Source organism: Perognathus longimembris, chromosome 28, assembly GCF_023159225.1.
Source record: "Perognathus longimembris pacificus isolate PPM17 chromosome 28, ASM2315922v1, whole genome shotgun sequence".
In the NCBI taxonomy this organism is placed as follows: domain Eukaryota; kingdom Metazoa; phylum Chordata; class Mammalia; order Rodentia; family Heteromyidae; genus Perognathus; species Perognathus longimembris.
Genome location: NC_063188.1, coordinates 97437081 through 97509169, shown reverse-complemented (window position 1 = coordinate 97509169; position 72089 = coordinate 97437081).

Here is a 72089-nt window from a genome sequence, read left to right as displayed (position 1 = left end):
TAAAAGTTTTGCTAAGCAAACTGATAATCCTTCAAACTGATCTCTAAAGGCCAGGCAGGATGGTAGATGCCTTTGATCCCACAAACTCAAGTGGGAGACATTGGGAAGATCATGGTTTGAATCCAACCAAGACAAAATGTTAGGGAGACTCCATCTCAACAAATATTCTGGATGCACTTTTATCTAAGCAGTGTGAGAGATCATATATAGGAGGGCCAGTTGAGGTTGGCCTTGGGTGAAAATGCCAGACACTACCTAAAAAAACCCTGAAGCCCAAAAGATGGAGGATGTGGCTCAGGTTGTAGGATATCCCTCTAGTAAGTCTGAAGCCCTAGCTGATACCCCAGTACCTCCCCAAGCCAAACCAAACCCCTGAACAAACAAACAAAACATGATCAAGCAAAAATAAATGGAACTCTGTTTGACTAAGAAGATTGACCATGAACCATTGGGTAAAATTCAGTTTAATGGGATGAAAGACAAGTTTTGGGCTAATTATTAGAGGTAATCGCATCCTTGAGGAAATATACATTATTCTGCATGAAAGTCTGATTCCTAGGGAATATAGAAGGGAGTTTCTGTAGTTGATTATCAGGTAGACTAAGCATGATGGCTTTTAGAAGTTGTAAAAATCCACATGACTGTAATGGATAATGAGGCCCTTGTATTCAGAGCTTACTCTCTTCATTGTATTCCTTCTGGATTCATTCTCTTTCTCTTCCCTGACTTGTATCCTGAGGTTGACCACCAAGGCTTGTATTGCTAATTCTTCATTTACTAGCTGGTCTTCTATTGGGTTTAGTCAATGGAAGACACCAATAAGAACTTGGGGCAGGGGTGTGGTTTGTTAGTTTGAGGCTATGACTTTTTTTGCTTTGAATCATATTTCAGGATCACAGTTCCTTTCAGGATAGTTCTTCCTCCACAGCTCCATATCTCCTAGGGCCTTTGTACAGTGATTACTTCCTTGTATGGCTTCTTCATGACTAAGCATGGTAACAATTTCCATTATTTCCAATGTCTAGGTGTTTTAGAACCTCTTGAGGATTCTCTTCACCCAGTTTACACTTTTGTAAGTCCCTTGACCCACCTGACTTGAGCTTTTCTTTCTCCTCCTGAGACAGGGGGAGGAGATTTTAATCATTTTCCATTTTTGTTTCTTATGAATAAACCTGCTGTAAACTGTCATGAACAGCTTTTCATGTGATGATAAATTTTCATTTCAATTAGGAGTGGGATTGTTGGTCAAATGGTAAAGTTATAACTATAAGAAGCTGCAAAACTGTTTCCCCCAAATATCTATACTACTTTGTAGCTTCATGTTTGTGTGTCTCTTATTTATAAAGAACAGAAAGACATTCAAATCATGCACATAAATATTTTTCTGAAATATTCTTCAAACATAAACCCTTTGACAATGATTATTTCCTGATTTATAATTCATTTTTCTGAGCTTATTTTCCTGATTTTACAAAGACTTTTCTGAGCATCTTATTCTTAGTAGCTTCTGCTCTTTGAAAAAGACAACCCTATATACTAAAGAAGACTTTGTGAAGCCACAGGATAGAAGGCAATGAGAGGATGTGGGTAAAAGGATGAAAATCAGCTGATGAGTTCTTAAATATGATTACCTTCTATTTCCCATTTTTAGTAAAGCTGCTGTAATGATTAGGAATAACAAACCATTAGGTTCTTATTACTGATGGAGATAGGCAAGATGTCAAATATGGAAGAAACAAATAAACGATGGCAAGACAAGGAATCTTTTTCTCTTGCCATTTTTCCCCATGGCAGTGATGTTAGTTGTTTTCTGAATGCTTGGAATGCAGTTGGTGCACAACTTCTCTGTTTTGCAGTTTGGAACAGCTTATTGATTTTGCTATTGTTGACCGTCAAGGCCACAGAAATGGATAGTGCATGTTAACAACAAACCACAACAATCTCCCCTTCCTGCAACCTGCCGCTGCTTGCTGGGTAGGGGGCAGCTGCCTAGTAGATGTGAATAATTGATTTTTCAGCTGGCACCCCAGTGCCAGTCATTTTCATCAGTCAGCAGGTGAAGACATTCTGCAGCTTCTGACCATCCCTGGCTCAGAGCATGTGACATCTTTGCTTAAGAAGGCTGGCAATGTGGTGACTGCTAATTACTTGCACTTATGAAGTGAGTTGTTTTTTTTCTGGGCTCTCATCCCTCCCAATCCCCAAACCCATTTGAGAGTTTTCAATACTGGGCTGATTTTTTTCCCCTTGAATTGAATTGGCTGATGAGCTCAGGGGGAGCTGTGATTTGTCATATCTGTCATTAGTTTCAGCTCTCAGGTGACTCTCTCAGGTCAGGTAGTAGATAAGGTGTTAGATGCCATGAGAAGTACATTAAGCAGCCCTTATTGTGTAATAGTAAATGTTTTCCCCATATTTCTAGTGAGATGCCTATAAACTATTTTATAGGTCATTTATATTTTCCCTTTGCAAATTCTCTATCATAGGAGATAGTGTTTTTTTTTGGGGGGGGTCTCTATTTTGTTTGCAAGAGTTTCAACATGTCAGTGATGTGAAGCCATTGTATTATACATTTTGTATTTATGTTTTTATGCTTTCTCGGTTTTCTGTAAAGTGATTAGAATTTTAGACATTGTTTAGGTTCAAATACTGTCTCTGCCACTTACAAGCTGAACTTGGTATCTCATGTAGTTGTTAGCTTGCTCACTTAATAGTATCTATCTCTCATAGGACAATTATAAAATATTTGGAAAGAACGGTACTTGGTGCTTAAGAAGTATATGAGTTATTTTTCATTTAATTTTTTTTTTTTTGGCCAGTCCTGGGCCTTGGACTCAGGGCCTAAGCACTGTCCCTGGCTTCTTCCCGCTCAAGGCTAGCACTCTGCCACTTGAGCCACAGCGCCACTTCTGGCCGTTTTCTGTATATGTGGTGCTGGGGAATCGAACCTAGGGCCTCGTGTATCCGAGGCAGGCACTCTTGCCACTAGGCTATATCCCCAGCCCCTCATTTAATTTTTTTTTTGGTGCCAGTCCTAGATCTCAAACTCTGGGAGGACCTGGGCATTGTCCCTGAGTGTTTGTACTCAAGGCTAGTGCTTGCCCACTTGAGCCACAGCTTTACTTCCAGCTTTTTGATGATTAATGAGAGAAAAAAGTCTCATGGACTGGCTTTAAACTGTGGCTCTCAGATCTCAGCTTCCTGAGTAGCTGGGAGTATAGGCGAGAGATACTGGTGCAAGCTATGTTATTTTTATTTTAATTATTTGTTTACTATGATATATAATTTTGAAATCTTAAATATGGAGTCACTTATGTGTGCACTCGATGCTGAGCTCGGAGAATCATAAGTTGGAGGCCAGCTTGGGCTTTGTACTCGCTGCCTTACGAATGAAACTGTAATCGCTCTGTACTTCACTTTGACAATAAAGAAAAAAAAGATCATTGTCTCATCCTTTCTAAAAGGAAGGAATCATATATATATTCAAAATTATCAAACCTTTTACCTGTGGTTTTTATCTGTGGTTCTTGCATAAAAAAGATCTTCAACTAAAGATTGTTTTTAAAAGCTTTAACCGATTTCCTGTCAGTACATTTTTTAATATTCAAGTCTTAAATCCATCTAGATGGAAAAAATTCTAATGCTTCCTTTTATGTTGTTTTGCATTGGCAACGCTGAGTTTATAATCATGTTGGAATGACTGATGGTGAGAATTGCTCAAATGGAGCATTTGTTCAGGAAGATTATTTGCACCTGATGATCGCAAACACTACAGAGTCAAATATGACAGTGTCTCTATAGAGAATTTTCATTTCAGCTGTATCACTTTTCATTAGATATAAATGACAGAAAAGTAGATATCTGAGCCTTGATGAGAATGGTTTTGTGGTAGGTTGGAAAGTGTAGCTACAGTATTTTATAGTTTTCTTCATCAAAAAATGGAGTCTGTCTGGGTGCTGGTGGCTCATGCCTGTAATCCTAGCTACTTGGAAGGCTGAGATCTGAGGAGCACAGTTCAAACCCAACCCTTGAAGGAAAGTCTATGAGACTTTCATCATTAATCAACTACTAAAAAACTGGAAGTGGAGCTGTGTCTCAAAGTGGTAGCCTTAAGCACAAAAGTTCAGGGACAGTCCCCAAGCCCTGAGTTCAAGACCCATGACAGACAAAAATAGATGAAGCAATACAAGGCTTTAATAAAGTTCTTGTATCTTTGATTGCCAATAAACCTTGAGCTTATTGGGCTGTATATTGGAGGAAGAGCTGTAGATATTTTTGGCTGTATCTTGAAGGAAGAGCACAAAGGTTGCATTTTGGAACTGAGCTCATGTTTATAGAGAGCTCCTTAGACTAGCTGTGGGCTTGTTACATCATTTAGTTCCTTGTGATTTTCATTTATTGAACTTTTACTAAGTGTCAAGCAGTTTTCTGATTCAAAATCCCTAAAGCCATTTTCTCTGAGAGTTTGAAATTGCCCTATGATTAAGAGTTAGAATCAAGAGGCATTCACAATTCAATGAGGCATTATTTTTTGGAGTTGGCATAGCCTTGTGTAAAACCTAGGAAACCGATAGTCATTTCTTGGTCTCAGTTTCCTCAACCATAAAGCAAAAATGCATGAATCACATGAACCTGACATTTCTTTCTCATTCAAAACCTCTATGGTTTTGCTTTCCATACTCTTCTCCAGAGAATTATGAAAATGTTGCACAAATATTTATTCATTATGTGTTATGTTTACTTTTGAATTTCCTGTTGCACAAAGATTTATTCATTATGTATTGCTTTTACTTTTGAATTTCCTGCTTTAGTAATTTATTACCTATACTTTAGGCCAAGTGAGTTCAAATAGTGGTATGTATGTACTGGAATATTCATCATTTTTTACTAATAAAACTTGTATAACATGTACTGCTTAAAATGATTAAACTAGAGGACAATCTGTGTTTTGCAAAATCCGTAACAACCAACCACAAAACATAGTGGCTTTAAATCAATGAGATTATGTCAAACAGTACAGTGAATCATGTGGTTGGTCCTTGTGGTCTAGGCCAGTATGTCAGAGGCTGTCTGGTTTATTTTGTGTGGTTTCATTCAATGCATTTGGACTGATAGCAACTAACATGACTTGGACAGATCTCATCTCATCATCTAACAGATTAGCCTAGGCTTATTCATGTGTGGTATTTTTGAGATTCCCAAGAGTGATAAGAAAAAGCAGGCTATAGAGCTGGGAATGTGGCTTAGTGGTAGAGTGCTTGCCTAGCATGCATGAAACCCTGGGTTTGATTCCTCAGCATAACATAAACAGAAAAAGCTGGAAGTGGTGCTGTGGCTCAAGTGGTAGAGCTCTAGTCTTGAGCACACAGAGGCTTAGGGCAGAGCCCAGGCCCTGAATCCAAGCTCCAGGACCAGCAAAAATAAATAAAGAGCAAGCTATAATGTGTAAGTACTTTTCAATCTTAACTTATATCATATTTGCTAGTGTCCCATGGCCAAAGTAAGCTGCATAGCTAAATTCAAATTTCCAAGGTGTGGAACAATGGACTACTCTCCTTGATAGAAAGAGCTGCAAAGTCACATTGCAAAGGGGAATAGATACAGAAATGGGGAGAATTTGTGGCTATATTTTGAAATCTGCCATAATACCTGAGATTACATATTTGGCTCCTTGACTATTGCTATGCCACTTCTCACTGAGCAGCAAATGTATCTTAATTTTCTAAACAGAATTCCCTTGGAAAGGCTATTGTTTTCCTTTTACTGAGATTGATAATAAGGACATGGGAACAATAATCCCCTCATTAACATTATAAAGATTAAGGAATACGTTTTTCTTATATATCCAAATATTTTGGCTACATAAAAATATTACATGTAGGTGGGTGCCAGTGGCTCACACCTGTAATCTCAGCTACTTAGGAGGCTGAGATCTGAGGATCATGATCTAAAACTAGCCCCAGTCAGGAAAGATCATGAGGCTCTTTTCTCCAATTGATCAGCATAAAGCCCGAAGTGGAGTTGTGGTTCAAGTGACAGTATACTACCATTGTACAGTATACTGTACAGTATACTAACCAAAAAATCTCAAGGACAGCATCCAGGCCCTGAGTTCAAACCCTAGAACCAGCACACGCATGTGCGTGCACACACATACACATGTATACACACCTACATATAGAATACAATGTACTCAGCAACCATTATGGCTCTTTTATCTTAAAATACTTTTGTTTCTGTTTCTCTAGAACTTGTCCATACTGAATCTTTTAATATATACTTAGGTACAGGTTACAAAACAGCAACAGATACCCCCAAATACAGTGGCCTAGGTAAGACATAGATGAGTGAACAAGTATTTATTTCTGTCTCAAATACAAGTCTAAGGGTACTTAGTTTAGCTTCAGCAAACTGGTTTATCAGGACATTCAGTGACTCAAGATGGTGGGTCAACTTTGTTGTCTTCAATATGAAGCTCTTGTTCCACGGTGGTAGCTATACTTAAGACATTTCTCAGATAGCCAAAATGGAGGAAGAATTTGTCCTTGGAAAGATCTCTATCTCTGAGATGATTTGGAAGTTGTGTATAAAACTTCTCTCACATTCCATCAGCATAAATTTAGTCAAACAGCTACACCTAGCTGCAAGGGTAACCATCAGATGAAACTTGGAGAAGCTAAAAAAAAAGATTAAGAATATAGATGTTTAATGATTGCTGTTTAACCAAATTATATATGTTTAGATGACTTTTCATCCTTATGTATTTCTGTTGTGGTAGATACTTTTGTTGTGTTTTGCCCTGTGTTCATTCTTCTCTGTTAAGGTAATAGCACATTAAATTTTCAATATCCCACTCTTTCCTATACTTTTCCTCACTAGGGGAATGAGTATGTGACCTTGCCCTGACCAGTAGAACTCACACCTGGGTGTTTTATTGGAAATATTGAGAAGGTGAAGCTTTCCCCCCCCCTGCTGTGACAACTGAGGTGTTAGGATGAAAGACAAGGAGAACCTACTGAGAAAAATAGAGATGGAAAATGGTGAGATGGGGAGAAATGGAGCCCTGAAAACATTGTTTAAATCCTTGGTTTAAACCACTACTGAAGCAAGGATCTTCCTGGACTTTTTTTTAAAGAGAAAAATCCTCTTGTTTCCATTTCCTGGAGTTCATTTTGATAAATATTTTTTATATGACCAGAGGCACAGAGGCATTGAGCCTTTGTGTTCCTCCCCTAGGAGCATCCTCCTTTGCTCTCACTGTGTGTGAATGTCTAGAGTCCTGTATTAGATTCTTAATTACTCAAAAATCTCATTCGTTTTGGTTTGAGCCACTATTAGATTTCTGTCAGCCATAATGGAAAGATGGTTGATTAGTCCGTTCACCACAATCCTTACCAAGTTTGGTTTCCTTTAAGTCTCATTTTCCATTCAGGAATATTCGACTACAAATACTGTCATCTAACTGTAATACCACTTTCCAATGTATGCTCACTGACAAATTTATTTATCTATTTGTTTGTTTAATAACTAACAATATGGTGATCAATGTTCATATTTACAAAACATTACTTATTCACAACGGATGAGTACAATTTATTTTAAAAATGCTTGAAATGGAAAAAAGCAATGGGAACAATCCAGATCTCACAACTGAGATAGAAAATACGATGAAATAGAAGGATTTGCCTGTCTCAATATGCTCGTTGAGATATAGTCTAACTTTGTTTAAATATAGTCATATATACAGAAGCAGCAGGACAAAGGATGAACTAATGCAACAATGACACTCACTAGACACTGTGTTGGAAATGAACTTTACAAGTGAGGGCAGGGGAGTGGGGAGGGGAAAGCAAGAGAAAATGAGGGAGGGGGTAACTGTTCAAAAAGAAATGTACTCATTACCTTACTTATGTAACTGTAAGCCCCCATTCATCATCTTTATTTTAAATAATAAAAATATAGCCATACAGACAGAAGTAATACATGATAACAAATTTGTTTTTTGAGTCTTTGGTGGAATGATGTCACAGGCTTTGGTATTGGGCCTTATGGACCATCAATTATTACTGGGGTTTTCTTCTCTTGTTACCCTTTCTATTGTCTTTAACATTACTTCTGCCTACCACACAAATATAGAAAGGAAGGAAGAGTCCTGGAGGGAGCAGAGAGTCATGGTGATAGCAGAAGAAGAGCTATATATAAAATTTTAAAAACCACCTATTTTGAGCCATTAACTTACCTTTGTTCCAACTCTCAATTCAAGTGATTGGATGGTAGAACTGATCCAGAGTCAGGGCAAATTGAAAATTGTCAGTAAAAGTGATGCTACTGGTATTGTGAGTGGCATGAATAGGATGTTTAGAGGGGCGCCAGTAGTATCCAGCAGAGACCAAGCTATTTGAGTGTCATTAAATTCATTATATGGCTTTTTGTGTTGCTTTCACTTTTATTCCATCTCCTAACAATTTAAGGGTTAAGGCCAACCATTTCCCTATGCCTAGATTTCTTTTTTTCCCCCCTAATGTTCCCACCAGCACTATGGCATACAGAAAGGCTGTTGATTCATTACTAAGATATCAGAACACATCATTACAAAATTTGCTTATGACAACTGATGCTGAGGTTTTAATGCCAAGTGATTTATAGAAGTAAGGAACATTATGATTCATTAAGGAAATCCTATATGAGCTCTTTCCTTCCCTTTTTCTAGAGCTTATGAGAACTTAATCTTTTATAAGTGTTCACCCAAAGTGAATAGTCTCTGGGATAGGACGGTCAGTTAGATACACCATATTGCCTTTAGCCTACTGATAGGAAATCTCACAAATTAGTAACAGTTGTTATTGTTTCATGAAAGGGGAGATAGCAGTGAAGTTCCCCAGTTCTAAAATTACTCCAGTCATGTTATGTACTGCATATCTATTATGAACTATACTATGTATGATCTACATGATCTACTTACTATTGGCTGCTTTTAACAATGTCCTTGAAGAGGACTGTGGGCAAGAAAGGAAGATAGAAGGGCGAGTACAGATAATGAGCATCTCCTTTATACTGGCTAACACCCTTGGACTCTATTATTTGACATGCACCGGTAGACTTCCCTGGGAGAATATTTTCAATAGGCTTGAAACTTTATCTTCATGAATTATTTTGACCAGTATGGGTGAATTTCAGCACTATATGAGCATATTATAGTCTTATTTTAAAAGGACGTTGCTCACCATCCCCATAACAGATCTTTTAGCTGACTTTTTGTTATTTCCCCTTGTTATTGTGTCTCGGCAGGAACCATATCGGAGAAAATCAGCAGATCAACAGAATGCTGCTGGTGCGTTGGAGCTTTTGTTTGTGACTGTGTGCCAGTGTAAACATGAGCAGCATTTCAGTCACCCCCCAGTGCTCATTATTTGAAGCCATTTCCACAGCATGTTATCCCACAATACTAAGGAAAAGTTGAGTCCACTATTACTTGAATGAAACTGAGGATAAAAGAACCCATTCTTAGTGGAGAGAAAATTTGTCCATGCTCAAACCGAATGAAATCAGCACAAATAGGCCATACTTTATTATTATTATTATTATTATTATTATTATTATTAAATCCAAGCAGACCTATTCATTCTTACTCAGTCTCCACATTTTCTCCAATTATCTTGATTAATTTGTGTGGATTTCCTTTTCAATGGCTTTGTTTTATGAAGATTTCTAGAATTGTAAATCTCATTAGTATTTTCTAAGCGCTTTATTGTAAACTAGAAATTCCTTTTTCACTTTATTTGCAAATCTTATTCCTAGTGGCCCTAATGAAATATAAGAGGAAAATGAACAATCAGATTGAAAAGAAACATCTCTCTCCTTCCACTTGGAGATGATATTCTTTTTCTAAAATGTCCATTTTCTTGTTGAAAAGTGAGTTTTGTAGGTCAAACTACATGGAGCTAGTCTATTGTTTCCACTTAGCCAATCGGAATCACAGCAGGTGGGAAATCCTTTGAGTTATCCAATCAAAATCATCAATGTTTGATACCATTATAACCCTTTTTAAAGAGCAGACAGACATGTATTAAATCTGCTTGTGGTTGAGCCTGAGTGCTAAGAGTAAAGTTAGATCTATGTTTGAAAGCTGTTAGTACTAAGAATAGTCCCAATAGAACTTAACTGTATTCTTTTTGGGAAAATAATAGCTATTATCATTGCAATGATCATGTTCTTTTTGAGGAGTAACTTCTGAGATTGACATCTTTTACTATATATAATCAACAAGCTTCTATTGTGAATATACTATGCAATAGTATTTATACAATTTCTAAAAATTTCTCAAATTTCCTGTTCTACCAGTCTTGCAAGGAATATATTATTGTCCTCATTTTATAGCAGACCTTTCTGTATTCTAGGCTTGGAGATATGAAATAACTCAGCATCATGAACTATTGATCAAAAAAACAGAATTTGGGCCTAGGTTGACCAAATGTTAAAGCTTATGCTTTTTCAGTACCAAATTGCCTTTCTAACCACACAAAATACGTATTATTCCCAAGGAGAAGCTGTTTGTTTTGTTCGTCGCCAAAATGTCCATTTTAGTGGTGCTTTAGTAGAAAACACCATTTGAGTCCAAAGAAGGTAAAAGAAAGAGAAGCTATTCTGCCATTGGTATTCTGTAGCATTTCTCTGTTGATTTCACTCTCATTTTAGAATATTGCATTTAATTACCTGTCAAACATATATCTTAACTTTCTGGAGTCAGGAGGGTCAGCCCAATCAGTGTTGTTATTTTTCCATTTAGTTTTCTGAATATACCTAATGCATTTTAAATCTGTCCTCAACAATAACGATTTCAAGCAGTGAGTTTCTTTAGAGTAAATCATTTAACCTTGAACATCTTGAAGTCAATTAATTTGATTTTGTGCTGGTGAATCACTGTGAACATTGAAGTTTGGATGTTCTACCCTTTTCCACTTATCTTTCAGGGCAAATAAATATGACTTGCCTAGTCTTTCACTTCCTTAGTTGAATCTGAGGATATTCTTTGGTTTAGAAATTGAACAAGTCTATGAGCCGAGTAACTTTCCATTTCAATGTTGACATTGTTATCCTACTGAACTTTTCCTATGGGCTTTGCTCTATGCTGTGTTCTCAGTAAAAGAGAACTTTCTGCTTATATCCTTGAAAGCCTTTGGTGGGGCAGAAAGACCCTTAGTTGTCTAGAATGAAACATGGATGAGGCCAAGGAATTACAAGTATATTAGGAATCATTTAAGATTTGTGGCTTGGTTACTCAAAATTATTCCAAGTGGAATATTCAGACTTTTAGCGAATGTGACTTCTACTACATTATCTAGCTTCTACCAAGGAGAAAGATCTTATTAGGTATGAGCTGTCTGTACTCACAGTGCTCTGTAGTTTGAAAGATATGAGCTTGTTTAGAACTTATTTGATTTCAATATTTCACATGTTTATAAGGGTTCATTTCTTTAACTCTATCTCTAGAGAATTATGTACCACTCATCTGTGTAATATATCAAACACTGTCTTCAAATACTTCTTAACCAAATGTTGGTTGCTCCAGTGAATTTTTTGAATAAATCCTGGGAATTGGTCCAGACACATGGTCCTATTTAGATCTTATTAATTATTGCTCTAGAATCAAATATGTTTACTAAAATTGAATACCATTGCCTAAGGATTTTAGACTCTTTAATGCAACATTTTTGTGATGGCTCAGCTCCTTGTCTATAGTTGGGATAAGTTCAATTTCACTCTTGAAATTCATGTCAATATGATATTATATAGTACTTTACAGGGTTCAAACATGTACTCAAGATTTCTCTTTTCTAAAATGTACATTTTTATTGTGATAAAATATGTATACCAAAATTTACCATTCTAACCATTAAGTACATAACTAAGATACCTAACTCTCAAATCAACTTTGTAAAATAGGCAAAAAATATTTTTCTGTACTTTTTACATACAAGGAACTGGAGAAATATTATGAGTAGAGACTTGCTTAATTCTTGCACCGAATCTTCTGACAGTTCATCTGTGTTTCTCGACTTGACAATCCATTTTGATAGCGCCTTTTTGTAAGTCATAGTGGTTGCATAAAAGAATACTGTTATCATACTTAAGATGAAAGATTATTTCATTTCACTGCTATTTTATTGCAGCCCTTTATAACTGATGTTAGGTTCACAGAGGAGTGAGAAATTGCTTGAGTATGTAGACGAGAACACTGTAGGTAAATATTCAGGTTCAAAATTCTTTTTTATTTTTTGCCAGTCCTCGGCCTTGAACTCAGGGCCTGAGCACTGTCCCTGGCTTCTTTTTGCTCAAGGCTAGCACTCTACCACTTGAGTCACAGTGCCCCTTCTGACCGTTTTCTATATATGTGGTGCTGGGGAATTGAACCCAGGACTTCATGTATTAGAGGCAAGCACTCTACCACTAGGCCATATCCCCAGCCCCAGGTTCAAAATTCTTATCAAGTTGTTTTGGTGGACATTGCTATCTTAAGTATTAAGTTCTTTTGCTGTGTAAATTACCATGTTTAAAGCAGAAAATCATCTAACAAAGGCTTATATGATGTGGACTTTCTGAAATTAATTCAATGTAATGTTTAAAAACTCTGTTTCAACAGGAAAACTTGCTTAGCAAGAGCCATTCAAAAGTTGTAATGAGTTACTGGTAAAAATGTTTAGGAGCTGGAAAGCTCCTAAAATAAGCTAATATTCATCTGCTGTCAACTTTTTGGGTCTTACAAGTGAGATGTGTTTAAGGGACATGTATTTATCTAACTAGAGATGCCTTTTGTCCATTTATTTTTCTATCAGACATTAGTATTTTCCATTTTAGCTTCCATATCCTACATTAAGATTTGTTCTTAGTGGTATATTTCAATAAATTCCCTAATAGTGTTTGTATTTTGACTGGTCTTTTTCCTTCCCTTGTCTTTTTACTCTTCTTTCCTTCTTCCCTTCTTCCCTCCTCAACACGCTTCTTTTCTTTCTTTCTTGGCAGTCACTCTACCCTTGAGCCAAGCCCACAGCCTTTGATTTATTCAGTTATTTTTGGATTGGATATGGCACATTTGTCTAGAGCCAGCCTGGACTATGATCTTCTTACCTATTTGTCCCAAATTGCAATATTACAGGCACAAGCCCCTGGACTCAGCCCTTGATTTTCCTTAGTTTTTGAAATTTTATTATAAGGGCATTATACAGTTACATAAATCAGGTAATGAGTACATTTCTTCCTGAACACTGACCCCTCCTCCCTCATTCTCTCCCACTTTAGGATTTTAAAGTAATAATTAAGAAAGATCTTTACTAGACTAAGTTTATAAAGTAATAGGGTCTCATGTTCTTCCAGTACTTTCATGGAGGGTCAAGATGTATAATTAAACATAAGCTGCATTTGAGGCGTATCTTATTTAGAATGTATAAAGTTCATTTCTGGAAATTTCCATTTAATATTAACTGTAGTTATCCAAGGTAACTGATACCACAGAAAGTAATCCACGGATAGGGGTCCTAAGGGTCTATCTTCAAAGGTGTTAGCCAGAGGAGGAGTCTGAGGGATGGAATTATGAGATTACAATGTGTTTTGCAATCTCTGGTTACTTAATTGTTATGATCATATGCTTTTTTCATTTGTAAAACTAAAATTGTCACTTGTAACTCTAGATTTTCTTTGAAGGTGAAGGGTTTAGTCATATGTCTAAAGCTCTATAAGTGGTAATTAGTATCATCACAATTATATTTGCCATCAAATTGGCCTTTCTTTTTCTTCACTGTTTCAACTAAAACCTGGAGTAAAGCTAATTACAAACACTGGTTTCTTAAAATTCCAGCAGGATTTCAGAACAAAATTGCAATATGAAATTCTAGGTACGAATGGAATAACTTCTGTTACATTGCATCCTTTGCGCTGGTCCTGTTGGGTGTTTAACATTATGGGGTAATCTTTCTGTGTGGGCCTAAATTTACAGAAGACAAAGTAACTGCTTTTGCTTTGTTCTCCCGGCTATGAAACCTGAAGGTTATAGTCCTGTCTTCAAGGAGAAGTTTAGAATATGGTAATTTTGAAATCAAAGGAGTCCCTTACACCGCTCACATCATAACAAAAATCAGTCCATTTTCTTACATGCTGTCAATGTTCATGCTATATTTTGCTGATTTTCTATTCCCCCCACCCCAGAACATATAGAATTTATCACTCTCCACTGAACTGAGTAGGCTCCATATTCTGCCTGGAAAGAGCTAGTATTTGAGACTTTTAACTGTAAGACCTAGTTACTTTATCTATCAATTATTTTTCTCCTCACATACTTTATATAGCCCTCTATTTTCTTGGTTTCTTCTCTGGTTCTGTTACCAGAAGGCTATTCTTAGTTTCCTGTTTGTCACAATAACATTAGAAACCATTAAAAAAAAACCCATTGTTTTCAGGGTGATTAATTTAGTGGGAAAATGTTCAGATTGATTTAATCAGCATTGGGCAGGGAGGAACAAAGTTTTTCTAATGTTTCTACTTGTACTACATAAATTAAAGTGGAAATAGTTAAACAACCATGTAAATACATTCTCTCAACTCACTGGCTTTTAGCAAAATATACAACAGATAACATCTGTTCTCTTTGTCTGAATAAATCAAATTTACTCTCTTTTATCTACAAGTTTATCAATAGAAACTAGAGAAAAAGTAACAAGCGATTAAGATACTTCAATCTTCTTGCCTCAAGGCTAATCAGACTCATACTCTATACTTTCACCAGAATGCCTGGTAAATTGGTAACTATAAATATTTTATTATACACATTTAGTCACTTATGATATGACTATAATGTTTCATATATCAGAAATGTTGAAAAGCTAATATTTTAGGTAATTTCTTAACTAAAAAAATCTCCTGACTTTAATTTTTAAAAAAATTTCCCACAGTTTAGAGGTGTTATTTTCAAATAAATTTTAGACCATTTTGATGACAATACAACCAACAATCATGATTTATTGACCTCAACAATTTGTGCTTTTGATGCAAGAAACTCAATTAAAAATAACAAAACTACCATCTAATTTCTATTATGTTTCACTTAACTGCTATACCTTATACCTATACATTTATATTTCCAATTTTCACAGAGAAAGAAATGGAAGCTCAGATTGACTCATTAAGGTGTCAGTGGTATTAAGGGCTTAAGGCTGTGGTGTGAATTCATGCCTAACTTCCCTTCTAAACTTCTTGCAAATAAACTACTAACCTGTGCAAAAAGCAGCAGATCAGAATCATTTTGGTATTATGTTGATTGAAAATATTATTCTTAGATGTAAATTATAAAAATAGTCTGAATTCTATCTGCAATGGTTTATATATAATTACTTTTGTTTGGTAATTTAACATTTTCACTATAGATATTTGACCAAGAAACAAAAAGAAACTACCCCAAACCTCACAACTTGAAAAGCAATCACTACTGACATGAGAGATCTTTGAGCCATAGATAATTTATGCATCTATAGAGAGAGGATAGCTAAAATGATAAATGAAACTATTACACAAATAAGAGTCATTGTAAAAATAACATTATACTTTAGAAATAGGATTCTGTTACATAAACTATTTTATTAGTAATTTTAATTTCGTGTGATTTTAAAGTTAAAATAATTGTTGCATTTGGAATTTGTGTTTCTTCATCAAAAATGTGATTTCCTAAGTTATCATTTGTTATACATTTATCTATCTATCTATCTATCTATCTATCTATCTATCTATCTATCTATCTATCTTTTTGTCAGTCGTGGGGCTCGTTGATATACATCTTGAGTAGATATATTGTATGCTCATGTATCATTTTCATTTATTTTTTATTTTTTATTTTTTGTTTTTGGCCAGTCCTGGGGCTTGGACTCAGGGCCTGAGCACTGTCCCTGGCTTCCTTTTGCTCAAGGCTAGCACTCTGCCACTTGAGCCACAGCGCCACTTCTGGCCGTTTTCTGTATATGTGGTGCTGGGGAATCGAACCCAGGGCCTCATGTATACGAGGCAGGCACTGTTGCCATTAGGCCATATCCCCATCCCCTCATGTATCATTTTCAAAGACAGGTTCTTGCATACTATTATTGCCTGAGTTCTTCATCATTGAGGATGTTTTATTGCCTTTTTTTGTTTGAAACATGGTGTCACTATTTCACTCAGGTTGGCCTCAAACTTGGGCTCTCCATTTCAGCTCCCCAAGTGTTAGAATTACTGATGTGTACCACCATGCCCATTTATTGCCTTTTTACTGGGATGTCATCATGATTTTAGCTATATTTTCCTTTAGAATGTTGTGCACATTTTCACTGTCTTTTTTTTTTTTTTTTTTTTTTTTTGCCAGTCCTGGGGCTTGGACTTAGGGTTTGAGCACATTCCCCGGCTTCCTTTTTGCTCAAGGCTAGCACTCTGCCACTTGAGCCACAGCTCACAGCCTTTTCTGTTTATGTGGTACTGAGGAATCGAACCCAGGGCTTCATGTATGCAAGGTAGCACTTTATTGCTAAGCCATATTCCCAGCCTGTCTTGTCTTTTAATGTTACTATGAATAGACTGATCACAGTCTTCTCCCCACTGATCCTGCCATCCTCTATACCAATTTACTTCCCCACCAAATGTCTGAAGATTTTTTCCCTTAACTTTGAAGTTGCATAAGTAAGCCATAATAAGAGGAGTGTTCTGCAACAATACTTGTAGAATGATGTGATTTTACAGTTTGTATGTTTATATTTCTTTAACTTCAGGACATTTTTTTTGGTCATATGGGCTTTGTGTTTGCTAGCCTGGTGCTGGCTATTTTGAAGATGGAGTCTAATAAACTCTTCTGCTCAGGTAAGCCTCGAACTTTGATCCTCCTTCATGATTTGCTAGGGTTACAGACATGCGGCACCAGAAGCTGGCTAAAATTTTCTTTTGTTACATTTTCAAATAGTATTTTTAACCTCTTTGGTGAGTTTGCTGCTTAAGGGACAGCAGTGATCTTTTTAATGAATAGTTTGAATCTTTCTTGCATTACTGTAACATTTTGCTGATGACTATGATCATTATAATTATCTCAAGCTTACTTCATCATTGCCTTTTCTGTGAATCTTGGCCTTGTCATTTCTGTGCCTTCCTTTCTCTATTTTATTCATTAGTTCTCTGTAGGCCTAGCTTGAACCTTGATTTATTTACATAACTGTAATTTCCCTCTTCACTTCCTTGCTTTTCAGCTTCCATTCTTTTTTTTTAAATGAACATTTTAATGTTATATATAACAGAACATTATGAATAAAATGGAAACAAAGTTTTTATCAGTTTAATAAAAAATCTTCAACATAAAGTAGGGAGGTAATAATTTGATAACTATTTTATAGTATTTATTTAAAAAAATATTCCCAGCTTGAGGTTGAAACAATTAACTTTGTATTCCAAACTCCAGAATCATGATTTTCATGTGAGTTTAATGCAGAACTACATCAGGAAAGAAAAACATTTGAATTAATTTCCTTTATTTGTCATTAAATCAATAAAATATTTGACTGCTACAGGCCTCCCTTAGTAACATATAAAACTCCTCTATAGAAACCGTATTGCTAATGTTGCGTTATAAACACTCAGAACCAAACAAAAACAAATACTGCAGAAAGTCTAAAAGTGAACATCGTTGAGTTCTAACAATTATACTTCACTTAAGGTTTCAATGGATTTCTATCTCTCCAATTTTTGGAAGACACCAAAAAAGATTAAAAAATGAATATTTTTTTTTTCTCTTTTAACTGTTCCCGACTTAAATGCTAGCTCTAAGGATGAACATGGAAGGAAGCCTTGTCAAGTGAAATCACTGCAAATTGTAAAACAAGAATGCTAAATACAAATAAAAAAATACTGGAGGTTTGTTTTCTTTTAAAAAAGAGAGAGGGAAGGAGGGAGGGAGAGAGAGAGAGAATGAATATCAGCATGTTGGAAAATGTGCAAATAGAAATAGTATGTAACCCCCAAAACTATCTTGAGGATTAAACAAGACAATACATCTGGGCTAGGAATATGGCCTAGTGGCAAGAGTGCTTGCCTCGTATACATGAAGCCCTGGGTTCGATTCCTCAGCATCACATATATAGAAAAGGCTGGAAGTGGTGCTGTGTAGAGCAGTCCTAAAAAAATTATTTCCCCCCTGGTTCTGCCCAGGAAAATGAAGAGCAAATCAGCTTCTGTTCTTTTAGGTTGTCAGAACTTGGTTTCATTTAGGGGTATGGGGTGTGTGTGTTTGTGTGTGTGTGTGTGTGTGTGTGTGTGTGTCAGTTCAAGGTTAGTGTTCTGTCATTTGAGCCACAGCTTCACTTCCAGATTTTTGTTGGTTAATTGGAGATGAGTCACATGGACTTTCCTGCCTAGGCTGACTTTGAACTTTAATCCTCAGATCTCAGCCTCCTGAATAGCTATGATTATAGATGTGAGCCAAAGGCACCCAGTGGTTGCACTTAGTTAAAAAATAGGCAATATGGTTACCTAGTTTAAGCAAATGACAGGGGTTGTGAGTCTGATTGAGGAATATTGGATACATATATGGATTCATCAAAATGAACTCCTCTTGACAACTAATTGATGCCAATAAAAATTTAAAATTTTAGAAAGATAATCTTGATGTGAAGATATAGAACAAAACACAAGCATGTAATTATTAAGTAATTTGGAAATAAGGAGTAGCCAGAGAAATCAAAGAAAAACTCTTTGGAAATACACTCATCTCTCTATCCAGCGCCACTTTCACTTAGGTAACCAGTATTAATGGTGAGTCTATCTATTCAGAATTCACAAATATTTAAATAGGGGATGGGAATATGGCCTAGTGGTAAAGTACTCGCCCCGTATACATGAAGCCCTAGGTTCGATTCCTCAGCACCACATATATAGAAAAGGCCGGCAGTGGCGTTGTGGCTCAAGAGGTAGAGTGCTAGCCTTGAGCAAAAAGAAGCCAGGGACAGTGCTCAGGCCCTGAGTTCAAGGCCCATGACTGGCAACAAGCAAACAAACAAACAAATAAACAAATATTTAAATAGAAGTATAGTCTTTAAAAAGGCTTTGAGGCCCATATTAGTTTATATAACCTCATGGTTAATAGTTTAAAATTATTTTAGTTTAATAGATACTGGTTTAAATATCATTTGTGAGGTAATTTCTGGACAATATGTTTGCTTAGACTGGTTTCAGTAGTCAGAACTACTTTTCCCTTTTCCTCTCTACCTTTCTGCTGTGATGTTTTTGCACATGTTCCTTGCGGTTTATATTATTCTTACACTTATATTGTGCATAGTTCTATATAAAACTTTGGATCATTCTTATATATTATTGACACCTACCTTAATACTTCCTAGTTATTTTTACTGTAAGCCACAGGAGAAAATTGGATGTTTCATGCTTACCTCTTTTTATGTTCTGGGAACATGGCTGGGGGTGGGTAGATAAGTTAAGAGTATGTGCATTTTTGTTAAAAAATCTCTGGGCTTCTGATACCTTGTTAAATGCCTGAATCAGGTTTTCTTCATTTAGATTAGTAGTATATCTCATTTTGAGTTGACATCTGGGAAGGAAGGAGTGATGCTATACTTGAGTCTATTATCCAGTTCATCCCAAAGATGACTTTTTCCTTCCTTCCTTCCTTCCTTCCTTCCTTCCTTCCTTCCTTCCTTCCTTCCTTCCTTCCTTCCTTCCTTCCTTCCTTCCTTCCTTCCTTCCTTTCTTTCTTTCTTTCTTTCTTTCTTTCTTTCTTTCTTTCTTTCTTTCTTTCTCTTTTTCCTTTTGTTGGTCATGGGGCTTGAACTCTGGGCCTGGGTGCTGTCCCTGAGCTCTTCAGCTAAAGGCTAGTGCTCTACCACTTTGAGCCACAGCCCCACTTGTGGTTTTCTGGTGGGATAATTGGAGATAAGAGTCTCATAGACTTTCCTGCCCAGGCTGCCTTTGAATCATGATCCTTAGACCTTAGCCTCCTGAGTAGCTGGGATTACAGGCGTGAGCCACCAGTGCCTGCTGACTTGTTTATTTTTTTAAAAACACAAAAAAAGAGATATTTTATTGTGGATAATTCATGGTATCTGCTTGTTGGAAGGGAAGCCTTAAATGTGCTGTGTACTTTGTACTATTTCTTTTAGCTGATTCTCACATTTCCACTACATGAAAGAGATTAAGATGGAGCAGAAACTAGATTGAAGTGTATTTCACATTATGATTGAGAGTTTAGTGAATGTGATGGTCAATCACAAATGTTTTTGATGCCTCCTGATATTCATATTAAAGAAAATATTTAAAATTTATAAGATGAATTCATGTTCATGGTTACAACGTTTACCCACATTTCAAAAGACTATATGATGAAAAGTAAGAGCCATCTGCCTGTCTCTAGTTCTACCTCTAAGAAGCTACCACGGACAACAGCTTCCTGTCTGTCCTTTAGGAAAAGTCTCATGGTAAGCATTGGTCTGGCACATTTTAAAGTCATAGTTTTAGCCTGGCAACAGCATATATTTGGTTTCAATTTTTAGTATGACTTCTTTATTTTTATTTTACTGATTTCTGTACAGTAGTCTTTTCTACCATGTCCCTGTTAAAAGCAGAAAAAACTATCCGCTTTAGTTAAATATTCCCATGAAGTGACTCACAATTTAGCTTCTGGGAATAACTTAGGCAGAAAGCCATGTCACATCATGTGAGATGGATTCAGAATTCTATTTCCTTTCTGTACCATCAATTTATAAAGTTGCTGGCCTTAAAATGCAATGTTTCATGGATTTTTCTTCCTTTTTGTTGTATATTAGAAAATAATTTTCCAGAAATTTTTGTTTTATGAAAAAGTGTTTGGCTTAAATGATTCTTGAACAATATCACAATATTTACCAACAAGGATTTCCCTTAAGAAGCTGGGAAATATGAGGGAGAGCCTGGTGCTGTCCCTCAGCCTCTTGGTGCTCCAGGCTAGCACTCTCCCACTTGAGCCACAGCACCACTTCTGGATTTTTCTGAGTAGTTTATTAGAGAAAAGAGCCTCACAGACTTTTCTGCCTGGGCTGGCTTTAAACTGGGATCCTCAGACCTCAGCCTCTCAATAAGATGGGATTCGAGGTGTGAGCTACCAGTGCCCAGTGCATTTTAGGTTTTTGACAAGATGAGATGATTATTTTGAAATTCTCTTCAATCTAAGGCTGTCTTAGAGTAGTGAAGTCCTTCAAATCATCTTTCCTATGAATTGAGTTAGGTTTCTCCATGTGAGGATTGTATGGCCCATTACTCCTAAGGTTCAGGGCCAACGATAAACAAAATGTATGGTAAAGATACTGCTTGGAGGATGGGGAGAAGACCCTTTTACAGAGACCACACAATACCATATCATTTTGAACAGCTTTGTCTAGACTAATTCCCTGAATCCCCAGCTTTAATTTTCCCTCAACCATGGCCACAGCTGCCATATTTCCATTATTTACAAAAGAACAGGCTGCTGCTGCTGCTGAGATCAAGCCAGGATGGGTGAGCGCAGAAGATGGTTAAAAAACCAAGAGCTGGTTGGAAGCATTTTGGAGTGGGAGTAGAGGAATGCAGGACTGCTCTCACACTCCTGCCAAACCCTCTGGCACTGGAGGTCCCTCTGTACACTGCTGCTCCATGCCAAGTTTTACCAACTGTGAAATTAATATTTCTACATCATAATATCACTTTCCCCCCCAAGGAGGATTATGATAATAAGTATCCGTTTTTAAAACTCCCTAAACAAATCCAACTAAGCTGGGAGCGAGCCGAGTCTTATGATTCAGAACACATATTGTTTTCAGGAAGTACTGAAATGTTTTTGGTTTCATCTTCCAGGTGCAGTTTTAGAGAAATAGATTGGGAATCCCTCTTTCTTTCCTCAGTTCCTGAATTTGCTGGTGGCAATTTGAATGATGTTATTCATCATATGAGGCACTTCACACCTAAATCAAATAATGCTCCTTTCATCTTCCTGTCCACAGACAAAGTGTATCTTACTAGGTAAAACTTGGAAGGTGACAGTATCTGCTTTTGTGGTCTTCCTGTAGAAATTAAGACACTGTTTTGGGGATGGTCCTGGGGCTTGAACTCTGGGTCTAGGTGCTGTCCCTGAGCTTTTCTTGCTCAAGGTTGTCGCTCTACCACTTGAACCACAGCTCCACTTCCTCCTCTGGAAATTAAGATGGTTTGAGGAGTTAAAGTATAAAAGAAGCAATAATTCCAAGCTAAGTTATATCATATGATACACACTAAAGGAATTCTTTCTCACTGAGGTATTAGTCTCCCTAATAAAACCTTGGGTTACTGTGGAGAGGATGGAAAATGGGGAGGACTAATTTCTTGTACAGCATAGAAAGCAGATAGAGGAATATAGTGACTACTTGAGTCACAGTACCACTTCTACCTTTTTCTGTGATTTAATTGGAGATAAGAGTCTCATGGACTTCCTGCCCAGGCTTAAGAACTGTGATCCTCAGATCTCAGCCTACTGAGTAGCTAGGATTACAAGTGTGAGTCACCAGCAACCAGCTAGCATGCACATTTCTAAATGTAGAGATTTCTTTTTGTCATGGGGCTTTCATAGCAAAAGGAAAGCCCAAAGGAATAGGTAAAATTATCTATTTTATGCTAGATTACTGGACTTACTTATATTAGCTCATTCCTGATTAATGAATGTTAGATATTTAGACTGTTACCTGTCATTTGCAGTTACAAGTAGTTCCATGGTGAATATTCTATATGTATATATGTTAATTTGCACATATGTGAACATTGGGATAAGGGCTCAAACTAGGGCAATGGCAACCTGTAGGAAGTAGAGGAAATAAGGTGTCTTCAGAGAGTTAGCATGCAATGCAATGAGGCAGAATGTATAAAATGTACCAGTGGATTGTATACTATAATGAGGGAGAGGGAGAAATGTGTTTTGCTGTGTATTTTCATTCTTTAACTGGGCCCACATGCTTAGCAAATATTTTTTGGATGCATCCTCAAAAGTAGCTTCAACTTTTCTGATTTAAATTATGAGTTCTAGTAAGTGAACCATTCTTGCATTCATACTTGTTTTCCTTTACCTGACCTTTCTTACTTGGCATTTTTTGGAAGACTTTATCTGACAATTTACAGACAAGACAAGTAGTCAGTTACTTCTATTAAACAATGCAGTTTGTAACTCCAGGTTGTTTCTGTGTTGTAGAGTATAGGATGTGTAATGCTTAGTAAATAATTGCATGCCAATATTCCTAAATAGGCTTTTAACCAGGCAGCGGTGGCTCATGCCCTGTAATCATAGCTACTCAGGAGGCTGAGTTCTACGGATTGAGGTTCAAAGCCAACCCATGCAGGAAAGTCTGTGAGACTTGAATCTCCAGTTAACCACTAAAAATGCTGGAAGTACAGTTGTGGTTCAAGTGGTAGAGTACTATCCTTGAGTGCAAAAGATCAGGGACAGTGCTCAGGCTCTTAGTTCAAGCTCCAGGACTAATACAAATAATAGGCTAAGTGCTTTATGAGTCAGAACAACCATAATATCTAATTTGAAGGTTAATGATATTTAACAAAACTAAAATTTATAGTAGGCAGTGCTTTTAATCAGTGGCTATGAGAAGATATGCTACTTTGATCATCTCTTTTACTATGGGTAGTTCTATATCTTGTCTTCATTTAGAAACGTCTATATGTTTCTTCTCAGAAGTTCATGGAAATCTTCTTTCCTTCCTAATTAAACTATGATTGAAAGGCATGGCAAAATTATAATTAAGTTAGTTTGACCTGCTACAATAAGCACTCAGAGTCTGGGTATATTCCTAATTTATGATATGGTTTCATATTAGTGATTAATTCAATCAAATTGCTATATTAAATATGACATGCATGTTTAGGAAATTTTACAACTACAAACTTAAAAATTGTGGAGACACGATTCCATATTTGTGTGTGATTCTTTATACTTTACATTTGGTAATCAGAAGCAAACCTTGTTGGTGATTGGTTAGTGTAACCTTACCTGTTGGTTCATAACTTAGCCAATCTTTCTCCCTCTCTCTATTTATCTATCTTCTATCTAATAATCTGTCTGCTTTTAATAATGAAGTATGAAAATTCTACTTGTGTGGTTTTATTCATCTTGCATAAGCCTTTTGAAATGATTTGATTTAGATGTGGGGATCAGCTTCCATCTTATGGACAAATTGTCCTCCAGTAATTTAGCAACACTTGGGCTTCTATTTAGGACATATTCTATTAAGACTTGAAAGGATCAAGTTTGCTGGTCTCAACTTCCTCTTCAAACCCTTGAAAAGGGAATGAAAAAAGAAAAACAAACAAAAGAGGCTGTAGATGAAGCTCAATGGTAGAGTGTTTGCTGAGCATGAACAAGGCCCAGTGTATCATCCTCTGTGTTGCAATATTGATTAGCAAGTTAAGCATTTGTTGCACCCAGAAGCCTATACAAATAACACAAGACAGTTTCTCAATATGCATTACCAAAACCCCTTGGAAACTGACTCAGACTCCTTCCCTCTTTTCTTTTCTTATTCCCTTTAATGGGAATTGCCAAGTCATTCTTTTACTTTTTTTTGGTCAGTCTTGGGGCTTGAACTCAAGGCCTGCACACCGTCTCTGAGCTTCTTTTTGCTCAAGGCTAGCACTCCACCACTTGAGCCACAGCGCCACTTCCAGCCTTTTCTGTTTATGTGGTAGTGAGGAATCGAACCCAGGGCTTCATGCATGCTAGGCAGGCACTCTACCACTAAGCCACATCCCAGCTTCTTTTTAATTTTTTTATCTTTGCTAAGCTAAAATGATTTTTAAAGAGTATTTTTATTAGCATGCATTAATTGTTACAAGTGGGGTTTCTGCTATGACATTTCCACACATACATGCAATGTGTCTTGATCAAACTCACCCCCTCCACTCCTCCTCTTTCTCTCCCCATTCTTAAAACAATTTGAAGAGGTGTCCTTATTCTATTTTCTTATGTGTCTATAAAGCACTTCAACCGTGAGCACTCTCATTTACTCTCTCCCTTGGCCCTCCTTCCCTGTTAAGTTATTCTCACGTAAGTAGCATTCAAAAACTCTACTAGTTTAAGGGACATTGTTTTTTCACTGTTTCACCAACACAGGGCACTATTTCAGTTGCTTTGGTAGAAATCCTTAGCTTGATTGTATCTTTCCTGAAATCTAGAGACCAGGTCTTCATAATTATCCTGGAACTTGGGGACAGAAAAATAAAGAAAGCTTTTAAGCATTATTCTATAATGTATACAGATATATTTTATAAGAAAAAGTTTGCAAGCACGTAAAAAGTATAAAATATGAGACAGTCTTATACTATACCACCCTTCAATGTTATACTGTATCTGTTTTTTGCAACACTTTGCTTTAGATCCTTTTCGAAGTGAAATATTATGTATAGATTTGAAACTGCCTGCATACTTCTCCTAACATTGTTGACCTTCAACTCTCCTCCAAAATATGTCACAAGATTTCCCATTCCTCAGAAATATCATTCCCAAGCATATTTGTACTTCTACAGTGTGTGTGTGTGTGTGTGTGTGTGTGTGTGTTGGTCCTGGGGCTTGATTTCAGGTACTGGACCTTATCCTTGAGTTTTTACAATCAGGGCTAGCACTCCATCACATGAGCCACAGCCCACTTCTGGATTTTTTTTGGTAGTTATTTGGAGATAAACAGTCTCACAGGCTTTTCTGCCCAGGCTGGCCTTGAACTGCCATCTTCAGATATCAGCCTACTGAGTAGCTAGATTATAGGCACGAGCCATCACTGCCCAACAATATTATTGTTTTGTGTGCTTCAGTGACATTGTCTAAATTCTCTTGTGACATTTTCCCTCAACATTATGTGTTCAATAGTTAGCCACACTGAGTTATTGCATCCATATAGGGGGAGGAAATTGCTAGGTTAGAGGGAAATCAGCTCCAAGAGGGTATGGTAATATACAGAGAACCGTTCACTGTTCTGACAACAAAAGATTCTTGCTATTTGTAAATATGAATGATACAGATAGGAATACTATCATATCATGAGTTTGGAGAGGTAGATGGGTACAGGAACAAGTAGGTTGCAAGTTTTGATTGCTTTGAAGTGAGAAATTATTTAATTGTTTTTTTCACTTTAGAAATATTGTTCCAATGACTTATGAGGTGAACAGCTGGTTGTCTTTGCTACAAGTAGAACATAGTAACGCCCATGATTCTGACTTGAGCGATTGATGATTGTTGATGATTGTACCAGAAAATGTGTTAGGGATTTCAGAGTAAGAATTAAGTGTGTATTTGTGAAGATGCAGAGTTCAGCTGGAGCGATCTCAAGTGTGATGTCCACAAGAGCTACACAGGTGGAAACAGACAATTGAGAGATGGCTATGCAAGCCTTGTCTTCGTGAACAGAAGTATAGAGTAGACATAGAGCTTTGAAAGCCATTCATTGTTAAATGGTTGATTCTTTGGGGGGTAATTTTTGTTTAAAAGCATTACCTAGCACTTACCTTTGAGCCCATCTGCCTCCTTTTTGTTGCCCACTTCTTCAATCGTATGACGTTTTTAGGCAGTTCATCCCTGACCAGTTTGACAGCTCAGTACTTGGAAAAGCTAAATTTATTCTTCAAATCTGAAGATGTCTTCCTCTCATAGATTGTTTATAAAAATGTCAAAATAATACCAGTGCTACATGATGGCTAGGAGATTCTACTGTGAGCATGACTCCAACTAGGTAAGTGCTTTAGAAGTACTACCTTTGATTGTCTGTCTTTAATTTAGTTCTCTATGTTTGACAAACCAATTAAAATTTTAAAGATTATCTATGGGTTGCCCCTTAGTTATATGCTTATTTATATTAGTTGTGTATACTTTTTCCATAGTGAAATTGTGTTCTCATCCTTTCAGAAAGTTAGAAGTGGACCAGGTGCTGGTGGCCCATGTCTGTTTAGGAGGAAGGGAAGTCTGTGAGACTCTTCTCCACTTAGCCACCAAATATCCAGAAGTGGAGGTGTAGCCTAAGTGGTAGAGTGCTAGCCTTTAGCGAAAAACCTCAGGGATAGTGCCCAGACCTGTAATTGAAGCCCCAGCACTGGCATGCATACACAAAAAAGGTCACCAAGTTATTCTCTTATTTGCACTTTGATACTTTCTTAAATGATCCAAAGGTGTAGTTATATAAATAGCCATTTCCTTATATTATTTGTATTTCCATATCCCTAAGGCTAAGATACCAGACTGACATCTGCTGGTCTATAGATAATGAGTAGACTTGGAACAAGCAGTTTTGATCTCAACCAAATTAACTTAGAATTGTTCCATTCAGGAAACAATCTAACCAGAAAAGATGAGATACCCTATACTGAAAGAATCTACAGGGTCATTTAACAGATTCCAAGAATCACTATAGTGAATAAGGGATTAATTGACAAGACTGCTTTTAATATGAAGAAACCATGTAATAAGTACATTAGCATGGTTGCAAAACTTATTGTAGTTCTGTAATTCCAAAGCAAATGTTTGCCAAAGCCATAAAAGCAACAAAATTTCCTTTTGCTGAAGGAGTTTTCTCAATACATCATCTGTTCCTGAATGATGCAGAGAGAAAAGCCTAACAACTGCGACTCCCATTTCTTACATGGAAAAGTCTTGGACTCAATCACTAATCTAAGATAATAGGAAATCCTAGTACGTAGAACCTGTATGCATGTGTTTTCTGCCCGGGCTGGTTTCCAACTGATCCTCAGATCTCAGCTTCCTGAGTAGCTAGCATTACAGGTGTGAGCCTCACTTGGTGACCCTTTTCTACAAGTAGATTGCTTGCTTTTTATTTTCAAGGTTTTTTTGAGTTGTTTATGTATTTGTGGATATTAATCTTCTGTCACATGAATGGTTAGCAACTCTTTTTCCCATTCTGTAGATTGTGTTCATAATTTTGTTGATTACTTCCTTTGCTGTGCAGAAGAGTTTGTTATAATCCCAGTTCCTATTTTTGCTTTGTTTCCTGTAAAAAGCCAAGTTTCTTATTTGGAGAAGTATTTTATTTGGGGAAGGAGCATTCACTTAAGTTTTCAAAAATAATTAATATTTGAAAGTGGTACTAATAAAAATTTCTTGCTATTATTCATACTATGTATGCTGTTTCAGGGTAACTTTAGATTTTAGTTCCGTTTTTACTATGAGGGATGAAAAAAGATTTGAAAACCCTTACCAAAAGATAGATGAGAACAATATACCACACAAATGATGAATAAATGAAATTGTATTTTGCAGACATAGATCAAAGGTTTACATAGGGTTAGATTACTGGAAAAACTTACAAGACTTAATCATGTAAGGATTTAAGAAAGGGGAGCAACAGTATAGCAGGAGATAGAAAGTATGGACCACTATGGGGGGAGTAGGGTCCAGAATTTGCTTCATTTTCAGTCATAAACCATGGAACTATATACCTAGAACATGATCTATAGTGACCTTAGAAAGGTCAAGGCTCAAATTTATGGAGGGATCTTTTATAATACTGTGCTGGTCACATAAGTAAAACCAGGTTATGTAACTGTTTTTAAAAAGTATGAAGAAATGTATGGGCTAAGAACTCTATTACTGGAGCCATGTCCTCAGTCCTTTTTACTTTAAATAATATCTCACTTTTGTTCAGGCACAGCCTTAGTCTATGATCCTCCTATGTCTGCATCTCATGTCATTGGGATTACAGGCATGAGCTATCACTCTTGGTCTGGGACATACAACCTTTACTTTGGTAATTTTGCTCCTTCAACATAGCTTAAGTAACACACCGATGTGTCCTCTCCATCTTTTACACTTGGCTTAACCTCTGTTTATCTTTTAATTAATAAATGATTTTATTGTTATAAAGGTGATGCACCGAGGGGTTATAGTTACATGAGTCAGGTAAAGAGTATACTTGTTTTTGAACAATGTCACCCCTTCCTTTGCTCTCTCCCAGTTTTTCCTTCCTGTCCCCAACCCACAAGTTGTAGAGTTCATTTTCAATATAGTGTCTAGTGAGTGCCACTGCTGTATTTGTTCACCCTTTGTCCTTCTGTTTCTGTGTTCTGCTTATCTTTTAAAACCTTTTATTACCTTTTTAATTTTTCATAGACTTTGAGTTGGAAGAGACCTTAGAAAACATCTAGATTAGTGAGTACACTTTCTTGCCTTTTCCAGAAAATCGTGTAATAATCTGCAATTATTCCAGTAAGTGATCTTTCATATTAACTTAAACCTCATTTTTTCGCAAGTCAGCCTGTCTGATGTTTGAGTAATTCTGAATGTTAGATTTGATTTACTATAACTTCCAGTGAACCTTGTTTTAATTACTGACGAAATATAGACTGAAGTACAGTGGACTCTGTGGAGAGCTCAAATAGTGTAATTGTTTAGAAAGGCAAAGTCAATGTCCAACAAAGTAAGCACCAGGAAATGGGTACTTGCAAGAGAGGGCATGGGGCCAAAGGGTTAGCGGTAGACAAATGAAGGTGAATGTAGTCAAGAACTCACGGTATATACTATATAATTAAGAAAAGGGACAAATGGGTCAAAGGGGGGGAGTGAGAATGGTGAAAGGGGTGACACTGATCAAGATACATTGTATTCATAAACTGCTTTGCTAAATGACAATTCCTTTGTACAACTCTTTAAAGATCATAAAGATTCAAAAAGAAATATAGAATAAATTTATTATCACTACAGGATGTAACTTTTCTAGTATTTGAAGATGATTATTATATTCTTCACAATTCATTTTTTTTCCAAGTTAAACATCTCAGTTTCCTTACATTCCCTAACAAACTATAGTTTCCAAACTTACAACTACTTGTGTACTAGATAATGTCTAGTAGACCAGTGTCTTGCATAACCTGGCTAGAATATTCCAGTTTCTGTCTGAGCATAAAAGAGTGCACTGTAGCTATTACCTTTTGTCTTATCAGATCTTCAGAGCCCTTGCTAGTCTCATACTCTATCACTTATGCCATGTTTCTAGCCATGTTTTTGCTGGTTATTTTTTGAGCTAGGGTCTTGTGATTTTTATTTTTTTTTGCCCAGACTTGCCTCAAAACAGCGCCCTACAACTTTCAGCCTGGAAGCTAGGATTACAGGCCACCAATTCACCAGTCTTCTTTTAGTCAGTGAGCTTCATTAAACTTTCTTCATTTCTAGGGCCAGGAACATGGTTCAATGGTTAGAGTGTTTGCCTAGTATGCAAGAGGCACTGAGTTCAGTTTCTAGTACTACAAAAATATTTTTTCTTCATGGGTTAGCTAATTTCTTTTTATTGCTGAAGACTTTTTCATTGCATACATGCAGCACAATTCATGATTATCCATTCACCTAGTAGAGACATCTTGGTTGCCTCCAACTCTTGACAATTAATATTAAAGCAGCTATAAGCATTAATGTATAGATTTGTATATAGACATATATTTGAACAATGAATGTGTTTGCTGGGTCATATAGTAAGAGGGTTTTTTTTTCAGCATTCTTTATTTGAAATGTCTAAGGAGATTTTTTTTTTTAGCTCAAAAGAACCTTCAAAATTATCTTACAAAGTAACTGCATCATTTAGCATTCCCAACAGCAATGGGTTTGAGTTCCTGTTTCTTCACATCCTTATTAACATTGACTTTGGTAATTCTAATGCATGTACTGTTGTTTATTATTACTTTATAATTCTGCACTGTTGAGCATCCTTTCCTGTGCTTCTTTGCCATTTATATATCTTTTTGTGGTGAGGTGCCTGTTCAGATACTTTCCCCATTTAAAAAAGTAGGATTTTTTTACTGTTGAGTTTTGAGAATTTTTGTGTATAAATATATGTATACATATATATGTATGATAGACATTCATATATGATATGCAAGGATATATGTGGATATATAATATATCAGTATATATATTTAAGGATATGTGTGGATATATATAAGAATATATATACATACATATATACCTATAAGATATCAGATACATATGTTGCAAATATTCTTTGTTATCTTCTTCATTTTCCTCACTGTAATTTTTAACTTTAATGAAGTCCAGCTTACCATTTTTTCATTCATGTATCATGCTTTTGGTGTTACATATAAAACATGTATACAATATACTTCCATCAGACTCACCTCCTCCATCACTCTACCTTATCTCCCCCTCCTTCCCCAAACAGTCTCAACAAGCTACATTTTTACACATGCATGTACACATGCGTTTGACCATATATATTCTTGAAAGTTTCTTTCTCCTCTTTAGTATTTAACCTTTTTTTCACTAGTTAACAGTTTTTTATATTATGTTTTCACTTGTTCAGAGTTCTGACTTTGGTTTGTGTCTTGACTGGGATGACATTGATTCTTTCTACATAAACCCTTGAGTAGACACAAAATGACATGAAATGGCATGAATAAGTTTGAAGGGAGACGGTGTGGAGCATAGGAAAGAAGGGAAGCAAAGCCATGCTGGCAGGCACAGTGGCAGGCTCTGAGAGGTCAGATGTAGTCAAGATGTAGACAAAAGCAACTAGTATAGGGGCATGGATGGGACCTGGCATTCATACAATCCTGTTCCTTAAGATTCTGTTTTAGAGATGTTTTGAACAAGAGTTTTGCTACCCTATTTAAGTCATAGTGGGCTAGAAGAAAAATGAAGTCTTCTCAATTGCTGTCTCAAACAAAATGGAACAGCCTAATAAGTCTAGATAGGGTGAGTGGAAGGGTGCTATGATTAACTTCTGAAAAAAACACCCAGAAAAAACGGATACTCTATCCTCTTTGACCTTTAATTCCCTGGCAGCTTTGGTGATGCCTAGGAAAAGAAAGGCTCCACAATTCTAAAGGATTTTATCCTTCTGCTGAGCAGACAAGCTACAGATATTTACATGTTTATTGTTTAAACATTGTAATGAAATACAATGTGTTAGGGAATGCTATGTCTAAACTCTACATACTGATTATGAGTATAAATAATTTGCATTATGAATGTGTTTCCCTTGGTGTGTACACTCTCCTCTCCCGAGGGATGTGGATGAGCCACAGTGTTATGTTATACTGCCTTGCTCCTGCTGGCAGAGGCACAGGTGCAGAACTGTGGGCATGATGAATCAAACGCCAATTGCATCACTGCCGCCAGTGCTCAGCTCGCATTGCCGTCAGTGAGGGAAATAGAATTCATTAGTTTTCTTTCAGGGCACATGCAAACACATGGGTTTCAAAGAATGTAGAATGGGAGCAAAGGAAAAAAAATGGGCAAGCCCAGCCTTTTCCTTTTCTTGAGCAGTTCTGGCAACAGATGAAGTGATGAGCATTTGGAAGCATTTTCTTTGTCAGTAGATGTTTGAGATGACAGCATCCATGTGGCGGAATGTTCTGTTGATAACAGATCATATTTTTTATTCTCTCCCAGAGCTATTGAGGAAGTAATACTGATTTGTTAAGGGATAAAACAAGCTATAAATGCTCACAGGAAATAAATATTATCAAATACGCAATGGTTTTCAAAGCTTCAGAAAAAGCAAATGTGTAAGAAATCACTTTCCTGACATATGTGCTGAGTTATCTACTGTGGTAGCTGAGTGTGTCTGTTCGGATCTATTTTCCTTTTGGCTTTGGCTGTGCTAATGCCATTTGACAAGTGTGATGCTCTGGCATGATGACAGAGCACTGCATTTGGAGAAATAAAATAGAACATCTTAAAAAAAAATCAAACAACCCCTAGGGATTTTTGAGATAGATGGGGACTAGGAGCAAGCTCAAGTCAGGGTGTTCATGTTTGCAAATCTAGACTGAGCTTGAAAGTTTCAGTTGGAAAGTGCTGAGATCCAGGAATACATGTGTTTAACGAGAACAATGGATCCTGCCAGTTTGGAAAATATCACTCTGTGTATATTTGCAGATTTTCTACTTGTCTAGCCAGAATAGCAGGGCTTGATTAGCCTACAAGATGATATACATATCTATATATGCATAGTTATCTATGTATGTATACATACATGAACATAAATATTTGGAAATACAACATTTGGAAGAAAATTACAAAAAAACCCATAAATTATCTGTGTTGAATTGAAATGATCAACAGGAAGGCAAACACTAAGGGTTTTCTTCCCAGTTAGACCAGGATGAAGGATATGAAATATAGTCAGGTGAAAAATGATCTATGTGCTAGGAGCTCATGCCTGTAATCCTAGCTCTTTAGGAGATTGAGCTCTAAGGATCATGTTTCAAAACTTAGCAATGGCAGGAAAAGTCTATGAGAATTTTATCTTCAATTAACCACTAAAAGCCAGAAGTGAAGCCTTTGGCTGAAGTAGTAGAGTGTCCATCTTGAGCAGAAAAAATTATGTTCCTTGCTTTTTCCACTCCAACCTTTAAAAATATAACACTTATTCTTTTTTTTCCATTTACAAAAATAATTCATGCTTAATGCCAAGTATCCTAAGAAAAAAGCAAAACAAAATCTATAATTTCACCACCCAGAGATAACCTTGCTATGTTTTGTAACAATGCAGTGATATGTGGTTCTTGAGGCTTATAATTACAATATATCATGACTGCTTAGTGAGGGAAAGTAATTATAAGCTAAAAAAGGAATGTTAAAGGTAATCTATAGAAAGTAGAAATTCACTCCTGCTATACTTTCATATCTTAAGATATACTAATATATCGAACCACCTTTAGAATTCAGAGATAATCCATATACTTAGAATTTATACTGTTTTCTTTCTTTCTCTTTATTGGTTGTGGGGCTTGAACTCTGGGCCTGGGCGCTGTCCCAGAACTCTTCAGCTCAAGGCTAGCACTCTACCACTTGAGCCACAGCACCAATTTTGGCTTTCTGGTGGTTAATTGGAGAAAAGAGACTCACAGACTTGCCTGCCCTGGCTGGCTTTGAACTGTGATCCTCAGATCTCAGCCTCCAGAGTAGCTAGGATTACAGGCATAAACCACCAGTACCTGGCTAGGGATTAGCATTTTCGAGCAGCCTTTTAATAACACTATTTTTGGTGTGCTCTCAAAGAGCTTTCACATCAATTGAATTATTTACTTACAACTTTGGTATTGGTTTGGATAGGCTTTCTGGCTATTATTTAGTGAAAAGATATTGCATATGATTCAGTCAATATTGTCCAGGTCCTGGAGGCTTGGTAGCAGCCTCTGAAAACACTGGCAAGAAAGAATTCACTTTTACTTATTTACTACTGTGCCTTTAATATGTGTGTGTGTTTTTTTTTGTTTTTGGTTTTTTGGTTTTTTTTGGCCAGTCCTGGGCCTTGGACTCAGGACCTGAGCACCATCCCCCTTCTTCCCGCTCAAGGCTAGCACTCTGCCACTTGAGCCACAGCACCACTTCTGGCTGTTTTCCATATATGTGGTGATGGGGAATCGAACCGAGAGCTTCGTGTGTAGAAGGCAAGCACTCTTGCCACTAGGCCATATTCCCAGCCCCTAATATGTGTTTTTAAATGTAAAAAGTAATTGCTTGAACAACATAGTTGTAGGAAAGTGCCTTAGTAATACCAGTTGTTTTTGTGAGTGTTGGATTCCTAGTCTTTTAAAATTGTACTTCATTGTTATTTAAAAACAGCATTTTGGGGGTAACATTCCTCTGATAGTTTTGTTTCTTAGTATGTCAGACAGGCAATCATCTTCCTAAAGGATTAGTGTGATGTGAATATATCTTTGAGATGATGAACTGGTAACTATCTTTTAAAGTCTTTACCATTTTAAAGTATAATTTGGTAGTGTTAAAATATTCATATTCATGTTGGCTGGGCTCTGGTGGTGGTTCACCCCTAGGATCCTAGCTACTCAAGAGGCTAAGATCTGAGGATCTTGGTTCAAAGCCAGCCAGGTTAGGCAAGTCTGGGAAACTCATCTCCAATTAACTACGAGAAAATGGGAAGTAGTGCTGTGGCTCAAAGTGGTAGAGCACTAGCATTGAACAAAAAAGCTCAGGACAGTGCCAGGCCCTAAGTTCAAGCACCAGAACCAGCCAAAAAATAATTCATGTTGTTCAAAGGTGATCTCTGTATCTTTTTCATCTCTCAAATTTGATCTTTTTAATCAAATCACAGGTAGAGAAAAGAGGGCAGCCTTTTCTCTGCCCACCGTAGAGGGGCATGGCTAATAGTCCCATTATTTATTTACATGATTTATTTACACTATTTCTTTATGTGATTTATATATTTACATGACATAGGAGTCTTTACAATGAAGACCCAAGGACACATAGTGAACTACCTATTTTTATGCTTTGGTTTGATGAAACATGGACAATCATGTTGAAATAAGATTGGACAAAAAGTTGTGATCTGGGGCTGGGAATATGGCCTAGTGGCTAGAGTGCTTGCCTCTTATACATGAAGCCCTGGGTTTGATTCCCAAGCACCACATATATAGAGAATGGCCAGAAGTAGTGCTGTGGCTCAAGTGGTAGAGTGCTAGTCTTGAGGAAAAAGAAGCCAGGGACAGTGCTCAGGCCTTGAGTCCAAGCCTCAGGACTGGGAAAAAAAGTTGTGATCTAATAGTAATAGACTGAGGGCAAAGCCTATTTGTTCCCGACTCCTCTTGGCCTTTCTGGGTATTCCTTCCTTCTGAGCATGAGACAGGCAAGATCTTTTCTGGAAGGTGATCTTATGACTTACAGTCAAACAACATAGGTGAGAGAATTTCAGGTTTCATGACTGACTGGTGAACAGAAGTTCGAATTCCCATGTCTTGCTTTGAGGAAGAATTATTCCAGTTTCCATGGGTTGCCTTAGAAAAAAAGAAAAGTGAGGGATGGGAAGGCAGTAGATGGCTAGAGAGAAACTTCAATAATATGATTGAAGTATTATCTAAAATAGCCAAGATATGGAAACACTCTTAATTTTCCATTGATAGATTAATGAATGCAGGAAATGTGATATATATATACATATATATATATATATATATATAGTGTGTGTGTGTGATATTACTCAGATTTTAAGAAAAGAAGAAAATTCTTGCCACTTTTGACAACATGGATGGACCTAGAGGCCATTATGTTAAGTGAAATAAGCTAGACATGGAAGGATAATGTTCTACTACTCTAATTTTATGAAGAATCTAAAATTGTAGAACTCAGAGCAGAAGATAAAATAGTGGTACTAGGCTCTGGGTTAGAGGGCAAAATGGAAAAGAATTGGTCAAAGAGTAAAACGTTTCAGTTGTTCTGGCTATGGACTATAGAACATTGAGCTTTAGTTAACGATACTTAAAATACTTAAATATGGTTATGAGGATAGGTCTTAGGACACAGAGGATAACCTATGCATCTACTGTCAGATGAATTTAACAAAATACATACAGTGGAATATTATTCAGCCTTAAAATGGAAGTGGATTCTAACAACTGCTAGAACAAGGATAACTCAAAAGACATTATGCAAAGTGAAATAAATCACAAAAAGACAACTATAGTATTTTATGATCTTTTATAAGAGATACTTCAAGTAGTTGAAATCAGAATAGTGATTGCCAGAGCATGAGGATGGGGAGGGAATATTGAGTTATTCTGTAATGAATATTGAGCATAGAGTTTCAAGCTTACAACATGAAGAAAGTTCTGAAGATTCAGCTGGTGATAGTTACATATATTCTGACTTATTTAATACTACTGAACTGTACCCTTAAAGTAGTTATGATGGTAAAAATTTATGTGTATTTTTTACCACAAAATGAGAGAAATAGTTTTACAATAGTAAGCACTTTTAGGAATATGATAGAAGAGAATAAAATTCCACTAGAAATCCCTTAGGCAAAGAAACATTTAAACTTTTTGAAACAATTCCAATTTGCAGGATCAACATAATGGGATAGTAATGGTTTGGAACAATATTTTTCCCCAAATCAAACATATATGTATCTTAGTAGGTCTATGTTTGGCTCAAGGAGGAAAAACACTTCCCTTTTCTTTCTTACTTCTAAAAAAGAAATCCAAAATAATGAAATATATCCTAAAACTACTGGGAGATTTAAGCTACTTTTCTCTGAGTATACTCCACTTACATCCCTGTTAGAGGCCTGAATAGATATTACACAGTTAGGATAATTGCAGCATTTTATCAAGTTGGCAGATGCTCAGTAATCATTTTTGTCCCCATTAGTCAACAATATATACAAAATGAAAGGACACCTGTTGGTGGCCATATAACTGTGTCTGAATTGGAAGGTATCAGCTCTCATCATTCCAGACAGTGAGTGACTCAGAGGAGTTCTGACATCTTTCATGATGATAGCTGCATATAAATACTCAGATTATGTTGGAGACTTCTACTGTCCAGGCTGGTGTTTCTATTTAGTTAAGGCCTTCTCCTGCTGTACTTATAGGCATCAGAGATTAGTCATAAAGTTATTGTGTAAGAATTAAGTTCAGAAATGACAAGGCACTCCACTCTTATTTCTGGCAAAAGAAGAACCTTTACAGATGTATTATTTTAATTTTATTTTATTATTCATTTATTATTTACAAATATATTATTTCAGTTTTAGTACATTCAAATCACAATATACCAAGTGGTTTATTCAAGCTAATAGTTAATTATCCAATGGCCCAATTACAAAATATTCTTTTTGTGGAAAAAAAGGGTAGGAATCTTTACCTTTGTGAGAATTGGTTTGTGGTTCTATTTTACAGGACTATGTTTTCCCACATGGTGGAGGTAATAGAAAGCAGAAATAATCCATTCAGCTTTTGTTCAGTTTTACAACATGAAATGTCACTATAAATAAATAGGTGTTTACAGGGCTGGGAATGTGGCCTAGTGGTAGAGTGCTTGCCTAGCATGCATGAAGCTCTGGGTTTGACTCCTCAGCACCACATAAAGAGAAAAAGCTGGAAGTGATGCTGTGGCTCAAGTGGCAGAGCAAAAAGAAGCCAGAGACAGTGCTTATGCCCTGAGTTCAAGCCCCAAGACTGGCAAAAATTTAAGAAATATGCATTTTCAAAAACCCTGCATCTTAGCTATTCAAATAACTTTATTGTTCAAGTATTTCCTACTGTGGAAAGGGACTATTACATGGGTGTTATCATTCCTCATTTTTTGGTGCCAAATTTGGGCTTGAACTCAGGGCCTTGGTATTGTCCCTGAGCTTTTCCCCCCTCAGAGCTAGCACTCTACCATTTGAGCTACATTTTTCACTTCTGGAGTTTTGGTGGTTAGTTGGAGATTGGGCTGGCTTTGAGTCACATTCCTCAGAACTAGCCTCTTGAGTAGCTAGTATTACAGGCATGAGTTGCCAGTCCCAGATCTCTGCAAATATTTTAGAAAATAAATTTCTGGAATTTCCTTGAATCTGGTTTGTGTTATACAAAAAGTCAGAGTCATACTTTGCATATCAGAATACTAGTAATTGCAAACAGGGGTATGTTTTAGCAAAGTCATTCACAAGTGTCTAGAATTTAGACATAAAACAAAGCCACTAGAAACACATTTGTATCTTAAATATTGTAAGACTAAATGGAAAGTAGTAAAATCATAGCTAAATATCTTTATTCTGAACTCATTTCAAGGGATATCTTTAAAATAGTGAAAGACCTGAATTATTCCAAATTTTAAAAGCACAATAACTAAGAATACTGATAATGTTCTGAACATGAGACAAAAATAGCAATGCAATGTATGTCTTAATAAAGTTTTTACTTGGCTAATACATAATTACATTGCATGTTAGTGTCTACCAAAGATTTCTTGAATAAATTGTAAGCACTTTTGCTAGTATCAAAAATTTGCTTTTATAATCAATAATGATGATTCCTTCAGCCTAGTTCCTGCCCCAAATGATCAAAACTATGGAATGTAAATGGACATGGTTATATATTTTCAGGGAAAATGACGGACTATGGTCTAAATTTGCTTTCAATTATTTTTCAGAGTATTTGGCACAGTATTTAAATTGGAATTATTTAAAACTTCATTAACAAAATCCACCTTTCTGCCTTCTCTTGAACAGTTGGAAGCTTTGTCAATAATCTCCTTACAACAAATCAAGTAGAACAGAGAGGAGTCTACTCCTGTGTAGGCCTTGAACTCTGCCATTTACCATAGCTCTATTTCTATTGCTTTCTGTCACATAGGCCTAGGGTCTATTGTCATTTATCATCTAAAGTCTTAAGTCAAACTCAAGATTTTGGTTTTAATAGTATGGTTAATGGGGATGAGTTTTTAAAATTTTGAAGTTAATTAATTTATTTTGGTGGTGGTCCTGGGGCTTGAATTCAGGGCCTGAGTACTATCCCTGAGCTTTGTTGCTAAGGCTAGCATTCTATCATTTGAATCACAGATCTACTTCCAGGTTTTGGTGATTAATGAGAGAAAAGAGTCTCACAGGCTTTCCTGTTGAGGTTGACTTTGAATTGCTATCCTCAGATCTCAGCCTCCTGGCATAAGCCACCGGCACCCACATTAACATTTTTATTTTTAACATCTTCACGATCAAAATAAAATCTTGAATCATCAGTAGTTGAACAAAGGGATTTCAATTCAACATCTGTTTATGAGTAAAATGCATCTTAATCATTGTCCCTGTGAGGATGGCTTTGAAGCAGGGAAGTGACATGTTATGGGCTCAAGGAAATTTGCCTAGCTTATTTTGGGAACACTTTTGTTTCAGACCCCATAAGGACATTGTGTTTATTTGCACATGGTTACATCTTCCAAACTAGATTTAGGGTTCATTATCTGGAAGCTCTGTGATTTTCTTCCTTCACTTTTTTTTCTCAAATTTTTATTATCAAACTGATGTACAGAGAGGTTACAGTATCTCTTCCTTCACTTTTCAGCCAGCAAAAAAGGGTGACACTGTTCTCTGACTATTCTAAGCCAATTTCGTGTAGCTGTCTTCTGAGTTTGATTTTCCTATCTCTTGGGAATCGTACCACCTTGTAGAAGACTGTACTTTTGGATTCATATAAACACTGCAGAAAGCTTAGTACAGGGAGGCCTTTAGATTGCCAACAAGCATGAATTGAATGATAATATACTTTCTAATATCTTCTTCACTGTTCTCCTGCATGGCCAAGCATCCGAGCTTTTTAGAACCAGCCATTAAACATTAAAGTGACAGAAATAAAATTAATATGACAGAATGACAGTCTTGCTTTTGCTAGAATTAAATGATGCAAATGCCCTTAATTAGACTCAATTCCATATGCCTAGAGAGTAAACTCTTCTTCTAAAAAGATAGAATACTAATGTCTTACATTGATGAGGGGCCTTTCATCTAGGAGCTTTTCCACATGGTTTAAAAACCAATATGGTATAGTAAAAGCAAAACAAAGGCATTTTCAACCACAAATGGAATGTAACAACTGCTTAATGGTCTATAACAAAACAGGAGACCAGGAGCTATAAAAAGCTGTTAAAACATTATTAATATTTATCTCAAATAGAAAGTATTATTTCACATGTGAAGTTGAATTAAGAAAGTGGAAGTTTCTGAGGATAGAACAATGTTTCAAGATATTGTCAGACTTGATATTCAAAGGTGATTGGCAAGTTTATAGCAATGTCTTTAAAGAATGAGAATGGAAGTGGAGGACGCAATTATACCTGATACTTCAGCATGTTAGTCCTTCCAATGACATTGTGAGAGATATATTATTAAGGACATTATAGAGACCTGAAAACTGGAGCTCAGAGAAGAAATTTACCCAAGCTAAGCCAGTTTATGGAGAAACTACTTTTTTTTTTTTTGTCAGTGCTGGGGCTTATACTCAGAACCTGGGCGCTTTTCCTGAGTACTCTACCACTTTGAGCCACAGTGCCACTTCTGGTTTTTTGGTGATTCATTGGAGGTAAGAGTCTCATGGACCTTCCTGCCTGGGCTAGCTTTGGACTACAATCATCAGATCTCAGTCTCCTGAGTAGCTAGGATTATAGACACGAGCCACCAGCGCCTGGTGAGAGACTAACCTGTTGATACTTTTTATGCTAAAAACAGACATTCTATTTTCTGTGTAACAGATCGTTGTGTCCTCTCAGACATTTAGATTAAATTTCCTAGAAGCATATGGAAGAGTGATTCTACCACATGTTCATATACTTAAAGTATACTGGCTTGTGCTCCCCACATAGTACATATATATGGTTTCTGGCATATCATAACAGTAGACTACCTCTTGAAGGGTACTTTTTCTAAGCTGTTCAAATGTTTCTAATGTGGCTTGTTGACATGAATTGTGACCGTTGGTGGTTCTCTCTATCTATCTGTCTGCCTGTCTGTCTGTCCTGGGGCTTGAATTGATCTCTGGGCCTGGGCATTATCCCTGAGCTCCTTTTAGCTCAAGGCTAGCACTCTACCATTTGAGCTATAACACCACTTACAGCTTTTTCTGTGATTAATTGGAGACAAGAGTCTCACAGACTTTCCTGTCCAGGCTGGCTTTGAACTATGATCCACAGATCTCAGCCTCCTGAGTAGCTAGGATTACAGGCATGAACCACTGGCTCCCAGCCTCCAATCTTTTTCTTGCCATGCTCGCAGAGGCACTCTGGTCCTAATACAAATGCTTTCTTGTCTCTATATCCCAGTGGTGCGTGTTTTTGTCTATGACCTCGTATCGTCCATGAGCAACATTAAGTTAGATTCCCTACCTTCTTCCAGAATGTCCATTCTAAAATAATTTCCTTTTATGCATGTGACCAATGACTTTAGCATGCTTTTTTAAAATTTTTCTTTTGAGGTATGGAGGTTTGAACTCAGGGACTTGCACTTGATAGGCAGGTACTCTACAACCTGTGTCACACCTTCAGCCCCCTTTTGTGCTTTTCTTATAGTCTCTTCTTTCTCTAATTTTGATATTTTATTATAGCTACATCGCCAGAGTATATAATGATTGCTTGTTATCTTCTTGCTTTAATCTATATTAAAGTGAGATAAATTTAAAAGTGAATATTTTTGCATATCAAGTGGAGTCTTTTTTTTTTGCTACTTTGTTTTAAATGAGAGAAGTGAACATGCACTTTGACAAGGAAGTTCCTGAGCATCACATTAGGATAATTCCCCAAGCTTCAAAGTTCTTGGGCTCCCTCTTCGATTGTTACTTTGAAGTAATGAAAAATGCATGGAGTTTTGGTATACCTGTTTCTTCAGTTATTTCTGAAAATTGATTCCACTGACTTCCTCTGCCATCATCCTCTGGGTCTGAATGGATTGTTTCTCCTCACCCTGTTTACCCTGATATTTCTTCCTCGTGGTATATCCTTAATATAGAGCTCCTTACTGTCTCAGAGGGCCTATTGGGCCAGGCTGTCCAGCATCTGGGACATCCCTGAGCTAATCTCCTTTGGGAGGCTGGAAATTTGACCCATCTCTTTCTATTCTCTACTTTATTCACTGTGCTTCTTCTTTCTTCTGCAAAAACAAACAATGCAGCATACCTCAAACCCAGAAGCTTTGCATTTGCAGTTTCCTTTGTCCTGAGTGATCTTTCCTAAGATAGCCACTTAGTTTACTCACTCACTTGTTTCTGGGCTCCTCTAAAATACCACATTTTCTATACAGCCTTCAGTGCCCAACTTATCTACAATGACACATTCCCTGATATTTTCCGACCTCCCCTTGGTTTAACCTGCCTCACGTTTTACTTTTCATTTTGTTCATTGTCTGTCTTTCCACTAGACAAAGATTGATGTCTGTTGGATTTATTACTGTATCTCCAGCTAGAAAAACAATTCTTGATACAGAGTGGTTAAACTTTCAACCTGAGTTGAATGTATTAAGAAGGGTAGGAAAATTGTGCTACAAAGTTCAGAACAAGACCTATCAAATAATATTCGTTGAGAATATTGGTTATATCTAGTGAGACATAGGCAGGGTAAAGGCAAAAGTCTGACTTTGAACTAGGTCTAAAAAGATGAGCAGGATTTAAAGATGTTTATCTTCTGCTCTAGTTTCACAGTGGTCTGTGTTTGTTTCAGGGCAGGTGTGTGATGTGTTAAAAAGGTAGAAATGGTAGGGGCAAGTAAGGTTTAAAGTTGATGCAGAATTTGAGTGTTAATGATTTGGAACGTGTGTGTGGGGAGGGTTTAGCATGTGTTGAAGGCAGATGTTAGTCTTGGATTATGCTTTGAGTCTTTCAGGGTTCTTGGTTAAAACAAACACCAGGTCAGGCCATAGTAAAAAAAAATTAACAAAATAAAAGGAAATTTGCTGGAGGGATTTGGGCTCACATGATTAGAGATTTGTAGAATTAATAGCTGGCCAACAGCTGGATATGGTGGTCCTCAGCTGTAATCCCAACCCTCAAGAGCAGAAGCTGGAAGATCTTGACCTTGAGAGCTGTCTGGACTGTAGAGTGACACCTGTTTCAACAAACCAAAACAGAGCTAGCCAACAGAAATGGTAAAGATCAGCCTGTTACTACTCCCTCTGAACTCAATAGTAGACATTGTCCTGCCAGTGGAAATTTTGGTTGTTTTAAAAAATTTGCATTATTACAATCAGTGTTGGTATGAGCATCTATCTGTCTGTTGATCCGGCTCCCTTTCTCTATGTATATATTTTTTTCCTGGTGTAGACACATATACTTGTCTGTGGGATGAAATTGCTAGTTTACTCGATATATGTCCATATGCAACTCTATAAAAATGATGCCAAACAAATTATGATTATACCAATTTGCCTTCCCACAAGATTGTATAAATGTTTCTTTACTCACATCCTCACCTATAACTCCATATTTAAAAAACTTTAAAATTTACATATGGTAAAACTTACTCCTGTGAATTACTACTTTGGATGAGTTTTAACAAATGTGTACAGTGATATATACAGCCCCATAATCAGGATTTCACCAGCCCAAAGATTTCCACTGCTTCCTTTTTGTAGTTAATTTCTCTCCCATCCCAGGCCCTGAGAATCATGGATCTGATTTTTGTTTTCCAGAGTGTCATATAAATGAACTGACATGAAGCCTACAGGTCTGTTTCTTTTATTTTTCTTAAACTTGTTGTGTCTTTAAGTAGTTATAGAAAGGAGTTGCCATTCAACAATGTAGTATATGAATACAATGAATCTGTTTCTTTTATTCAGCAAAGTGCATTTAAAATACGCCCATTTATTGCATGTGGTCCATTCTTGTTTTTTAAATTGCTGGATAGTATTTCATCATATCTGTGTACTACACTTTATTTACCCATTCTCTAGGTGAAGGTCATTTGGGTTATTTCTATTTTAGGATTTATGAATAAGGCTTCATTTCATTTGCATGTGGATTTTTGTGTGTGCATATTTTTACTACTTGGGTAAATATATAAAAAATGAGACTGCTGGCTCATAGGGTAACTATATTTAACTTTATAAAACACTGTTTATGTATCTTTTAGAGCAGATGTGTGTCAGCAATGATAGTTCTAGTTGTTCTGCATCCTTGTCTGCATTTACTATTGTCATTTAAACAAGTCATTCTGATAGGCATGTTGTGGTATCTACTTATAGTTTTCATTTGCATTTTCCTGATAACGAAGAGTGTCGAGCATCTTTTTGTATGTTTTTTTTTTTTTGGCCAGTCCTGGGGCTTGAAGTCAGGGCCTGAACACTGTCCTTGAGCTTCTTTTGCTCAAAGCTATCACTCTACCATTTTTTTGTATGTTTATTTGCCACTCATACTTCTTAAGCAGAGAGTTCTTAGATAAGAACATAAAAGAAAAAAAATAGTATATTGGAGTTTATAAAATTAGTAAATGTTTAGGTGGATAAGAGAAGTATTGAATATTGTGAAAGAATGTAAATTCTAGTCCTTACATCAGTTAGAAGTTTTGGTAGCTGAAGGAGGCTGTTAAGGTAACAAAAATACTAAAGAATCTATGAAGGAAAAGGGAAATTGAGAGGTGAGAGATGTAACAGATTGAAAGAGAGCAAAATATGGCTACATATGGTAGTTAGAAAGCTGAAATAAAGGAATGTCAATACCTGTGAAGTGGTCATACTTTGGAGTGAAGGCAAAGGAGTAAAGACTTTTGTTCAAGTCGCTGGAAACCCAGGGCTTTATGGCCAGTAGGCAAAATGGTTAACTGATATGAAGAGGAAGAGAACAAAGATGTAAGCAGAGACTGGAGTGAGCAGAATCCAAGGCAGCTGTTGAAACTATTGAGGAAAGTGGGTTCGTGTTTTTGCCACATGTCATTGTGAACCTCAGATATCCAGCCTTCATATCCTGCCTAGCTGACTTTTGCCTTCATTCTTAAATGTGCCATTTTCTTATTTTGAAAATTGTATTTCCACATGTCAGTTTGAGTATAATGCATCATGACCGATGTCACTTCTTTCATCATTCTCCCCCATTTCTTTCAACCCTACCCATCCCCTCAATTTTTCTAGACCCATTTTCACACATACATACTGAATATTATGGCTGAGCCCTCTTATCCTTCCTCTCTTCATTTATCTCTCCTCCTTCCCTTTGACCTCATCCCCCTTACAGACACTTCCAGTTTCCATTTTGTTAGACTACTAGTTATTCAAAAGAGTTGGCATTTTCTCCTGCATATACCATATATCAGTTCATATGTATGTGTATATATTCATAGTACCCTGTATATGTTTATATAACCAAGCCAGTTCACAGAGCAGGCTCTCAGACTGGAAGTGTTCTTTTTTCAAGAATACAAAAAAATCCACTGAATTAATAGCATTCAAAGTGACAAGCCTAGGATGCATTAATATTTGTTTTCATATTTAATGTATTCCAAAGGATGTAAACTGAAATCCCTCATAATACTGACTGCAAGCAGCATGTAACCCCCCCCTTCCCCAAATGGAACATTGACATCTAGATTGTAGAATCAAGTCATTATTCTATCACCAGACATCTGCCAGGAAACGTTGACAGTATAGTGTTACCAACCTTCCTTTGGCTTTTTTTTTCCCCTCCAGTCCTGGGACTTGAATTCTGGACCTGGGCACTGTCACTGAGCTTCTTTTGCTCAAGGCTAGCACTCTACGACTTGAGCCACAGCATCACTTCTGGCCTTTTCTGAGTATTTTATTGGAGATAAGAGTTTCATGGACTTTCCCTCCCTGGGCTGGCTTTGAACCATGATCCTCAGATCTCAGCCTCCTGAGTAGCTATAATTACAGGTGTGAGCCACCAGCACTGGCAGCTTGTGTTTCTTAACAGTTAGATGTCTGTACAGAGAATGTTAGTGATCACAATACTATGATAAATCAGAACCTTCAGACATATTAATACCTGAATGAATGAACTGGAACTTCATATAAAGAAGTTTTTTGGATAATTTTTCTATGCTCTGATTTATCATTCTAAAGTAACCTGTCAGAATTCATCAGTAAACTGATTCTGTACTGTATTAGTATTTTATTTTATAAAGCAAAGTTTACCTTATATAATTACATTTGGTAGTCATTACTTCTATTAAAGAGCCATGTCATCACTCACATATGCTTGTCTATGTTTTGTTTCGATATGTGCTAGGTGTTATTAGGAGATATAGCACATCATCCTTGAATGTTTACAGTCTTACTGGGGAGAAAGAATAGATTTAGAAGATAGATTTAGTGCCACAGGGTTTAGACATTAATTATAAGCTGTCATATTGTTTTTAATCATTTGTGAATGTTAAAAGCAATGTATAAACTAGATAATCACTGAAGTATTAATGGAAGTTTTGTTGTGAAACTGATGTGAATACTTTGAGACAAGCAAGAAGTTCTTAGAATGGAAGAACTACAAAGAAAAACACACAAGGATAAATATGTATGTTCCTCAAGGAAACAGGTAGGGCATTATGACAGAAAGAGTAGAAGATAAAATACTTGAGGCCCTGAGTCAAATAATTCATATGTAGATTTGATAGGAAGGAGGGATTGTTGGATTTAAAGGAAGCCTCTATATTGTTCAATTTTTTAAAATTTAGTTTTATTGTCAAGGTGATGTACAGAGGGGTTGCAGTTACATATGTAAGGTAGTGAGTACATTTATTGTTGTACTTGTTACCCCCTCCCTCATTTTTCTCCCACCTTCCCTCCTCCCCAACCTTCCCCCTCATCCTCTCTCCCTCCCTCCCTCTCTCCTTCCCTCCCTCCCTCTCCCCCTCCCTCCTTCCTTCCTTTCTTTGTTTCTGCATATGGGCTTTGTCACCAACTTTTCCTTCAATGTGAATTTCAATTACTCCCTACACACCAGTGAAGTTATCATCTGTAACAGTGAAGGAAAGGTATTGCTAGAAGCAACCACACAGATTTTAATTGGAATCTGTTAGAAATGCATATTGTCAAACCCACTAGACCACTGAACACACATTAGACCTATTGAACTAAACAATCTCTGGATGAGGCCCAGGAACATGTATGTATATTAGTTTTTCAGGTTATACCAGAAGTCTAATAGGTACTGTTGGGGATAACTGGTGGAAATTTCTTCCTCAATAGTGTTGAGAGACTATTCTCCATGATTTATTTACCTTTTTGTGTAACTTGCATTGTTTAATATCAAAGATTGAGGTTTCCTGTGCTCAGAATTTCTTGGAGTTATCATTCTAACTCTCTGCAGGTGCAGCATCTATTGGAGTCTGATGTCACCCTATGGGACATGTTTAGCCGGGGAATGAAAACATCCATGATACTCATACTGTTGTCTGTGTTGAATACAGTCTTTGGTCTATGATCCAAGAAGTTCTTGACTTCTTCCAGTATCTATGAAACTGTAGAAGGATACTTTATCAGGTTGTAAGCAGGGTAAAAATATAACAGACCTTTCAAAGTTCTTCATAAATAGATCTTCAGCCATCTGAATGATACAAACATTTAAAGTTGTGTGAACTGAGAATATCAAATCTCTGGATGTTCTCTATCGACACATAACATTATCTGGAATGTGTGGGCTTAATCAGTTCTGTAACATGAGCTAGTATAACTGGTGTTGAGAAAAATGAAAGATGGTTTTAAAGAGGTGAGAGGTAGATATATCTTGACAGAGGTGCAAAGGAGTTGGTCAGCCACAAAAAGATGCCCTAGAGTAAGAGGTCCAGCAGATACACATTGTGTTCTGATATTTTGCTTAGAGCCTGCTCTGCCAGCCTCCATCTCAGCTGGACATACAATGCACACTGATTTCCTATAATTCCCTTCCTCATTCAGTGAATCAAGGGCATCTGCTGGCAATGCTGTGGATTCTGTTGTTTGCAAACAGCAAGTAAACATCATCTATTGTCTAAGCTTTTTGGAATGGAAGTTGCTATAACATGGGCAGCAAGAAGGTTTACCATGTAGTGAGAGAAATGGGGGAGAAAGAGCTAATAAAACTGAGAAAAGGATAATAGGGGAATTTCTGCCATAACCAATTTGTGCTAAAGTGATGTTGGCCCAAGTCCATTATTGGGAATTCCTCATTTAAAAAAATAAAATCACATATGAAATGACACAAAAGTCATGAACAAATACTTATTTTTAAGCATAAATCATTTAGTTAAATTTGAGAGGTACAATCCCAGTGACCTTTGATGGAATTTCAGTTACATCGCACATTCTAATTAACTTAAGACTCAAAAGTAAATATGGAGAACAACATATTTGCATTCTAAGTTAAGATATGTGGTTTGACACATATGTATGTACTTATACCACAAAAGAAAATATGACATTTAGACAGTCTTGGAAGAACCAGAATTGTTACCATAAAGTAAATCACGCACATTTTAGTTATGTTCATATGATTGGGTGATAAAATGCATTTCGTCCTCACATACAAGACACAGTTTATCTGCTGCTAAAATGTCAGGTTCCTGTAAGCACCTATTAAAATATTTGTTGATTCTTAAGATATTTTATTTTATTCTTGAAAAAATGTACTTAACTGGGTGCATTAAAGTTTTTTAGTTTAGAGGCTAAGCATGTAACTCATTGGAAGAGAATGAGGTCCTTTGCATAAATTCTTAGCACTAAAACAAAACTTTACTTTATTCTGTCTGAATGATTTTCTGAGAAGTAATCATTTTTACTAGAGAGCCTTTTTTAAAACCATATCTAAGGGATTAGTTGAAAATTCTTAATTTCTGATTTGGTATCTATTGTTTGGAATGCCAAGGTAATCCATAAAATGATAGTAATCTTCATCATCACAATAGTCAAATTAATATAGACTTGTTAGTGTCCTGTGAACACTACCTTTCCATTTTGTCTACCTGTTGTCCTACCTTATGGTACTTATGACTATAAGTACCTAGATGGGCTCTTTTCTTTGGGGAAAAAAATCTCATGTGTCAAAGTCCCTTATTTAATTGCCCTACTGGTAGTAAACACAGGACTTTAACAGAATTTTTTTATTGAGTCCATCATTAAGTATAGAAATGATTCTAAAGGAAATATAATAGACTATGAAAAACCTTCAGAAGTGGTATAAGGTTAAAATTGGTACTTTGAGTTTTATTTAAAGTTTATGAATTTCCAAGATTGGTGTTCTGAATTTCAGAAGACTAAAACTGGTATTTCAGAATAGTACTTGTCTTTATATCACACATCAATTCATTTATTCTCCCATTGGTTTAGCGAACAACTATTGATTGGGTTCCTACTACGAGAAATACTTGATAAACATTAGAAACAGTAAGATTACTGAGACAAACATCCCTGCTCTTGGTTAGCTAAAACTGTGACAAGAGCACAATGATATAAACAAATTATCACTATACATTATGGTGAATACCACAATAAAAATGGGGACATAGCTAGTCTATACAAGGCCCTGGGTTTGATACCCAGCACTACAAAAATATATAGACAAAAATACTGAAAACAAAGACAGGTGAATAATTCAGCCTGAGGACCCATTGAAGAAGTAATATGAGACATATGGAAAAATCATCTTAGGAACTGTAAGTGCCTCCTTTTGTAGCAATGGGAGTAGCAAGAATATCATGAGCAGCCATTTACCAAGAGCCAGCTAAGAAACTGTATACCTGGTCTGGACTCTATGATATTATGATTTCCATTTTCCTTAATAGACTGCAACCTTAGGAAGGTGTCTACCTATGATCACATTGGTAAGAAAGAGGAAACATTCAATGAATAAATGAATTAAATCACATATCCATAAATCTGGAGTGGAAGTATCTCACTATTAGATTCCTGAGTGCCAATGTGAGTTGTATGCCATTATCCAAACAGCTGTCATCACATAAGTAGTTTCAAGTCTGGAAGGAGTCAGAAGCTTGCTTGTCCTAGTCTTTCTTCAGGAAAGTTTTGCATTAGCATGACAAAGCCTCCGCTTCTACCAATTACACTAACTTCTCCTTTTGGAGCTTTAATCCACTAAGTGGATGGGGACATTTTCACTTCCATTGGCTCAAATGAAAATGGGCTTTCTTCTCTTGTGCTTGAAAATCACTTTTCTATTTTAAAAATCGTGTTTTAAATATAAATAATTTCTCTTGTATGTGGGCTAGTTATATGAGTAATATAAAATAGCCTTTACAAAATTACTTTATTAGTGGTCATACATTTTCCAAGCCTGCACTTCAACACATATTTAGTTATTTTCCATGAAACTCACCTAATAAGCATCTGTTCAATGCTTAGATATAGCCATGGCTACCATAATTGTCTTATGATCTTCTGACTTTTGCAAGTCAAAGATATGAGAAGTCTCATTTACAGATGAGGAGGTCTGGTCTTGGACAATTTGCCATATGGCTCAAGGTCACACTTGTCCAAGATTGTAGACTTAGCATAGAATTCAAATATTTTGATATCATATCTCTTGTTTGCTCCACAAGATCAGAGGGAGCTCTTATAAATGAGACTCTCTTTCCTATGAAAATGGCCAAGATCAAACTAGAGCACATTAAGCAATTCTGATAGCCAATACTGGTATGAAAAAAATGATGTAGTAAATAAATAGTAAGGGGCTAAATTTGATGGGGGCTATGATAATCAGGAACTGTGTTGGCTACGTGTGTGGAACAATGCCAAAAGGAGACTTGTTTCAGTGGAGGAAATGCACTAGCAAGTTTGTTGGGTTGTGGCTAAGCATATGATGTGAGGTTAAAGCAGTTTTCCTGATGGAAATCCTTGTAATTATTTCATGAGTAGGTTTCCATGCTTTCAGCCTTGTGTTGAACATATTCTGAACTGAGACGGTATGAAAATAATCAAAGCCTAGAAGCAGAACCTGGAGACATGTTCTAAACCTTGTTCACATGCAGAAAACCAGGATGGTGGCTACTGCATTTGATAAGACAGTTGGCCATGCTTATATTTAAAAAAACAAACAAACAGAGTTAGAGATTTAGTGCAAGTTAAACAAGGTGTATTTGATGGCACGTGTACACCATAAAAATGCAACCTTACTTATTTCGTTTTAAATTTTATCTTTGTGAATATAAGCATATTACATTCCACTTGCAATCATTTTCCTCAGCAGTTCATCCATTGACATGCACATACACGCATGTGAGCAGATGTTTTCTAGTACCTTTGGCAGAAGAATTTAGTGCCTTGTACACATCACACCTGCCGTGTCATGCTTATTGATTGAACGATTCAGCTTGCTGAAAGGTACTGGGTGAGATATTAATTTTAAAATGAAAGCCTTCACATCTGCTAATGCCTGTCAGTCTCTGGAGTGAATATGCCATTCGAGCCAATGGAAGTGGGCAGAGGCAGGCTTCCTGGGTAGGGCTGACAAGTTATTTTGAGTCTGCTGAATTACCTTTATTGTTGCCCCTTACTTATAGGCAGACCTCTTCTTCCATTAAACTCCAACACTCACAGTACTCCTGAAAATAGCTCTAGAGGTTTGGATCCTGTCTTCCTAGGTTTTCACATAAATGGAATATTTGTGGTAGTTGAGTGATAAATGGTGAGATAATGGTGTTTTACAGGCAGGGAAATGACAAGGTCAGTTTTAATTAAGCTGAGATCAACCTCAGTCTGTATTGCACACTTCTGATTAGGTTATTTCAAATTAACATAAGTTTTTGGAGACTTCGCTGAAGTCAGTGGTGTTAAACACCAGCTGTGCTGGCAGAGAAGCGTGGGATATGAGAAGGAGATAGCATTCACATTGAAATTAGCACTTGGCACAATATAATTCTCTGATTGCAAACTATGTGGAGTTGCCTGTGCTAATTGGTTGATTTTATTTGAAGCAGATGTTGTTAGCTTTCCCACTAATGATCTGGAGAGAAATTCTTTTGAAAGACATGCCATGTTAGGATCTCTGCAGTATAATAAGCTAATTACAACTTTAAGTACTTGCAGTAATTAGCACAATGTGTATAAAGTGTTCCTGATCTTTTCACCCTGCTGCATTATTGTCAGGGCAGCTTGAAAAACAAAAAGGAATGCTAGCTGGATTGAGTCTCCCTGGTCTAGCCTCTTCGTTTCCCAGACTTCTGAACTAAAGAGATAATGAACTCGACTTAAATCCTTTCTCTTTCAGGCATGCCAAAAAGGTTTAGGATCAACCCCTACTCTACAACTTCCCAAAAATGGAGAGTGAAATTTGCCAAACTACATGTTACCTTGCGCACATACGCCTTTAAGGCTGGTGAGCTCTTGCAACATCAGTGAGCTGAAGTATTTGAGACTATCATTATCATATTTATCTAATGTTCATTTACTTCATTATTTACCAATTCAGTTTAAGGATAAAACCTACATTTTATTTGGGAACATTGATCCACCCTACTTTCAAGTTAAAGCTCTGACTTCCCTGGGTAGAAGGCTTTATGTGTTTGATATTTTTAAAGTCTAAAATCTAACCAGTATATTTTTAAAAGCCAAGTAGTTACACAAATTCTGCTTATTCTAACTATGAGAGTACAAATGTAATTAGAGTAAATATGGGATGCATGACAAAATGGAAAAATGAATTGGAAAGAAAAGAATTGATAGAGATAGATTCATTTTTTTTAAAATGCTGGTCCTGTGGCTTGTACTCAAATCTGGGGTGCTGTTCCTGAGCTTTTGTGCTCAAGGCTAGCACTCTACCACTGGAGCCACAGCTCTACTTCTGGCTTTTTTTTTGGTGTTTAATTAGAGATAAACGTCTCACTGACTTTCCTGCCTGAGCTGGCTTCATATTGCGATCCTTAAATCTCAGCCTTCTGAGTAGCTAGGTTTACAGGTGTGAGCCATCAGTGCCCAACTGATAGAGATAGATGCTTAATGGAACAGCAAGCAATGCCACAAGGCAAAGAACATTATTCTAGGAATGAACCTGTCATTTGAGATTGGTGAGTAAAATTTTAGTATCTCTTAAGAGATCAAGTTGATCAGTGTAAAATAAAATGTCACCATTCTAGTAAGTCTTTTGAATGTTTTGAAAAGAGAGTTGGATAAACTTAAATACAAGAAAAAATGTACAAGGGAAAAAACTGGGAGAAAATGAGGGAAGAGGAGGCACTGTTCAAAAAGAAATACACTCATTATCTGACTTATGTAACTGTAACCCCTCTGTGAATCACCTTTAAGATAAAAATAAATAAAACAAAAATATTTTCAAAGAAAAACTATGAAAGTTAAGTTGGAGAAAGAAAAAGGAGAATTGGAGTTTGGATTTTTACAACTGGATTTTTGAAATGGATGTTTAAAATCCAGCCATTCCCAATGACACCTCCTATTGGAACAGGGAATGTCTTCAGGAGCATTTATGTTTTCTCAAGGCGTCTCCTTGACATGTGCTCAAGATGGATTTAGGAGAAACAAAGACTGAACTAGTTCTCCATTTAAAGTACGTTTGAAGAAGTTGGCTGGCTCATACCCCTTGGTTCTAACTTCTGGAAAGTTGGCAACCTGATCTCATATTCTGAGCTTGCTGTAGAAATGGGGTAGAAAATCCCCCTATTCACATCTCCAGTGCTGCTGTCTCTTGTGTTCTGCAATCAAGGTGACATTTTTGTGGTTGTTCAATTTATATCTATTCCCATTGATGTGTACCAGGTAATTAGCCAAACTCCTGAAAACATCAACAAGTTATATCCTAAAGGAGAAGTAATACAAAAATATCACAGCTATCTTAGTAAAGCAATGCTAGAACTGGAAAGAGCCATCTGAAGAAGTTTAAGAACTGAAACTTTAAGGGAATCGTAATACTCTAAACATTCTTCATATATAAACAGTTTATGGTTATGAGAGTTCATTGATATAAATAATGCAAAATCAAACAAGAACATTTATACTTTGTTTTATTCTGAGTCCACAGTGGCTCAAGTGCTCAGAGAAATCCAGTATGAGAACTAATTATGTTCCAGTGAAATAGTCAAGGACAATATAGATCTAACCCTGACATTTTACACCTAGCACAATGCTTGGTATGACTTAGGCACTAGATAAATGACAAATGGGTGCATGTGTTTGGTGAAAAATGAACAACTTAATCTGTGTAACTGTTATCAGATTGGTGTGTTGCATCTCCCATTATTTGAATCTACTCCAAAGCCACCATATCCTTATTCATCTAAATGAGCTCCAGATTATTTGTGGTGCTTGATTTAAAAAAGTTATAGGCACACAATAGAAATGTGAAGTTGTAACATCTAGCAGGCTTATTGACAGTATTTAGTATATTGATAGTATTTAGGAGTCTTGTTAGGCTATAGAAATGGGGTGTCGGGTACAGTGACACAACTTATTTGACAGTAAACATATGTAAATTAATTGTTTGTCATTAGGGATCTTTTCTTGATAGCATCCAGAGGTGAGGAACATCCAGGTCATATAAAGCCTGTGAAATTGCTTGGTGAATGACAGAGAGACATGTAATGCTTCTCATCAGATGCCAGTGGTAGTCTGTTTCCATTGGTCATTTTGTATGACCCATCAGTGTTAAAAATATCCAAATGGGGGCCAGGAGTTTGGCCTACTGGTAGAGTGCTTGCCTAGTGGGCATGAAGCCCTGTGTTCAATTCCTTGGTATCACAAGCACCAAAAATCCGGAAGTGGCATTGTGGCTCAAGTGGTAGAGTGCTAGCTTTCAGCAAAACGAGCTCAAGGATAGTGCCCAGGCCCTGAGTTCAAGTCCCAGGACTGGCAAAAAAATATCCTAATGGCCCTTGGCAGAAAAAAGATTCCCCATTCTTGAAAGTTTACTTATTCCTAATATAATACTATGGTCATACAAATGTGAACTGTGTCCCATGCCGCCTAGAGTTTTTTTTTTTTTTCCCACTTCAGCTATGTACATAGGATCACATACAAAGATGCTAAGCAAAATAAACTCCAAGATATGGAAACAAGCACTTTATCATTGTTGTTGTTTTTAATATAGTATGTGAAATTATTTCTTTTTCTTTTATCTTCCCCATGGTTTAGCCCCTGTTGTCACTGTATTTGATATTGGTAACCTGGGGATTGTATATATGTTTGTCTGAATTAGGGAAGGGAGGAGAACATAAAAATGATCAGTCTAGAGTTTTTTTAGCCTCACTAGAAGTGATCTGTGCTTTTTTGTGTGTGGTGATGAGGATGGAGCCCTTGGCCTCATCCATACTAGGCAAATGCTGTACCACTGACTGACACTTCTAGCCCTGAAATCCTCATTTTCATAGATTTTAGAACAGTAGAAGTTGTCTCAACTTCTAGATACTTGAGATATAGTAACATGTGTACATATGCATATGTGAATGTTAGCAGTGTTGCATTTGGAAGTACAGGTATCTATTGTGTACATGTTATATGTTGTTACAAATTATCTGCTATATAGTTTATAGTTATGTATCTATGTATTACATATGTATGTATATATTATATGTCTATCTGAACATTTATTATCTCTCAAGAGAAGTCACTATGAACAAGACTATAAGCAAATGATTAATTTTATAATTTATTATGTTCTTAGAACAGTTACTTGCAATGAATTCGTGTCCATTCCATGATTTTCCCCTACATTTCTGCCTGAAATGTAAGTAGTTTGACATACAGAAGAGCTAATTGATTTTTAAAAACCTATCAGCTTTCAAAGTCTATGAATTTACCTAAAGAGGTCTCAGCTATGAAAGCAATCCGCAGATTGAGAGATGACCTTTTATATTGTGCATCCTCCCTGCTAGCCCTCTGGGTTTCAACATGGTTCCTTACTGTCCTGTCAGGAATCAACCAAGCATGCAACAATAAGCAACTTATTCCTGAGATATGTACAGAAATGATCATTGCTTCTACTTCCAAAATGTGCCAAAGGGGGACAAAAGTTCCTTATAAACTTGTTGGGGAACAATTAAAAACTAACTGTAGATTTTTTTTCTCAAAGAACTGATAGCTGTTTTTTAAAAGTCTAGCAATTATCAATTATATAGGAAAGTCTCTTTCAAATGAGACATTAAAAAACCAGTCTTGAAGGGGAACATCAAAATGGAGAGACAAAGGGTAAAAGGCAAACCAATGCAACAGCAATACTTACAAAACAATACGTTGTATACCAACTGTACAACCCATGGCGTGGGGTGAGGGGGAAGCGGGAAAGGGGAAGGGGGAAAGGGGGAGAAAAATGAGGGAAGAGGTAACAAGTTTGATAAGAATGTACTCATGCCTAACCTATGAAACTCTAACCCCTCTGTACATCCCTTTGACAATAAATACATTAATTAATTAAAAAAATCCATTTCATGCCTTAATTTATATAATGTCATTAATGGCTGGGATCAGACTAAATAATATCATTTTTGAAGAACAGACTCCCCCCCCCCGCTTGTTTCCTAATACATTTTTCTTTTTGCCATCAAAAGCTTGAAAAACAAACTCCCCGAGGTACCAGAAGCAAGGGCAAGCAGGGTGGTTTGGCTGTAAACCAGAGCAGCACAATGGGCGTCTGCTTCCTTTCTGTTCATCGCTTTCCCCTTCCCTCCAAAGCACATATAAAGCTCTGCATGACTTTCTGGTTTCAGGCTCCAGTTTTGCAATTTTTTCCACTGTGTGTTGGGAAGAAATTGAAATGCAAAATTATATCCCCTGAAACAATCATATTGTTTGGGGGGTGGGCATAGGAAGAAGGAGAGGTACAGGGATGAGTTTTTTTTCTTTCTTTCTTTCTTTCTTTCTTTTTTTTTTTTTTTTTAAAGAAAGGCTGCTCTGTGCTACAATTCCCATCCCTTGCTGCTCTATGAACCCCTCAGTGATTTTTTAAAAAATGTAACTCTTATTTAATTTTGCAAAAAAGTAGCTTAACCACTGAGAAAATTGTGTAGAGGAAAGAAAATTTCTTCCTGATGAGGGATTATGCTCAGCAGAAATGCAATAGTATACTGTGTTGCTTGTTCCTATCTGCTATTTTCAGTCCTCTGTGTATACTCCATTTTACATATCTAGGAAGTCACTGAGTTGAGAAGCTGGCATACCCAGAAAGTGAAGAAGGGGTGATTTCAGCTCTAGTCATAGCAAGTAATGGAGTTGGGAACAAAGGTTTCAATATTGTTTCAAGGAAGTTGAAAATGACTAATGCGATGACTAACAGTAACATCTAAAACAAAAGTATAGCTCTTCACTACAGTACGAATGAGTGACCTTCATGGCTTGGAAGAGGAGGCATGAGGGTGGAGGAATCTTTGGGAGGAAGATTTCAGAACAAATAGACCTATAATGTTGGTATTTAAGTGCAATTTACTCATTCGCTTCAGCAGATAGTCTTAATGCACGTGTCATCTGTGGGCAGAGCCTGAAGAATTATAAGCATTAATTTGTTTTAAATAATTTAGAAAAGAACAGTTTTATTAAACACCACAGTCATCTAAGTAAAATTTTAAACAAATCTCTTTATCTCTGATAAAGTAATCTCTGCCCACAGGATTTTGTTTTTTCTAATAGACTTTATTTTTTTTAAAGGCACTTTTAGGTTCAGAGCAAGCGTTGAGTGGTAGTTAACACAGAAATTCTATTGACCTTCCCCCAAAGGCCAAATTTCCTAACCATTAACATCCTACACTACAATGGCCCATTTCTTACAACTAATGTACTTATATTGACACATCATTATTACCCAAAGTCCACGTTTACATCAGGGTTCACTCCTGAAGATGTGTATCTCATGGACTTTTACATATATGTATAATGACGTGGATCCATCTTCATAGCACCATGTAGAGTACTTCACTGCTATAAAAATGTGTGCTCTGATTATTCATCCCTCCATCCACCTAAATCCTAGCAGTGTTTTTAATGCTTAGGTTAAAAAAATAAATAACATATGCTTTAAAAAAGAAAGCAATGATTGCTCCAACATTGATTATATCTCCTCAAATGTTAGGACCCCCAAACAATGATCTTTAAATCTCTTTGTGTTTAGACCCACCCAAATGCCTGCACCTGGGGTATAGGTTTGCAGAATGGATATTGGTTGAGTTAGTTAAGCTTGTGATTTCAGTTCCTTATAGACTCATATTTTTCTGTGATTTTTTGGATGTATGCAAGTCATAAACAATGTTTTGATTTGCTTTTCTAGAAACTTTCTTCAGCGAAATGATGACAAATGTTACGTGTAATATGATTGAGTATTTTAGGATCATCACATTGGAAGCTCAAGGTGAAACTCTAATATAGGTTGAAAATTATGCATATTATATGCACATGAGAAAGGATTCATAAATTTCATCCCAAGATGTGTGAATTAAGAAGCATAGTATTTGATTCTGATAATGACTCTTGGTTTAAATAAGTTGATTATAATATATGTAGCTAGTCTCTCTCTCAAGGAAGTGGAGCTAAATTTCACACTATACTCAATTTGGGGCTAGACTTAGTGACTTGTTTCTAAAGAATAAACTAGAAAAAGGGGAAAATAGTAACTTCAATGAAGAAACTTACCACTACATTAGACAGATGATGAATGTTAATACCGTTGGTGTTGCCATATAACTGATAATATGGGACACTTTGCCTTTCTGATATTCTTCCCCAAACACTCAACTACAGTCTAATCTTGAGATAATCATCAGACACATCTAGCTCAGGGGAGTTTCTATAGGATATCAGGTCAGTATTCCTTAAGACTATCACAAATCATGAAAAATAAACAAGGATTGAATGTCAGAGTTCAGAAAAGAGAGGGAAGATATGACAGCTAAAATCAGTGTTATACCCTGAATCGGAACCTGGGACAGAAAGAGGATAGCAATGGTTGGACAGGGGAAGTTCAAAGTCAAGAGTTTTAGAATAGCAATGTACTAATATTGGGTTCTTAGTTTTGACGAGTGTATCATGGAGATGTAAGGTGTTAGCTCAGGGTAACTTGGATGAGGGGAATATAAGAGAAGTCACTTGATTATCCAGATTATCTAAAATCATTAAAACTACAATGACTATAGACTCAATTCACAGTTTGTTCTTGGGGTTATCAGAACACATGCCACCTTCTGTGGAAATGTTTCCTTCAACCTTATATCAAAAGCCAGGGACAGAATTAATGGTAGTCCCTGTGAACTAGGCGAGGCATTGTTACCATGTGGTTTTGAATTTGAACTCTGGGGCCCAGATTATAGTTTGCAGTGACTTAGATATCACCAGTTAGGTGACTTTTATCACATGACTTGCTCTTTCCATGCTAATATGTAAAGTGTTAATTTACCTCTTCGGGCTATTGTGAAGATGAAATTTAACATCATATATTTGAAGTTTTTAGGATAGTACCTGGTACATAGTAAGAACTCAATGACAGTGATCATTATAATGTTGACATTTCCAAATAAGATAACACATCATAAATGCCTAATTGCTTACCCCTACTCCTTTTAGATGTTGAAGGTAGAAAAACAAGTTCTATTTTTATCTTTTTATCCCTATACCTGATAAATATTAAGTATCATTGAATATTTTGACCAACATTGTTGATCAAATGTATATTTGCTTTCAAAGATCCTGACTTTTTTTATTTGAAAAAAAATAAAGCTATACCATAATTATGCCTACTGTTATGTTTTAGGCTTAGGTGGGAGATAAATATCAATTAATCAACACTTTCTGATGCTGTGTTATGGATGTAAAGACACACGTGTAACTGAGATTTCTTTCTTTTATTCTCCCGTTGGTTGTGGGGCTTGAACTCTGAGTCTGGGCAATGTCCCTGAGCTCTTCAGCTCAAGGCTAGCACTCTACCACTTGAGCCACAGCACCTCTTCTGCCTTTTTCTGTTTATATGGTGCTGAGGAATCAAACCCAGGGCTTCATGCATGCTAGGCAAGCACTCTACTGCTAAGTCACATTCCCAGCCCCTCGCTGAGATTTCTATTCTCGCACTTTACTTGCATTGTAATTACCAGAGCATCTAGGATTCCACGAGCTAAATCTGGTCAATTGTCCAGGGACAATTCAATCTGAAAGGCAAGATTTAGGGATTAGCCATATTAACTGCTGTTAACAACTACTGTTAACAATCACTAGTACATATACTTTTCATATATTTTGATTTATATAAAAATGACAAAATTTTACATTTAATATTGCTTTCAACAAGTGTTTGAATCCTAAGATGGTAGAGACTATATAGTAAAACAGAGCTATAGAAGAGAATATGGAATAATATACTGATGTAGAACATTACACTTATCTTCCCTGAAGAACATGCCAAAAAACTGAGTAAATAAAAAATACATACCAGATTTTGCAAAATATTCCTACACATTCTTAAGCAGGTTGTTATGTTTTAGATCCACTAAAATGTTCTTTTACTACTGAGAGGGGACTTAAATAATGTGAAGTATTTACTAGCATATGCAAGAATTTTTTTTAAAGAAAATGTGTTGACAGAATGAACTATAGTGGAATTTATTGTAAAAGTTGTAATTAATCTTGGCTCTGAAATGAATATGAATGTGACATTATTACTTAAAGTGTACTGGGGAAGGAGAGGGAAGATGGATTTGTTTGAGATTCTAATTCTGTGTGTGTGTGTGTGTGTGTGTGTGTGTGTGTGTGTACCATTCCTGCACTTCAACTCCAGGCTTTGGCACTGTCCCTGAGTTTCTTTTCTTTTTCTTTTTTGCTCAGGACAAGCGCTTGCTCTAACATTTGAGCCACAGCTTTACTTCTGTCTTTTTGGTGGTTAATTGGACATAAGCATCTCATAGGCTTGGTTTGGCATGACTGGCTTTGAAGATTCTCAGATCTCAGTCCCCTGAGTAGCTAGGATTACAGGCGAAGAAGAGCTACCTGCACCTGGTTCTAATTCACTTTTAACAGTACCAATTATTCCTTCTCTAATACTCATAGGGAAAACTTTTCAAGCATGATATATTCATCAAATTTAACAGATCTTTTTCTAAGTTCCCTCAGTAACTAGAAGGCACATTGTGAATTTTAAGGTTATTTAAAATGACTGAAGCTACCTGACCAAAGGACCCTGCCATATATTTGCTAACATCACCCCCTTTTTTCCCCTGAGGAGAAGTGAAAAGGATAATTGGCATCCTCACCAGGTATTCGGAAGTCCTGATTCTACCTATGTAATTTAGGTACCTGAACTGCTGGGTTTTATCTTACAGTCTCTGAAAAAAAAAAGCAGTGTCAAATTATTTCTTGTATGAATGGTTACCACTCCATCCAAGGCTGTGAATTGCCACATGGTTTGGAAGAGAGGATTGAGAACAGGATCCTAATTTGGGGGACCAACCGCTTGGCAGTAGTTAATTTGGCTAATCTCTAAACCCTGCCTTTCAGATTGAATTTTCTACGTTTGGAATTGACCAGATTTGGCTTATGGAATCCCAGATGCTCTGGTAATTACAGTGCAAGACTAAATTTTCTGTTTTCATTTGTCCCTTTAAAATACTTTTATTCTTCATCTGGTCTCTTTCACCCAGTGTTTAGGGGTTATAACTTTTATGAGTAAAATTTAGTTTTAAATGGAAGAAAATTTAGCTCTTGCAACCATGGTACTAGTTAATCATAAGTTCATACAAAGAGCTAACGTACTGGGTCAGAGAGCCAGCATTCAAATGTGATGCATTTGGGGAAAATAAATTAAAAAGGTCTGGTAGAAAGCTTGCACTCTGGAGCCTTTTCCTTGCCATCTGTCATCTGAGGCATAAACCTGTGCCCTCATGTGTACCCAATTGCAATGTATCTCTTCTATCTAAAGCCAGATAATTACAAGGTTCCATAGTGCCTTGGCAGATTGAATAAAGGGTTACTTTAATTTCTTTTCATAGGCTCTAGATGTATATTGTGTTCTGTAAAGACACCATACACAGCCCTGTAGTAAGGCTGACTGTAAGCACTGTATAAATATCTATTTAGCTAACAGTAACCTGAGGTTGGCTCAAGAACACATGGCATGTGGTTATCTTTAGGTAGGTTGTGGGATGACTGTGTAATTTTATCATCACTTTCATTAATAATCATTGTTTTGCAAATCATCTGCTAGTCACTCATCAGCTACTGCTCCAACATAAAGGATATGTAGTCACCTAAATAGCTATTCCCCCCCGAATACCATTAACTCATTGTCATTATTTATGAACAGAAGAGACATATATCATAGAGCAGTGACTAGAGAAACTGCTTCTTTAGTTAAGGGACTTCACATCACTGTTCTAATTAGGCAGAGAAAGATATTAGGAAAAAATTGGGCTGCAAATGGAAAGAGAAAGGCTTTGTGATCAAGAATGATTCTCTCTCTCTCTCTCTCTTTTTCAAAAACTTTATACTCAGCAAAGGAATGCAGACACAGTGCAGAAAAAGAACGCAGGGAGGAAGGATGAGATTGCTTTGCAAAGGCTGGGTATATAACTCAGAGGTAGAACACTTGCCTGACATGCATGAAATCCTGGGTTGGATTCCCAATACCACACACACACACACACACACACACACACACACGCAAAAAGAAAAAAACTAAGAACAAACAAAAAAGATTTATTATGTTTCTGCAGTAGAGACCTAGAAGATGGTGATGGGATTATTTCATAAAACTAATGAACTTCAATTTGAAGTAAAAAAAATATATGTTTACTCTACTTTTTGCCAGTCTTGGGACTTGAACTTGGGGCCAGGGCACTGTCCCTGAGCTTCTTTTGCTCAAGGCTAGCACTCTACCACTTGAGCCACAGTGCCACTTCCAGCTTTTTGTGTATATGTGGTCCTGAGGAATCGAACCCAGGGCTTCATGCATGCTAGGCAAGCAAGCACTCTACTGCTAAGCCACATTCCCAGCCCAAAAATATATGTTTTTAGATAGGCTGAAGGATAACATTTTGGCTGCCCTTTGACCTTTTACATGCAATTCCATATCAATTTTAAGAATACATTATAATAGAAATCCTTTCGACATTTTCAAATAAGACCATGAAAAACAATAAATCTTCTCAAATGGCATAAGCAATGATAAAGAGAGTTTGCAAAGCACACCGTGGGTACCAAAGAGATTCTAATTTATGGTGGTAAAAGAAAGAGAACAATCTAAATAATTTAAGACTCTAAATGCACGGATTGACGAAGACTAATACAATTTCCCTTGTTTTCTTTTAAAAGGAAAAAGAAGTGGGGTGACAGGGTTGCTGCCTTCATGTGTGGACATCAGTTGCACAGGCAGAAGTAAGTATTAGTAGATTATTGTTATTACTATTATTATTTTTAAGTTTTGATGAGAAAGGACTAAGAGGAAACATTCTTACTCTGTAGGCAAAAGAATTTGTTAGTCTAGATTCTTTTATTCTTATTTACTTATTCATTTATTGTTAGTGTAAAGGTGATGTATAGAGGGGTCACAGTTACATAAGTCAGGTAAAGAGTAGATTTCTTTCTTTGTTTCTTTTTTTTTGCCAGGCCTGGGGCTTGAACTCAGGGCCTGAGCACTGTCCTTGGCTTCTTTTTGTTCAAGGCTAGCACTCTACCACTTGAGCCACAGCGCCACTTCCAGCTTTTTCTGTTTATGTGGTGCTGAGGAATTGAACCCAGGGCTTCATGCATGCTAGGCAAGCACTCTACCACTAAGCCACATTCCCAGCTAGATTTCTTTTGGAACAATGTCACCCCTTCCCTTGCTTTCTCCCAGTTTTTTCCCTCCTCCCTCTAAGTCATATAGTTTTCAACATTTTGATGGTGGTTCATTCTAGAATCCCATATAGTAACACTGCTGCATTTGTTCTTCCTTTGTCCCTCCATTCTGTGCCCCCCACCATTATCCTCCCTAAAACAGATTCTCTTAGAAACAAGACAAAAGGTACAGAAAACAAAAACAGTAACAAAGCCAAACAAAAACCTTCTTTTTTCCATTTCTTGGGATTCATTTTGATAAATATCATTTTATATAATCCTCTGCACATAGCTATAGTTAAGCTAAAGAATTTTAAAAGTTCTGAAAATGTTTGTATCCAATCCCCAGCATCCTAATACATCTATTTTAAGTGTTAGTCTTTGATGCTTTAACAAACATATATAAATTACAGATATAAAATGTTTTTATAACCTAGAAATGTTTCTTTGCATGTTTTCTGAGTCAAATCTACTCTTGACACTTACAGCCACATATTTATTTTCTACTTCTATACTTTTCATTTTTAAAGGTTTCATAGGCATTGATGTCACAACATATCTACTCTTTTGTATCTGCTATTTTGTACAGAATACATTTTAGACATTTATCCATGTTACTATATGTATCAATAGTTAATTCCCTTTATTTTCTAGAAATAATCCATTGTATAAATATAACACATTTTATCCTTGGGTATATTGATGAACATTTGTGTTCTATAATTATATGATTCAATCTCAATCATTTAATATCCTTGTGTGGCTAGGCTGTGAACTTCACAAGTTTGTTTTCTCCTTTGATAGTATAATTTAGCAAGAAGTTCTAGAGCAGCACATCCAGATCTCTTGCTTTAAGAGTTTGGATGACAGTAAGAGATGTTGGTTCATTCTAGAATCCTAGCAGGTAGCAGTCCTCCTGTCTCACTCGCTATATACCAAGTTCCAGGCCAGCCTGGACTTCATAGTAACACTCTTTACAAACACAAAGACCTAGAAAAACAAACTCTACAAAAACAACAAAAGAGAATATTTGAATGGAACAGATAGATCTGTTTCAGGTTGGAAAACAAGGTACTTTTCTCTCTTTGATCCTCCAACTGCCGTCCAGTCTTTTCTCTAGTTGCAACTTTTGGTACCATATTCTTCTCCATCTCCAATTTTAGGACCAACACAACAGCACTTTTTAAAAAAAAACTAAACAAAACAGAGGAGGGCTAGGAATGCGGCTTAGAGGTAGAGTGCTTGCCTAGTATGCATGACGCCCTGGGTTCGATTCCTCAGTACTACATAAACAGAAAAAACTGAAAACGGTGTTGTGGCTCAAGGAGTAGAGTGCTAGCCTTGAGCAAAAAGAAGCCAGGGACAGTGCTCAGGCCCTGAGTTCAAGCCCCAGGACTGTCAAAAAAAATAAAAAGAAAACAGAGGAATAGGGTCAACATAATATGCAACACTTTGAATCAGACACTACTCTTCTTTCGGGTGGTATGGGAGTTTGAAATCAAGAATGTATTCAAATGTCAAAAGTGCTAGAAGAAGGGTTTTCCATTGCTTGTTCTTGGTATTTGAGTGGGGTATGATCTTCTTATGTGTTCTATGGGCTATGCATATTGGTGCCAGTGGAATTTCTGCCCACCAATAACACTCAGGTATCAAGCTATATTCCTCCTCTCTTAAATTTGATAGACTTTAAAAAAAGTTAGAATGAGGAAAGTCTTCAGTCAATCAACTCATCTTAGACAACACCAGAGGAGGATGGTTGAAAACCAAGTTTTAGGTGTGAAGTTCTGCATTACCCAACAACAAGCCCTTATGGACAGAGGCTAAGTTAAACTGTAGCAGAAGGAAGCATGGGGACTACTGTAAAGTGATTTGACAGAAATAGCTACTGTTACTTTCATTTTAGTCTCATTTTAGTGGCAATTTAACATTATCTTTAGTCACTTAGTACCAAGAATGTTCTCCCTACATTTGGGTAGGACTATATGAGCAGAAATTTCTTAAAGCAATCTGAGATCATCAAGGAAACAGACATTATCATTTTATAACAATCTACTCAGGATAATCTTCTAAGATAATATTGTATACTTTTTTGTTTCATTGATTCATTTTTTCTTTTTTAATAATTTAAATTATATTATAAAGGTGATGTACAGTAGGGTTACAATTACATAAGTAAGGTAATAAGCGCATTTCTTTATGAACAGTGTTACCGCTCCCTAATTTACTCCCAGCCCCCCACCCCCGCACCCCTTGTCCTACAAGTTATAAAGTTCATTTCCAGCATAGTGTCCAGTATCTCTGTGGAATTGGTCCACAGATAACTTACATGATGTCTAAAATACCTCAATGTCAAAAATGTGTGCCAATGGCCACATATACCAGTTGAGTGGTCGAAATGTGGCCAGTGTGGTGAAAGAACTGAATTTAAATTTAAAAAATAAATTTAAATAGCTACATGTAGCTGGTGGCTACTCTATAGAATGTTGCAGTTCCAGGTACTATTCAGTGGAGTTGGAGAATAAAAATATAAAATATAAAAAAAAGAAACCACTGCTAGAAACCATCTTTGTGAGAGGCTTTAGGCCTGATTACCCGTGGGCGTGAAAGAATATGAACATCGCAGTTCTGGGAAAGCCTTCAGTCATCATGGAGGGTTGGTTCCCTCAAAGAACAAACGGCGGAGAGAAACAGTGACTGTCACTCGTGGGAAAGCTGTGAACTGATCTACTCGTATACAGAATCAAACGATGCACACTGATGAGAAGCCACAAGAACATTTTTCATGTGAGAAATCCTTCTGTCTATAGTCTGCCCTTCAATGTCATGTGGGAATACAAAAAGGAAAGAATAGAGCTGTGTGGGGTATTGTATCTTGCTCGTATATTATGCACATAAGATCTGTGACTATGACTCAACCTTTAGTGTAAATTTCAATATGATGAACTAGAAACATAAAAGCCACCTAGAGACCCGCCCCCAAAAAGTTAGAATGAGACTTAAGTAGCCTTCCTGTACAATGACTTTGATTCTCCCTTATTTTCACAGTTGCATACTATCATTTGCTAGATTAGCAAATCATCCATATTCTTAAAAACTCTATCAGGAACTGAATCTTTGGGCTACCTCCTAAATAGTTGTACTCGAAGGGGTCTCTAGGGAATCTTTTTGTTCCAACATAATCCTTATTCTGTTCTTGGTTCAAAGGCTTCTGGTCTATCTCTGTTCATCATTAGGATGATGATCTCTTCCTCATTCCAGTAGTAAGATTCTCTTGGCATTACTGGAGAGGAGAGATACTCTCAACAACAGAGGTTTCATTCTTCCCCAATGCTTATAAATCCATTGAGCTCTTAATTTACCTTTTTCTTTTTGGGTCTGTCATGGAGCTTGAACTCTGGGCCTGGGTGCTGTCCCTGAGCTCTTCAGCTCAAGGCTAGTGCTCTACCACTTTGAGCCACAGCCCCACTGTGGTTTTCTGGTGGGTTAATTGGAGATAAGAGTCTCATGGACTTTCCTGCCCTGGCTGGCTTTGAACCGTGATCCTCAGATTTCAAGCTAATCTAAAGGCATCATATTGGGGCTCTTGATTGAGACAAATCTCCCTAACAATGACATCAATTTCCTTTGAATTTAATTTAATGAATGTTTTAGTTTGGAAATCTGTTTAAATTCTTCTATGTCTCAAACTTGAATCCTTCAGTGATTTTTCCACTTTGCATTTATTAATTTTAATGCCTGCCAGGAATCCTGAGATATTTATTCTGTTATGGAAAATAAAATGATAAAACAAATATTACATTTTCTGTTCTGCCCATGCAATGGGGTATTTAGAATAACTACATTGTGGTTTATGTACAATTATATAGCATGCAGGTAATTATTTTAAATATAGATAATATACATTTCAGAACATAAGAAAAAAAGTCAATTAAAATCATCCCTTGTACTTTAAACAATCTGTAAAGAGAGTCATTTATCATGGAGTCATGATAGATTTATGTTCAGATTAAGATATTTGGAGAAGCACTATAAGTTATTTTTTAAACTAAATGTGTTCCGCCATTCTTTTGGTTGTAATATCTGTATATATTGGCAGATATGTGAGAAATAGGGAGAAAAGAATGCACTCAGCATCTGAGAAAGAAATTATTTCCTTTTCCTTTCTCTGCGGGCAAGAAACATGAGATAAAAATAATCAGAATAAGGTCCTTAGGTATCGAGAATTTATTAAAATCAGAGCACTTACTGATTCAGAGCAAATGAGATCTATAGATCGTTAATTGCAGCTTGGTGTCTTTTATAAGAATGCCTCATGTAGTGAGCACATTGTCCCTTCAGTAAATGAATAGTGATTATCAGGGAGATTACTGTGATTTATAAGCTCATTTTCTTCATTTTACTTTACATGTGCCAGACACTGACTCATACAATAGAAAAACAAAACAAGCCTGATTTTTAGAAATTAAATGCTTTATTGATTATTGTTGTTCACAACAGAAAGTTATAATATATGAGATTTTGAGTATATAGTACATAAATTTTTGAAAGAGAGGAAAACAACTTTATTGTAAGTTTTAGATGACAAATTCTGATTTTGGCATACTCCATTGCAGCCAGAATTCGAAGAGTGCCACATAAGTGGAGGAGAAATAATATTAATTATTGTTGTGGAAGGAGAAATTATTTTCTTGGAAAAAGATTCCACTTTATCCTGAAATGTGTCCTTTTCAGTTAAGTGTAACTTCTACTGTTACCTGCAGAATTCATCTTATCAGTCTTTGTGCAGAAGAGGAGCCGGTGTGAGGAGTAATCAGGGCATCTGATCTGTAACCAACATGTTCTCCTTATTTTTCAATAAATGGTTTTCAGTAGCTTCAGATATCAAAGGAATTGATTGGATCCTTCAGTTATTTATACATGCAAAGTTAAGTGGAGGGTTTGACACAATTATTCTGATTGTTAAGAGGCACTAAAACATGGTGATAAGAGCTTGGGCTGTGTCTATAGATTGCCTGGATTCTGATCACAGCTTTGTCAATGTGATCCCAGGCAGTTTACTTAACCTCTCTGTGCTTGGTTTTTTTCATCTTTAAAATAGGAATGGTTCATATTATGTTGACTGTAGGATTAAATGAGCTATTACAGATAAACATATAATAACCTTTGAATAATTGCTAGCTATTACCATCACTCAGACAAACAAAATTCAAGTTCAGATTCAATTAATCAATTGAAGTTAATTACTTTTGGAATTTCAACATTTAAAAACATTTTGAAACCGTTTCTTGTGTAATATTGTGGTGAGGGAATGTGACACAGTGAGGTAGGAATTTACCCTTTTTGAACAAACAAGACTTCTATGATGACAACTGAGTTCACCTTTGGGTTCTTTTCCATGCTATTGTGTGAACTTGGGAAGAATACTTAATTTTCACCAAGGCTCAGGTTCCTTATCTGTTAAGGGAGTACAATGCTATCTTGCCATATGGTAAAGATCTGTGGTAATACATATAGAAATTTTGGCATAATACTTGTGCAAAATATGAATGAAATAGGAAATTAACCTCTCTGTTCTAGTAGCTTACTAGTGAGAATCCTATGTCTTCCAGATCCCTCCCCTTATCTCTCGCCTTCCTCCCCCCACCCTGAGGGAAAGTCAATCTATTGTCCTTATTTGACATAATTTTTAGAGCACTTTTAGATTCATAGCAAAATTAAGTGCAAACTACAGAAATTATCAAATAACCCATGTCCTCACATGTGTATTCTCCCCATCATCAATATTACCAACTAGAGTGGTGCATTGACACATAAATATTACCACAAATTCATAATTTGCATTAGAGTTTGTTCCTGATGTCTGTTCTATGGATTTTTATTTGATTTGATTTTGTTGGTTGTGGAGCTTATACAATGGGCTTGGGGGCCATCCGTGAGCTCTTCAACTCAAGGCTAGGGCTTTACCACTTGAACCACAACACCACTTCTGTTTTTTTGGTGGTTCATTGGAGATAAGTGTCTCACAGACTTTCCTGCCTGGGCTGGCTTTGAACCTCTATCCTCAGATCTCAGCTTTCTGAGTAGCTAGGATTACAGGCATGAACAACCGCATCTGGAGAGTCTATGGATTTTTAACTACATTATAATGACATATATCCACTATTATAGTATTATACAGAGGAGTTTCACTGCCTTAAAATTCTCTTGTGTTCTATTTTTCCTTGTTTGATGTATGAACATGTACTGCATGTCGGTGTCAGAGCATCCAGTGAGTTAGCACAGTAGGATTTTAGAGACTGTTCTTAGTATTCATCCAACATGTTGACATAGGCCCTTGGCCAAACTTGCTGGGGATCTGGGGAGTCAGGATGGTATCCTGAGAGCAGACCAGGAAGAAAAGAGTATTGGTATGTTAGAGGTAAGACTAAGGTCAGAAATTTAAATATGCAGGAGATGTTGCTGGTATATCTACAGGAATGGGGCTCAGGATAGCATGCAAATTTTGAAATATAAAGGCAGTTCCCAATTTTTGAGTTTCTATTACACTGCTCAGTTTATCAGAATAAACCCAACAAGATTTCAGTGACAGGAATTACTGTTTATCCATCATCTATGATATGTCATGTGCTATGATATATTTCTCATCTGGCAGCTATTATTATTCTGTACTTTAATGATAGTACAACTAAGATTTGGAGAAACTATGAACATCTTCAATAGTAGAGCTAACACACGGAACAGAGATCCAAACTGGTCTATCATATGGTTTATGGATCTAGCTGTAAGATCAAGGATGGTGGTAGAAAGTTACTTGGCAAAATGTTATATTGAGGCACACTGTCAATCAATGTTAGAAGTACAGGGTAGCTTGATCCTGAATCATGGTGATTCTCTATAGCACCTTAAATTTGCACAGACCAAGGTAAGTATTTATCTTAAAGCCTGGGGCTGGGACAACCTTAAAGAGAGGGCAAGTGATCTCAGTGACAAAGGAGGGGGGCTGTAGGGAAGCAATCTTACAATTCATTACCATGAGCTCCTCCCACCTCTGCAGTACTTTAAATGGTCCCCTGGAGTCTGCAAAGTGCAAAGCATTAGTGTGCAGCTCTAAGTGCTTTTGCTGTCTAATTTGTTATCATGGAGTGACCAAGTAATATTTATGGTGAACAACAGGAATCCATAAGTTACAGGTCTAGAGGTATATTGGCAGTGTTTTATGTAGAAATTGTTTCTGTTCTCTGAATTTCATTAAAATGAAGCATAGCTGGAACTTCCTGTTTCTAAGAAAACTAGGAAAAAGAAGATAGTATCACTGAGTTGGAAACAGTTATAAAAACAAAGATGTGTTATATTTAATATTCATATTTTATCCCTGCTTTTTCATTATTAGCACAAAATAGAAACTATACCCCTTACCTACATAAATTACTTTATGAAAATTGCGTTTTTTTGGTGCTGGTTCTGAGACTTGAACTCAAAGCTTGAGTGCCATCCTTAAACTTTTTTGCTCAGTCCAGCACTTGAGACACACCTCCACTTCCTGCTTTTTTTTTGGTCATTTATTGGAGAGAAGAATCTCATGGACTTTCCTGCCTGGAGCTGGCTTTGAATCATGGTCTTCAAATCTCAGCCTCTTAAGTAGCTAGGATTATAGGCATGAGCCACCAGTACCCAGCTGTAAATTGCCTTTTTGAAGATGGTAATGTTAGGATTCAATTATATCAACTCTATTACTCTTTGAGGATGCCACAAAGTCAGCATTTTTGTCATACTTGATTGTTCAATTTAAAAAATGTGTATCTGATGATTTGTTGAATACCAATTTGAATTATAAGTATACTTGCATTTTCTCTTGTATCAAAAAGTAAGTTACCTGTATAGTTTTTTTTTTTTAAAAAAAACCTCTCTTGTTTACTTTGGAGAGGCTTGCTGGAATCCAGAAACATCCTTTGGTCAGATATATTTGGGATTATCAAAATTTGTAGCTGGGTGCTGTTGGATCATGACTATAATCCTAGGTTCGCAGAAGGCTGAAATCTGAAATCAAAGTCAGCTGAAACAGACAAGCTGGAAATGGAGATCTGGTACAAGGGGTAGACTACCAGCCCT